This window comes from Triticum urartu, chromosome 6 (assembly GCF_003073215.2).
Source record: "Triticum urartu cultivar G1812 chromosome 6, Tu2.1, whole genome shotgun sequence".
Lineage (NCBI taxonomy): Eukaryota > Viridiplantae > Streptophyta > Magnoliopsida > Poales > Poaceae > Triticum > Triticum urartu.
Genome location: NC_053027.1, coordinates 371,989,704 through 372,050,651, shown reverse-complemented (window position 1 = coordinate 372,050,651; position 60,948 = coordinate 371,989,704). Strand labels below are relative to the sequence as shown.

The following is a 60,948-nucleotide window of genomic DNA, read 5'->3' as shown; positions in this document are numbered from 1 at the left end:
GTCGGCGTGGAAGCAGACCAGTGAGGGAGGTCCGGCGAGGCAAGCTCCGGGCGCGGGGCGGCGTCGGGCGACCTCCTCCTCTCGATCCCGATCCAATCGGGGGGAGAGGGAGGGGGAGATATTTTCGGGGGAGTGGGTGTCGGTGGCGGAGTGGGTCTCATCGGGTGGGGGGATAAGGAGAGGGAGTGGGCCGGCCTGTAGGTTGGGCCGGGTGGGCCGGTCGGGCGGCCTGGTGGGTTGGCCCAGTTGGGCCATGGCCCCAGGGGGGTTTCTTTTCTTTTTTTCTTTTGTATTTTCTTTTCTGTTTTATTTCTAGTTTCTTTTAATCTTTAGTTTTTACAAAAATCACCACTGGTACCTAAAGTAGTATTTATAAACAAACTGCTGTCACATCAATCTTAACCCATAATAAAATATTTTTAATATTTTATAAAATCCAATAGGTATTTGTTTAATTGTTTTCACTACTGTTTTAATTAGTTTAGAGCCCTTAAACATTTTATCAAGGTTTGGTTTCTCCATCGTATTTACACCTGATTTATCTGACCCACCTTGAACATTTTGGTTTCATTGTTTGAAAACTTTTATTATTTGCCTTTAATTGAATTTGAATTTGAATCGGTTTCGAACTAACACGAGATTAGCGATAGTAATCGAAGTGACATGGCATCATTAGCAGAGAATTACTCTAGCTTAATTATCCGGGCGTCACAATAACATGAATCATCGAGGGGGAAGGATGGTATTTCCCATCATGAATTGGATTGATATCTTGGAAAATCTCAAAATGTTGATGATGATTATGACACAAATGTCGAGAGATTACATGAAGATGTAATCGACTAGCGACGACATCAAGCAAAAGGAATGGTGAAGCAAAAGACTACTGGAACCACGGATACGACACAAACTCAGAATCAAGCTTGTTGTTCAAGGCAATATGATAAGATGAGGACGGTGGACGTAAGCTTAGCTCATCATCAAAAATTGTGCTCCAGGAAGAAGGACAAGGTAGCACAGTTAAAATTTAGCACGATAAGGATATAGCCAATCAGGCTAGGAATGACTTGAAGGATTATTAAACTCATAAGCAACGAAAAATTACTTAAGAGTTACAGAATCGGAGTGCGGAATAGATTCACTTATTGGTGTTCTCGAGTGACAAACAACCAAGCACCCGTGAAGTGACAATGAAAGGGAAAGGTAGTATTTCATCAAAAAATTCATAAGATGTAGTGCAATGGCATGATATCCTCGAGATACCAGGGGTAATACTCGAAGGTAGATCATAATAGAGGTTGGGCAGGCATATTGATCTGTAGAAGACAAGTGCTTTAACTTGTCTGAGAAATGGGATCAAGGAAGAACAATCATGGTCGGAACCATGGTTGAAAAGGATTAAACATAGATACAAGACGAATTTATAACAAGGGGATTATTATCATTTACAAGAAGCTTCGATGATAAGTTCCACATCGGGTCCATGGGCATGAACGCAAAGGCTCAAGGTCGACTCCCACTTCTTCAATGCATAACTTTTCATTTTACTTCCCGCTTTTGATGAGGATGTAGTGTAGAAATTTTATCTAGCCAAATACCAGAAGAGTATGACTCATGAAAACTTTCGAGTTCACACATATTAAGGAAGGCATAGGTTCAACCCGTCAGGGTATCGTGGAAACATATACCACAAGCTTCAATCGTAAATACCACCAGCTCGAAAACAGAGCATGGTTAAGAAAACAGAGGATACAATTTACCAGAGACTTTATATATCCGTGGAAAGGCTCACAAGCTTATTGAATATGAAGGATGTTGTCGGTTAAATTTCCGTCAAAGGGTCTGGTGGTCCACAAGACATCTGATGTGAGCATCGGTACTCAACTAGAGGAAGAAAGAATGCAAGGAGATCAGATTATAGAAGCAACTAACTAGCTCAAAGCTCAAATGTAGAGGAATTATGAATTCCAAGACAAGGGATCAGAAGCAGAGCTCTGATTAGGGATGGATAAATTGAATAGCCTTAGGGGTACAATCGATGGCAATTTGATTGGTCGAGATCCAGCTCATGTTTTAAATGACGTCTGAGCTGGAAGGACGAAATGGAGGATCTGATTAAGGATTGCGATCATTCGCAACATATTGAATGAACGTACTCAAAATGATAATGACAAAGGATGCCAATAAGATTACCAGACTTATGGGATTAATCATAATGCAAGCAAGCAAGAATTTCAAGAGCAATAGGTTGTTGAGGATTTTCAGAGATCGATTGGTATTTCGAAGACTTTTATGAAAAACATGTATCCACTAGGGATGAGCGGATACTTGATAAGTGCGAGAAATTATTCATAGGGGTATTCAGGTTGCAAAGAACTGCAAGGGCAGTGGGCACAAGGTATTTTCGGAACAATAGAGAGAATTTCGGGGTATCTTGTAATAACAAGATTAACTGGGAATAAAAGTAAGGATGATAGGTGTAGGTATTTATCCATAGGGATATTTCGGTGGTAGGGGATGGCAAAAGCAACGGGCACAAAGTCTTGAGAGAACAACGGAGAGTATCTTCGGAATCCTTCGGTACATCAGGCGATCATCTGTAACAAGGGGCTCTTCGGGTGGATGTGATCACGAGACCCTAATGTTAGAGTTAGTAAAAACCATTTCACCCGAATAGAAGAGAGATCAGAATCCCAGAGTAAAGATCGAGGAGTAAAAGATCCTAATACCACCCAATGGCGACGTGAGCCCGTAAGACACACAGCCATGTTAGTAAAAGTTTTTCATTGACTAGACTCGACTTCGGCCAATGAGTGTGGAAGGGGAATTCCTACAGGCAGTCGGCTCTGATACCAACTTGTGACGCCCCCGATTCAATCATACACTAATCATACACGCAAACATGTACGATCAAGATCAGGGACTCACGCAGGAACACGGAGAACACGAAGAGAGCAACAGGAACCCGCATGAACCCTAACGGATCTACAAGGAAAAGAGGGGAAGTTTACCGCAGCGGTCGAGGTAGCGGTGATGCGTCGTGCTTTTCTGATGCAACCAGGTCGATGCAGCGGCCAACGGAGAGGTAGAGGCAGAGCTCGATGACGACGGCGGCACTCGGGTGCAGGGGCGTCGCAAGGAGGAAGAAGAAGCGAAGGAGACGAAGGGGGAAAAGAGAACGGCCCTTGGTCCTATTTATAAGGTGAACCGATAAGCGACAAGTGCGTGAATCGAGGAGCTTAAAATGAATAGTTAATAAGGATGTCGCCTTGATGGTTGGATATTCATTAATGAAGGGTATCTTCGGCTTCAACGAATAGATGATGTCATGGCGGTTTACTACGGATCTAAAGGATGACATCACGGTGGTTTACCAGATCCATACAAAGGTGTCGGGGCAAGAATTTTTCTAAGTATTGAAGATTGACATGAACAAGTTCAAATCATATGGGGCCTAATGTTGGGGATATGACTACTGGAGGTAAACCGACTAGGAGTGGCCGGGTTAACTCCATGAATATAGAAGCCCATAAAGACGTGAGGATGGTGGCGCTTTACGAAGGCCCAAGGCCTAAAGGCAGGTTAAGGCATGTAGATATAAACTGACTCTTTCATGTAACTTGTATTGTAAGTTAGAAGGGATAGAGACTGAGCCGGACACATTTATGATCCGGCCTCGAGACTCTGTAAACCGGCGAGCGTCAACCTATGTATATAAAGGGATGACCCGGCAGCGGTTTAGGGACAACAGACAACAACTCGAGAGCCAGGCAAAGCGGATTTGCTTCATGGTCATCGAAACCCTAGTAATACCAACACAACTAGACGTAGGCTTTTACCTTCATCGAAGGGGCCGAACTAGTATAAAAACCCCTCGTATTCGTTGTCCGGTTTAACCCCTTTAAGCTAACCCATAGCGATGGCTCCACGAATAAGTCCTTTCACGAGGACATCTGCCATGACAAACCCATGGCCCAGAGGGATGGGGTATTCTCCTTTCATTTGTTTTGGTTCGCCCTTTTCTTTTTATTTATTTTCCCTTTTTGTTTTCTTTTATTTCTAAAACGGTTATAGTTTTATAAAATACACAAATGGTTCCTAAATTAGTATTACTATATTTACTACTGCCACATCAATTTGGGTAACTAAATAAAATAGTTTCGTAATTATTTATTATTTAAAGGTATTTAAATAATAGTTTTTACTATTGCTTTATTACCATTTGAATATTTAAATTTTTTATTAAAGTGTGGTTTCTCCATTATAATTACCTATGCATTATTTGGCTCACTCCAAACATTTTAGTTTTAACATTTGAAAACTTTTATTGTTTGTTTAATTTTGAATTTGGATGGGTTTCGAACTAACATGAGATTAGCAATAGTAATCGAGGTGACGTGGCATCGTTTGCGCGGGATTACTGTAGCCTAATTATCCGGGCGTCACAAGTTCTCCACCAACATGAAGTCGCTCGACCTCGACATCTATGACGTCATTTTGGGCATGGATTGGCTCGAAGAGCACAGTCCTATGACGGTCGATTGGCGTGCCAAGCTCATCCAGATCCCATCGGCAGAAGGCTTGATGAGCCTACGCGGCCAGGATGAATCGTCATCAACCTGCATCGTCATCAACGCTCTACAACTACACGGCTTGTGCAACAAAGGAGCCATCTCTCACATCGCTCATGTGTACGCGCTGACAGGCGAAGATGGGGCTGTGATGCCACCACCTCCCTGTATCCAACAGGTCGACGACGACTTTGAAGATCTGTTCCATGAGCCAGTCGGTCTGCCACCTCGGCGCGCCTGTGACCACCGCATTCCGTTGATTCCTGGAGCACAACCATTCAGCATTAGACCATATCGTCACAAGCCGGACCATAAGGATGAAATCGAGGCACAAGTTGCAGAGCTCCTCCGCACATGCATCATTCGACGTAGTACCGGTCCTTTCTCATCCCCAGTCATCCTAGTCAAGAAAAAAGACGGGACGTGGAGGCTCTGCGTCGATGATAACCCACAAGTATAGGGGATCGCAACAGCTTTCGAGGGTAGAGTATTCAACCCGAATTTATTGATTCGACACAAGGGGAGTCAAAGAATATTCTTAAGTATTAGCAGCTGAGTTGCCAATTCAACCACACCTGGAAACTTAGTATCTGCAGCAAGGTATTTAGTAGCAAAGTAATATGATAGTAGTGGTAGCGGTGGTAAAAGGTAATGGTAGCAAAACTAATATGATAGTGGTGGTAACGGTAACAAAAGAGTAACGAAAGCAAAGTAATGTTTTTGTATTTTGTAGTGATTGTAACAATAGCAACGGGAAAGTAAATAAGCGTAAACCAGTATATGGAAAGCTCGTAGGCATCGGATCAGTAATGGATAATTATGTCGGATGTGGTTCATCATGTAAACAGTCATAACATAGGGTGACACAGAACTAGCTCCAGTTCATTGATATAATGTAGGCATGTATCCGAATATAGTCATACGTGCTTATGGAAAAGAACTTGCATTACATCTTTTGTCCTACCCTCCCGTGGTAGCGGGCCCTAATTGAAACTAAGGGATATTAAGGCCTCCTTTTAATAGAGAAGCGGAACAAAGCATTAGCACATAGTGAATACATGAACTCCTCAAACTACGGTCATCACCGGTAAGTATCCCGATTATTGTCACTTCGGGGTTAACGGATCATAACACATAATAGGTGACTATAGACTTGCAACATAGGATCAAGAACACTCATATATTGATGAAAACATAATAGGTTCAGATCTGAAATCATGGCACTCGGGCCCTAGTGACAAGCATTAAGCATAGCAAAGTCATAGCAACATCAATCTCAGAACATAGTGGACACTAGGGATCAAATCCTAACAAAACTAACTCGATTACATGATAGATACCATCCAACCCATCACCGTCCAGCAAGCCTATGATGGAATTACTCACACACGGCGGTGAGCAACATGAAATTGGTGATGGAGGATGGTTGATGATGACGACGGCGACGAATCCCCCTCTCCGGAGCCCCGAACAGACTCCAGATCAGCCCTCCCGAGAGGTTTTAGGGCTTGGTGGCGGCTCCGTATCGTAAAACGCGATGATTTCTTCTCTCTTATTTTTTTCTCCCTCAAAGCAGATATATATAGTTGGAGTTGGAGTCGGGAGGTCTCCAGGGGGCCCATGAGGTAGGGGGCGCGTCCTAGGGGGGCGCGCCCCCCACCCTCGTGGACAGGGTGTGGGCCCCCTGGTCTTCATCTTTGGCGAGGATTTTTTATTATTTATTGTAAGATATTCCGTGGAGTTTCAGGTCATTCCAAGAACTTTTGTTTTCTGCACATAAAACAACATCATGGCAATTCTGCTGAAAACAGCGTCAGTCCGGGTTAGTTCCATTCAAATCATACAAGTTAGAGTCCAAAACAAGGGCAAAAGTGTTTGGAAAAGTAGATACGATGGAGACGTATCAACTCCCTCAAGCTTAAACCCTTGCTTGTCCTCAAGCAATTCAGTTGACAAACTGAAAGAAATAAAGAAAATCTTTTACAAACTTTGTTTGCTCTTGTTGTTATGAATATGTCAAGCTATCATTCAAGTTTTCAGCAAAGATTATAACTAACCATATTTGCAATGATTCTCAGGTCTCATGATTACCCATATCAATAGGATAATCAACTAGCAAGCCATAATAATAAATCTCTGATGACAACACTTTCTCAAAACAATCATAATATGATATAACAAGATGGTATCTCGCTAGCCCTTTCTGAGACCGCAAAACATAAATGTAGAGCATCTTTAAAGATCAAGGACTGACTAGACATTGTAATTCATGGTAAAAGAGATCCAATCATAGTCACACCCAATATAAATTAACAGTGATGAATGCAAATGACAGCTGCGCTCTCCAGCTAGCGCTTTTAATAAGAGGGTGATGACTCAACATAAAAGTAAATAGATAGGCCCTTCGCAGAGGGAAGCAGGGATTTGTAGAGGTGCCCAGAGCTCGGTTTTGAAACAAAGGTGAATAATATTTTGAGAGGTATACTTTCATTGTCAACATAACAACCAAGAGATGGCGATATCTTCCATGCTACACACATTATAGGCGGTTCCCAAACAGAATGGTAAAGTTTATACTCCCCCTCCACCAACAAACATCAATCCATGGCTTGCTCGAAACAACGAGTGCCTCCAACTAACAACAGTCCTAGGGGGAGTTTTTTTTGCAATTATTTTGATTTAGTTTACATAAAGCATAGGACTGGGCATCCTGGTGACCAGCCATTTTCTCGTGAGTGAGGAGCGGAGTCCACTCCTCTTGAGAATAACCCGCCTAGCGTGGAAGATATAGACAACCCTAGTTGATACATGAGATATTCGAGCATACAAAACAGGATGATTATTTGAAGGTTTAGAGTTTGGCACATACAAATTTACTTGGAACGGCAGGTAGATACCGCATATAGGAAGGTATAGTGGACTCATCTGGAATAACTTTGGGGTTTAAGGGATTGGATGCAAAGAAGTATTCCCGCTTAGTACAGGTGAAGGCTAGCAAAAGACTGGAAAACGACCAACTAGAGAGCGACAACAGCCATGTACATGCATTAAAATTAATAAACATTGGATGCAAGCATGAGTAGGATATAATCCACCATGAACATAAATATCGTGAAGGCTATGTTGATTTGTTTCAACTACATGCGTGAACATGTGCCAAGTCAAGTCACTTAAATCATTCAGAGGAGGATACCACCCCATCATACCACATCATAACCATCTCAATAGCATGTTGGCATGCAAGACAAACCATTATAACTCATAGCTAATCAAGCATGGCACAAGCAACTATGATCTCTAATTTTCATTGCAAACATGTTTATTCATAACAAGCTGAATCAAGAACGATGAACTCATCATATTTACAAAAACAAAAGAGGTCGAGTTCATACCAGTTTTTCTCATCTCAGTCAGTCCATCATATATCATCATAATTGCCTTTCACTTGCATGACCGAACGATGTGAATAATAATAAGAGTGCACGTGCATTGGGCTAAGCTGGAATATGCGAGCATTCAATAAACAGGAGAAGACAAAGCAATATGGGCTCTTGGTTAAATCAACAATAAAGCATATAAGAGTTACTTCAACAATTTAATCATGGTCTTCTCCTACTGACCCCCAAAGAAAAGAAAAGAAATAAAACCATTTACACAGGAAAGCTCCCAACAAGCAAAAGAAGAACGTGAAATATTTTTGGGTTTTCTTTTTAATTATTACTACAGCAAGAAAAGTAAACTAACTAAAAGCTACAACTATTTTTTTTTGGTTTTTCTTAAGGTTAATTAAACACACAAGAAGAAAGCATAAAAAGGAAAATAAACTAGCATGGATGATACAATGAAAAAGTATGAACACCAACATATAGCAATGAGTGTGTGAGCATAAATGTAATGTCGGTGAGAAATACGTACTCCCCCAAGCTTAGGCTTTTGGCCTAAGTTGGTCTATGGCCACGGCTGGCCTGGCTGATATCCATAATAATAGTTGTTGGGGTCGTATTGTGATGAAGAAGACTCTGACTGCCATTGGCTGACAGTCATCTCCGGATCCCAAGAATAAACAAACTGTCGTGGAGGCTCCTCTTGTGGTTCCGGTTCCGGGGCTGGTGCAGGGTTCCGGTAGGCATGAATAGCCGCCAATGGAACAAGGTACGTGCCTACAGTCAAATCAAACAAAGAAGGAGCAGGCAAGGTAATAGTCTCAGGATGATGTTTATTAAAGAACAATTGATATTTAAGCTCTCCTTCCCTATTCTTAACAATAAAATCATGTGCTACCATGCTTTTATAATCTAAATAAACACGAGGCAGCACCTTTTCTTCCTTCTCATAATGCCTAATAGGTATGTTAAAATGTGCAGCGAGGCGTGAAGCATAAATGCCTCCAAAGATGGGACCCTTAGTACGGTTCATACTTAACTATCTAGCAATAATGCCGCCCATACTAAAAGAGTTATCACCGTATAAACCGTGGTGAAAAATAATAATATCAGGGATACTTAGGTTTCCACAGTTTTCGCGACCAATTAAGCAACGACTAGCAAATAATGCAAAAAAGTGTAAAACAGGAAAATGTATGCTAGTGATTCGTGCATCGGAAACCTTCCTTGTTTCCCCTACAGTGATAGTGTCAATAAATCCCTCCACATCATCACGATGTGGTTCTTCTGTCTTGCCCCCAAAAGGGACTAAACAAATCCGACAGAAATCATAAAGTGACATCTCCTTATGCTCATCATATAAATGAAACTGCACCGTAGGTGGTGAGTTCCTAGAATGAAAATGAAAGTTTTGCACAAAGGTATTTGTGAGTAAGAGATACTGATCGCATTGGTCATGGAGGAAAGTGGTGAGGCCTGCATTATGAGCCAATTCATGAAAATCTTCATAAATCCCGGCTGCTCTCAAGAAATCCTCGGTAGGTCATTCACACGCCCGAACCTCCGCGGTGCGTGGCAAATTATACTTAGGCTTCGGTGCCTTTTCCTTCGAGCTTTGGCTCGATGAGCCCCTCAATAATATCTTCATCATTTTTTGAAAAATTCTGAAATTTTTAGTAACTTCAAAATAGAAGTAAACCAAACTCAATAATATTGATAGCAACCACTCCTACAAGTGCCTAGGGCCTATATCATGCATCAAAACTACTTTTGACCATATAAATTTGACATGCAAGCTCAAGAACAGGGTCACCTAAGCAGCAAAAATTTGCAATGAATAAAGCATTAGAACAAAAACTAATTAGACCGATGGAGGAGTCACATACCAAGGAACAATCTCCCCAAGCAGTTTTGTGAGAGGTGGTTTGAGCAAGGAGATCGAAAATGGCAGCAAAGAGGGCTGGAACTCGTGCTTGAGTTGGTTTTTCGTGTTTGTGGGAGGAAGAAGAAGAGGATGGATGCAGGAATAAGTGGAGGAGGGCCACCGTGGGCCCACGAGGCAGGGGGGGCGCGCCCTAGAGGGGTGGGCGCGCCCTCCACCCTCGTGGCAAGGTGGTTGGCCTCCCTGGTGTATTCTCTGTTCCATAAATCCTCAAATATTCTAGAAAAAATCATATTTAATTTTCAGGGCATTTGGAGAACTTTTATTTTCGACGTATTTTTATATTGCACGGATAATCAGATAACGGATAGACAAATATTTATTTTTATTTTATTTCAACTAAATAACAGAAAGTATAGAGAGGGTACAGAAGGTTGTGCTTCTAGTTTCATCCATGTCATGCTCATCAAAAGGAATCCACTAACAAGGTTGATCAAGTCTTGTTAACAAACTCATTCTGATTAACATGAAACCGGAGAAATTTCGAATAACACTAGGTTACCTCAACGGGGATATGCACATCCCCAATAATAAGTATATCATATTTCTTCTTGACAGTAGGAAGAGGAAATTCAAAACCTCCAAATATAATCGATGGAATTTTTTCGATAGAATTGATACTATGAACTTGAGGTTGTTTCCTCGAAAAGTGTACCGTATGCTCATTGCCATTAACATGAAAAATGACATTGCCTTTGTTGCAATCAATAACAGCCCCTGCAGTATTAAGAAAAGGTCTTCCAAGAATAATAGACATGCTATCGTCCTCGGGAATATCAAGAATAACAAAGTCCGTTAAAATAGTAACGTTTGCAACCACAACAGGCACATCCTCACAAATACCGATAGGTATAACAGTTGATTTATCAGCCATTTGCAAAGATATTTCAGTAGGTGTCAACTTATTCAAGTCAAGTCTACGATATAAAGAGAGAGACATAACACTAACACCGGCTCCAAGATCACATAAAGCAGTTTTAACATAGTTTCTTTTAATGGAGCATCGTATAGTAGGTACTCCTGGATCTCCAAGTTTCTTTGGTATTCCACCCTTAAAAGTATAATTAGCAAGCATAGTGGAAATTTCAGCTTCTGGTATCTTTCTTTTATTTGAAACAATATCTTTCATGTACTTAGCATAAGGATTCATTTTGAGCATATCAGTCAATCACATACGTAAAAAGATAGGTCTAATCATTTTAGCAAAGCGCTCAAAATCCTCATCATCCTTTTTCTTGGATGGTTTGGGAGGAAAAGGCATGGGTTCTGAACCCAAGGTTCTCTTTCTTTACCATGTTTCCTAGCAACAAAGTCTTTCTTATCATAACTTTGATTCTTTGATTGTGGGTTATCAAGATCATCAGCAGGTTCAATTTCTACATCATTATCATTACTAGGTTGAGCATCATCATGAACATTATCAATAGCTTTATCACTAGTTTCAGGTTCATTACCAGGTTGTGTTTCAGCATCACACATAGATATATCATTTGGATTATCAGGTGGTTCATGAAGGAAATATGCCCTAGAGGCAATAATAAAGTTATTATTTATTTCCTTATATCATGATAAATGTTTATTATTCATGCTAGAATTGTATTAACCGAAAACATAATACATGTGTGAATACATAGACAAACATAGTGTCACTAGTATGTCTCTACTTGACTAGCTCGTTGATCGAAGATGGTTAGGTTTCCTAGCCATAGACATGAGTTTTCATTTGATTAACGGGATCACATCATTAGGAGAATGATGTGATTGACTTGACCCATTTCGTTAGCTTAGGACTTGATCGTTTAGTTTGTTGCTATTGCTTTCTTCATGACTTATACATGTTCCTATGACTATGAGATTATGCAACTCTCGTTTACCGAAGGAACACTTTGTGTGCTACCAAACATCACAACGTAACTGGGTGATTATAAAGGTGCTCTACAGGTGTCTCCGAAGGTACTTGTTGGGTTGGCGTATTTCGAGATTAGGATTTGTCGCTCCGATTGTCGGAGAGGTATCTCTGGGCCCTCTCGGTAATGCACATCACATAAGCCTTGCAAGCATTGCAACTAATAAGTTAGCTGCGGGATGATGTATTACGGAACGAGTAAAGAGACTTGCTGGTAATGAGATTAAACTAGGTATTGAGATACCGACGATCAAATCTCGGGCAAGTAACATACCAATGACAAAGGGAACAAACGTATGTTGTTATGCGGTCTAACCGATAAAGATCTTTGTAGAATATGTAGGAGCCAATATGAGCATCCAGGTTCCGCTATTGGTTATTGACCGGAGACGTGTCTCGGTCATGTCTACATTGTTCTCGAACCCGTAGGGTCCGCATGCTTAATGTTACGATGACAGTTTCATTATGAGTTTATATATTTTGATGTACCGAAGGTTGTTCGGAGTCCCGGATGTGATCACAGACTTGACGAGGAGTCTCGAAATGGTCGAGACATAAAGATCGATATATTGGACGACTGTATTTGGACACCGGAAAGGTTCCGGGTGAGATTGGGACAATACCGGATCACCGGGAGGTTATCGGAACCCCCCGGGAGGTATATGGGCCTTATTGGGCCTTAGTGGAAAGGAGGGGAAAGGAGCAAGGGAGGGGGCACGCCCCCCCCCAAGCCCAATCCGAATTGGGAGGGGGGCCGGCCCCCCTTTCGTTCCTCCCTCCTTCCTCTTCCTTCCCTCTCCTACTCCTAATAGGAAAAAGGGGAGTCCTACTCCCTGTGGGAGTTGGACTCCCCCCTAAGGCGCGCCACCCTCCTTGGCCGGCCCCTCCTCCACTCCTTTATATACGGGGGCAGGAGGGCACCCCATAGACACAACAATTGATCATTGATCTCTTAGCCGTGTGCGGTGCCCCCCTCCACTATAATCCTCGATAATATTGTAGTGGTGCTTAGGCGAAGCCCTACGACTGTAAAACATCAAGATCGTCACCACGCCGTCGTGCTGACGGAACTCATCCCCGACACTTTGCTGGATCAGAATCCGGGGATCATCATCGAGCTGAACGTGTGCTAGAACTCGGAGGTGCCATAGTTTCGGTGCTTGATCGGTCGGGCCGTGAAGACGTACGACTACATCAACCGCGTTGTGCTAACGCTTCCGCTTCCGGTCTACGAGGGTACGTAGACAACACTCTCCCCTCTCGTTGCTATGCATCACCATGATCTTGCGTGTGCGTAGGAATTCTTTTGAAATTACTACGTTCCCCAACAGTGGCATCCGAGCCTAGGTTTTATGCGTTGATGTTATGCACGAGTAGAACACAAGTGAGTTGTGGGCGATATAAGTCATACTACTTACCAGCATGTCATTTGGTTCGACGGTATTGTTGGATGAAGCGGCCCGGACCGACATTACGCGTACGCTTATGCGAGACTGGTTCTACCGACGTGCTTTGCACACAGGTGGCTGGCGGGTGTCAGTTTCTCCAACTTTAGTTGAACCGAGTGTGGCTACGCCCGGTCCTTGCGAAGGTTAAAACAGCACCAACTTGACAAACTATCGTTGTGGTTTTGATGCGTAGGTAAGAACGGTTCTTGCTAAGCCCGTAGCAGCCACGTAAAACTTGCAACAACAAAGTAGAGGACGTCTAACTTGTTTTTGCAGGGCATGTTGTGATGTGATATGGTCAAGACATGATGCTAAATTTTATTGTATGAGATGATCATGTTTTGTAACTGAGTTATCAGCAACTGGCAGGAGCCATAGTGTTGTCGCTTTATTGTATGCAATGCAATTGCGCTGTAATGCTTTACTTTATCACTAAGCGGTAGCGATAGTCGTGGAAGCATAAGATTGGCGAGACGACAACGATGCTACGATGGTGATCAAGGTGTTGCGCCGGTGACGATGGTGATCATGACGGTGCTTCGAAGATGGAGATCACAAGCACAAGATGATGATGGCCATATCATATCACTTATATTGATTGCATGTGATGTTTATCTTTTATGCATCTTATCTTGCTTTGATTGACGGTAGCATTATAAGATGATCCCTCACTAAATTATCAAAGTATAAGTGTTCTCCCTAAGTATGCACCGTTGCGAAAGTTCTTCGTGCTGAGACACCACGTGATGATCGGGTGTGATAGGCTCTACGTTCAAATCCAATGGGTGCAAAACAGTTGCACACACGGAATACTCAGGTTTAACTTGACGAGCCTAGCATATAACAGATATGGCCTCGGAACACGGAGACCGAAAGGTCAAGCGTGAATCATATAGTAGATATGATCAACATATTGATGTTCACCATTGATACTACTCCATCTCACGTGATGATCGGACATGGTTTAGTTGATTTGGATCATGTGATCACTTAGAGGATTAGAGGGATATCTTTCTAAGTGGGAGTTCTTAAGTAATACGATTAATTGAACTTAAATTTATCATGAACTTAGTACCTGATAGTATCTTGCTTGTCTATGTTTGATTGTAGATAGATGGCTCGTGTTGTTGTTCCGTTGAATTTTAATGCGTTCCTTGAGAAAGCAAAGTTGAAAGATGATGGTAGCAATTACACGGACTGGGTCCGTAACTTGAGGATTATCCTCATTGCTGCACAGAAGAATTACGTCCTGGAAGCACCGCTAAGTGCCAAGCCTGCTGCAAGAGCAACACCAGATGTTATGAACGTCTGGCAGAGCAAAGCTGATGACTACTCGATAGTTCAGTGTGCCATGCTTTACGGCTTAGAACCGGGTCTTCAACGACGTTTTGAACGTCATGGAGCATATGAGATGTTCCAGAAGTTGAAGTTAATATTTCAAGCAAATGCCCGGATTGAGAGATATGAAGTCTCCAATAAGTTCTATAGCTGCAAGATGGAGGAGAATAGTTCTGTCAGTGAACATATACTCAAAATGTCTGGGTATCATAATCACTTGACTCAACTGGGGGTTAATCTTCCTGTTGATAGTGTCATTGACAGAGTTCTTCAATCACTGCCACCAAGCTACAAAAGCTTCGTGATGAACTATAATATGCAAGGGATGAATAAGACTATTCCTGAGCTCTTCGCAATGCTAAAAGCCGCGGAGGTAGAAATCAAAAAGGAGCATCAGGTGTTGATGGTCAATAAGACCACTAGTTTCAAGAAAAAGGGCAAAGGGAAGAAGAAAGGGAACTTCAAGAAGAACAGCAAACAAGTTGCTGCTCAGGAGAAGAAACCCAAGTCTAGACCTAAGCCTGAAACTGAGTGCTTCTACTGCAAGCAGACTGGTCACTGGAAGCGGAACTGCCCCAAGTATTTGGCGGATAAGAAGGATGGCAAAGTGAACAAAGGTATATGTGATATACATGTTATTGACGTGTACCTTACTAATGCTCGCAGTAGCACCTGGGTATTTGATACTGGTTCTGTTGCTAACATTTGCAACTCGAAACAGGGGCTACGGATCAAGCGAAGATTGGCTAAGGACGAGGTGACGATGTGCGTGGGAAATGGTTCCAGAGTCGATGTGATCGCGGTCGGCACACTACCTCTACATCTACCTTCGGGATTAGTATTAGACCTAAATAATTGTTATTTGGTGCCAGCGTTGAGCATGAACATTATATCTGGATCTTGTTTGATGCGAGACGGTTATTCATTTAAATCAGAGAATAATGGTTGTTCTATTTATATGAGTAATATCTTTTATGGTCATGCACCCTTAAAGAGTGGTCTATTTTTGATGAATCTCGATAGTAGTGATACACATATTCATAATGTTGAAATCAAAAGATGCAGAGTTGATAATGATAGTGCAACTTATTTGTGGCACTGCCGTTTAGGTCATATCGGTATAAAGCGCATGAAGAAACTCCATACTAATGGACTTTTGGAACCACTTGATTATGAATCACTTGGTACTTGCGAACCGTGCCTCATGGGTAAGATGACTAAAACGCCGTTCTCTGGTACTATGGAGAGAGCAAAGGATTTGTTGGAAATCATACATACAGATGTATGTGGTCCAATGAATGTTGAGGCTCGTGGCGGATATCGTTATTTTCTCACCTTCGCAAATGATTTAAGCAGATATGGGTATATCTACTTAATGAAACATAAGTCTGAAACATTTGAGAAGTTCAAAGAATTTCAGAGTGAAGTTGAAAATAATCGTAACAAGAAAATAAAGTTTCTACGATCTGATCGTGGAGGAGAATATTTGAGTTACGAGTTTGGTCTACATTTGAAACAATGCAGAATAGTTTCGCAACTCACGCCATCCGGAACACCACAGTGTAATGGTGTGTCCGAACGTCGTAATCGTACTTTATTAGATATGGTGCGATCTATGATGTCTCTTACTGATTTACCGTTATCATTTTGGGGTTATGCTTTAGAGACGGCTGCATTCACGTTAAATAGGACACCATCGAAATCCGTTGAGACGACGCCTTATGAACTGTGGTTTGGCAAGAAACCAAAGTTGTCGTTTCTAAACATTTGGGGCTGCGATGCTTATGTGAAAAAACTTCAACATGATAATCTCGAACCCAAATCGGAGAAATGTGTCTTCATAGGATACCCAAAGGAGACTGTTGGGTACATCTTCTATCACAGACCCGAAGGCAAGACTTTTGTTGCTAAATTCGGAGTTTTTCTAGAGAAGGAGTTTCTCTCGAAAGAAGTGAGTGGGAGAAAAGTAGAACTTGATGAGGTAACTGTACCTACTCCCTTATTGGAAAGCAGTACATCACAGAAACCGGTTTCTGTGACACCTACACCAATTAGTGAGGAAGCTAATGATAATGATCATGAAACTTCAGATCAATTTACTACCGAACCTCGTAGATCAACCAGAGTAAGATCCGCACCAGAGTGGTATGGTAATCCTGTTCTGAAAGTCATGCTACTAGATCATGATGAACCTACGAACTATGAAGAAGCGATGGTGAGCCCATATTCCGCAAAATGGCTAGAAGCCATGAAATCTGAGATGGGATCCATGTATGAGAACAAAGTGTGGACTTTGGTTGACTTGCCCGTTGATCGGCAAGCAATTGATTATAAATGGATCTTCAAGAAGAAGACTGACGCTGATGGTAATGTTACTGTCTATAAAGCTCAACTTGTTGCAAAAGGTTTTGGACAAGTTCAAGGGATTGACTACGATGAGACCTTCTCACCCGTAGCGATGCTTAAGTCTGTCTGAATCATGTTAGCAATTGCCGCATTTTATGATTATGAAATTTGGCAAATGGATGTCAAAACTGCATTCCTGAATGGATTTCTGGAAGAAGAGTTGTATATGATGCAACCAGAAGGTTTTGTCGATCCAAAGGGAACTAACAAAGTGTGCAAGCTCCAGCGATCCATTTATGGACTGGTGCAAGCCTCTCGGAGTTGGAATAAACGCTTTGATAGTGTGATCAAAGCATTTGGTTTTATACAGACTTTTGGAGAAGTCTGTATTTACAAGAAAGTGAGTGGGAGCTCTGTAGCATTTCTGATATTATATGTGGATGACATATTATTGATTGGAAATAATATAGAATTTCTGGATAGCATAAAGGGATACTTGAATAAGAGTTTTTCAATGAAAGACCTCGGTGAAGCTGCTTACATATTGGGCATTAAGATCTATAGAGATAGATCAAGACGCTTAATTGGACTTTCACAAAGCACATACCTTGACAAGGTTTTGAAGAAGTTCAAAATGGATCAAGCAAAGAAAGGGTTCTTGCCTGTGTTACAAGGTGTGAAATTGAGTAAGACTCAATGTCCGACCACCGCAGAAGATAGAGAGAAAATGCAAGATGTTCCCTATGCTTCAGCCATAGGCTCTATCATGTATGCAATGATGTGTACCAGACCTGATGTGTGCCTTGCTATAAGTCTAGCAGGGAGGTACCAAAATAATCCAGGAGTGGATCACTGGACAGCGGTCAAGAACATCCTAAAATACCTGAAAAGGACTAAGGATATGTTTCTCGTATATGGAGGTGACAAAGAGCTCATCATAAATGGTTACGTTGATGCAAGCTTTGACACTGATCCGGACGATTCTAAATCGCAAACCGGATACGTGTTTACATTGAACGGTGGAGCTGTCAGTTGGTGCAGTTCTAAACAAAGCATCATGGCGGGATCTACATGTGAAGCGGAGTACATGGCTACTTCGGAAGCAGCAAATGAAGGAGTCTGGATGAAGGAGTTCATATCCGATCTAGGTGTCATACCTAGTGCATCGGGTCCAATGAAAATCTTTTGTGACAATACTGGAGCAATTGCCTTGGCAAAGGAATCCAGATTTCACAAGAGAACCAAACACATCAAGAGACACTTCAACTCCATCCATGATCAAGTCAAGGAGGGAGACATAGAGATTTGCAAAATACATACGGGTCTGAATGTGGCAGACCTGTTGACTAAGCCTCTTCCACGAGCAAAACATGATCAGCACCAAGACTCCATGGGTGTTAGAATCATTACAATGTAATCTAGATTATTGACTCTAGTGCAAGTGGGAGACTGAAGGAAATATGCCCTAGAGGCAATAATAAAGTTGTTATTTGTATTTCCTTATATCATGATAAATGTTTATTATTAATCATGTACGGAGCATATTTCCAACAAAAACCAGATAGATCAGCTTCTCCGGGTCTCTTGATGCCTCTACCAATTCCTCGCGAGTCTTGGGATCTCATTACCATGGATTTCGTGGACCGGCTGCCGCAATCGGGGCAATTCAACTGCCTGCTGGTGGTCGTGGATAAGCGCACGCGATTTGCCCATTTTCTTCCTCTGGCGCACCCTTATACTGCTGCCAAGGTGGCTGTTCTGTATATGCAGCAGTTATACAAGCTGCATGGATTCCCTGGAGCCATTGTGTCTGACCGAGACCCGTTGTTTACCAGCCACTTTTGGCAAGAGTTGTTCAAGTATGCCGGAACGGAGATGTGCATGAGCACGGCAAATCACCCACAAACGGATGGCCAGACGGAGAGAGTCAACCAGTGCATCGAGACCTCCCCGAGGTGTTTCGTTCAAGCATGTCCCAAAAATGGAGCTTTTGGATTCCGTTGGCACAGTTCTGGTATAATTCCTCGTACCACTCCGCAATAGGCACGACTCCTTTCAAGGCGATGTTCGGGTGAGAGCCTAGGCACTGGGGAATCACATCAACCACTTCCTATACGGTACCTGCACTGTAGTCCTGGCTTGAAGAGCGCAAGGTGATGCAAGGAGTAATCCAACAGCAACTCCATCGAGCCCGTCAACTCATGAAGGATCAAGCAGATAAGAAACGCAGTTCAAGGTGGGTGACCAAGTCTTCCTCAAGCTGCAGCCGTACATCCAATCTTCGGTTGCCCCCCGCGCAAACCACAAGCTCTCCTACAAGTTCTACAGACTGTTTCCCATCATCGCCAAGGTCAGACGTCGCTTACGAGCTCAAGCTGCCACCTCAAGCTGCGGTGCATCCCGTGTTCCACATCTCGCAGCTCCGGCAAGCACTCCTACCGGGCATCACTGCATCGTCGACACTGCCATCGACGGAGGAGGACCTCGCCGTACCCACGGTCGTCATGAGTTCAAGATGGCGCAAGAAGAATGGAGAAATGAAGGAGCAAGTTCAAGTGCAGTGGTCGACTCCGACGATCGGCACCATCTGGGAGGACAAGGAGGCATTGCACACGCGCTTCCCGCACGCGGAGGCTTGGGGACAAGCCTCTTTTGAAGGAGAAGGGAGTATTAGCGACCCCGCCCAAGAATGTTCTTTCCTAGAAGTATCTAGTTATGAATCTAGAGCCTCATTTCTGACTCAATGAATTACAGAAGTTCAGACCGCACAAGATAATTATGATTTTGTGGAATTCTCCTGTTGAAAATTCTGTTCAGAAAATCTTGAGTCTTAAAATATCACATAAAAAATATTACATGTGTGGATATAAATCTCGTTGTGTGGAGAAGATATTTCTGTCTCTTGCTGGCGTTTTTTTTTGGATGACGGAGTCTCTTGCTGGCGGTTGGTTGTATTGGGGAATCCGATAAGAGGCCTCATCCGATGGGTTTGGCTCACCTGCAGGGTTCCCAGCAGGAATTACCGTGCAGGGCCAATATACGAGAGCCACGTGTCCTTGTGGACCCGCCGCTTGAATTAAATTAGAATTATTTTGTTTCTTCTTTACTGCTCCGGTCTTTCTCACCCCTATAACGATTGCTGGCGCTGATGGTTCTTGCTCGTCGGACTATGACGCCACTGCCAGTCAAGGATTACAACTGCTCATTTTATTTCTTTTGCTCGTCACTACGAAGAGCCCTTCGCCGCAGGCGTCTTTATGCGTCATCTCTGTTATCACTTGGCCCATGCCGCTGGCCGCCTGGGATCCCTTCTCCCACCGCGCCTCACCGTCGTTCGAGCACGTTCCCACCGTCTAGCCCTTAGGCACGGCCACAAATGTTTTCTTTGTTGATGCATATTGGATTTGTTTTTTTGAAGGTCACCCGGGGGGGGGGGGGCAAAGCCCCCCACCTGAATTTTCATTTTCTTATTGAACAACAGCTAGGAGGGCAAGGATTTCGTACATGCGGTTTTTACGAAGTATCCCGGTTGTGTGTGTGTAGGTCACCGTCTCATGTTGGATTTGTGAGGTCAATTAACACCTCCCCGTCAAATTAATTGAGCCAAAGCAATCTAAATGAGGAGATTAAGAAGCCGCCATTTTTTGTCTATTGGAGCATCGCCATGTTAATCTCCCGTTCCTGCGAGATTCAGTCTAAGTGATGGATGTCTATCATAACAAGCAAACATAATGATTTAACCACGGAGTGGATACATGAATGCCAATGGATGGATCTCTCTGGGTTTCACTTTCACCACGCTAGCCACAGCAGAAGCGCGGCCATGTCCCGGTGCCCCTGCTGCTCGCCGCTCCCTCTCTGCAGTCTGAACCAACAAAAATCAGTTCATTGTTCCATCCGTTCTGTCGATCGGTACCAAATTAAAAGAGGTTAAGTTTTGAGTGAAACATTACCGGATCGTTGGCGGAGAGTGCAGGGCCGGATACATCCTTGACGGTGGAGGGTGTGGCTCGAGTGCGACGGGGCGCGGGCAGGCTGAGCGGCTCCGGCGCCGGCACGGGACGCGGGCGTCTTCTTCTTGCCACTCTGCTTGTGCTTGTGCTTGTTCTTGGACGGGGCCACGGAGGGGGCATCGCCATGGGAGGCAGCACGGCGGGAAGGACCGGAGCAGCATGACGACCTCGATGGGCCAGTGGTGTCACAGTCCGACGAGCAAGAACTATCAGCACCGACAATCGTTCTGGGGGTGAGAAAGACCGGAGGAGTAAAGAAGAAACAAAATAATTCTAATTTAATTCAAGCTACGGGTCGACAAGGACAAGTGGCTCTCGTATATTGGCCCTGCACGGTAATTCCTGCTGGAAACCCCGCAGGTGAGCCGAACCCTCATCCGATAATATGCCCTGGGAATTTAGGTGCCGAATATTCCTTTTCATAACCCAACTCCAACTCGGGTTAGAAAACCAAACCGGGGAGTTTCGGTGCCGGATATTCGTTTCCGTAACTCAACCAGGGTTAGAAGCCCGAACCGCAGCTATATGTTCCCAATTCCTCCACAGAGTGCGTTCTGGAAGGTAGTCACAGAGCGATGGGCCATCGTATCCTCTGGCCCACATGTCATGCTCACGAGACTACGAGACTGTACTGCTTCCTCACGTGGGTTTAATAAACACGCAACCAATTGCAGAGGACGAGCGTGAGGCTCATGGTTTTGGCCTTCAATTGTTTGGTCCACCAAACCAAGACGGAAGGAAACAGTGATGTCTCAAAAAGAAAAAAAGATGGAAGGAAACAGCACAAGGATCGATCCATCTGACATCTGGGCCAACCTGGATTTGGTCCCACGCGTCACTCGGAGTGGACGGATAGCTTGGTAGCGAAACTGCGTGCACGAATCCGATCGGCAAAAAGAATCCGATCGGCAAAAGCACACCGCGACGGAGGAACGAGCGGTCCACGCCCCTAGCGAGGGACGCGTCTACCTCACCCACCAATTCTCCTACCCGCGCCTCTGACGATACATCGCGGACGTGTGGGCCAGGTGGCTGCTCTGGCCCGCAAACCAGACCTGGCCCGAAACCGTCAGTGGCACAGCCTGTAGGCGTGTTGCCCCCGCGCCCGTCACCGCGAGCCACCTAATCTCTTTCCTCTCTTGCCATAAACTGCGGGTGCTAGGGTTAGAGACGCACGGAATTCGTTCCTGCGCACCGGAAGACCAAACCAATTGGCACCGCCGCCTTCGTCTTGAGAGCTTCGTTCGGTAGCGATGGAGTGCCTTGCCGAGATGCCGCATGCGCCGCTCGACCGCCGCCCGCGCAAGCGGCAGCGCCTTGGCTGGGATGTCGGCCCCGAGATCCCTCAGGTATAACCCCGATCCGGACGCGGTTCTTTTCCTCTTACCCTGCAGATCTGCAGGGTAGTAGCTTGTTTGTGTTGATTAGTAGTTGCTGTGATTTCGATTTCAATCGTTTCGATAGGTAGCGCATGCAGATCTCCCTAAGTAGAGCCTGGTTTCTACTTAGATTGGAGTGCTTTTGCTAATCTGGCCATGCACTTTTCTTCTGTTTTCGGATTAGGGCCTGGGTTGGCCGAAGTATCCTTTAATTTTTGCCCGTGTAAAATTAATATATTTTAGGTATAATATTCCCCAGTTTTTCAATATTTGGCACGCCCTTTGGATCCGTTTATGAGGGTTTGCATACTATCCGATCAAAAAGCAAATGATGATCCAGTATGTTGTTTGCACTTGATTTATGTCGGCCTGTTATTGTAAATTATAATCTGTAGTGCTTAAGTAGGTCATAAGTAATAGATTGTTTCCTGAAGATTTGATATGACTAAGTCTAACGCAATCAGATTCCTCTAGTTTTGTTCTTGCTGCAGATATTTTGTAGCAATTGTAAAATATTTTACAGTCTCTGAACATAATTTATCTCCTGAATTTGGTTGTTGCAAAATGGAATTTCTTTTACAAACTTTATGCATAATCTTTTATAATTGTCTTCTGGTGCAGCTAAAAAAACTGTGTGGGGAAGAAGTCGCAAATGTAATTAGTGCTATGACAATGGGGCTATCTTCTGGTGGTATTGTTTCCTCTCAGGAGACCCAAGGGCTTTTTCGTTTTGTGACGCCTCCTCTGAGAGAAGATGACAAGGATGGACATTATGTTTTTGCTGTGGGAGACAACCTGACATCACGCTGTAATTACCTTCTCACAAGTTTGTTTGTTTATTTCTGAACTGAGTGGCGTTTTACATATCTTTGTTCTTATGGTTTGTATCTATGTCTGCAGATAGGATTAATGCAAAAATGGGTGAAGGTCAGTTTTGGACAGCCGCCTTTACATCTGTTGATGTGTCAGAATTCTCAAGGCGTTTCTTGCGCACTGCTATTGTTGACGTTGGCAGGATGTGCTCATAATTGATTACGTGTTTGCAAATACATCAGGTACCTTTGGTCAGGTGTTGGAATGTTGGGACAGGGAACGGAAAGAAATGGTTGCTATTAAGATCATCAGAGGAATTAAGAAGTACAGGGATGCTGCAATGATAGAAATTGGCATGCTCGAGCAGCTTTGTAAATATGAAAAAAGCAGATCCAGGTGAGTCCTCAGTTTTACTTTCACAATTCCTGCCGTGTATATTTTATTCCTGTGTGTGATTTACTTTGTTAAGATTGCCTGTATATAAGCTGGTCTATTTTGCAGTTGTGTTCAAATTCGGAACTGGTTTGACTATCGTAACCATATCTGTATTGTAAGTACATCATTAGATTATGGCAGAGTTATCAACTAACCACAAGAGATAACCCTGAGCTTAAACATTGGTGAATTTGAATGAATGGTGGGCAGGTCTGTGAGAAGCTTGGGCCAAGCTTATATGATTTTCTGCGGAAAAACAGTTACCGCTCATTCCCAGTTGCCATAGTTCGGGAGGTTGCCAAACAACTGTTGGAATGTCTAGCATGTGTGTGCACACTTCCGCCACCCCTTGTACCTGCAGTAGTATGCTATTGTAGATCATTATTCCATTATTTTAGGGTGTCATCTGTTGATGACTGTTTTTAATTATTTGATCATGATCGCTAGGATTATCTAACGTGCTTTTGTCAAATATTTATCTTCTCTGTAATGTGTGTTGCAGTTATGCATGATTTGCGCCTCATTCACACTGATTTAAAGCCCGAGAACATTCTTCTTGTTTCTCCGGAGTACATTAAAGTTCCTGATTACAAAGTATACTTTATTCTTTTACTAACTTGACCTTGCAGTTATAAATTATTCAACTTAGATTATTGTGTATGCTGTTTGTGCTAATTCTTTGCTAATAACTGCTAGGTTTCATCCCGTTCACCGAAGGAGGGATCCTACTACAAGCGTGTGCCCAAGTCCAGTTCAATAAAGGTTATTGATTTTGGCAGCACAACATATGACCAGCAGGACCAGACCTATGTCGTTTCTACTAGGCATTATCGTGCTCCGGAAGTTATCCTGGGTATCTTTCTCGCCCAGTGCAAAGGCTCTTCCCTTCAGCTAGATTTTGGGGTTGTAAGTTATTTATATTTGCCATGGTGGATGTTGTTCAGGACTTGGATGGAGTTACCCATGTGATATCTGGAGCGTTGGGTGTATACTAGTTGAACTCTGCACGGTATGTCATTGGGGCTTACTGTCATCTGTCATCAAATCACAAGGATAGAGTTTTTGAGTTACCAGAGGTACTGCAGGGAGAGGCGCTGTTTCAAACCCATGAAAATTTGGAGCATCTTGCTATGATGGAGAGGGTGCTTGGGCCGTTGCCATATCACATGCTCAAGAAGGCCGAGTATGTTGCTGTCCTTGATCCATACCAGTGTCGTAAGCTTTCAGCCATGCAAGAGAATTACTCAAACTATGTGTTTTGTTGTTCCTTTTATGTAGTCGACATGGTGAGAAATATGTGAGGAAGGGCCGTTTAAACTGGCCTGAAGGATGTGCTTCACGGGAAAGCATGAAAGCTGTCATGAAGCTGCCTCGGCTTCAGGTATTATCCATATCCTGTTGTCCCCATTCAAATTGTGACCATTTTTAGATTTGTTTGGCTTATGAATCGAACTGATTTTGTGCAAGCAGAATCTGGTGATGCAAAACGTAGAACATTCTGCTGGGGACTTCATCAATCTTTTGCAAGGGCTGCTGAGTTATGATCCAGCAAGCCGCCTAACGGCCCAAGAGGCCCTTGAGCATCCATTCTTGACGGAGCTGAGTGAGCGAAGAAGATGATGTGCCCAAGATCCTAGCATCTGCCATGTCGCTAACTTATAACTTGTATGTTTGAGCCGTGACTTCCATTTGTCGTGTTCATGGAATGTCAGAGATTCCATTCTCTCTTCCATGGAATGGAAGAAATAATTAAATTAGATAGGATTTAACAGTAGCTTTCTCATTGCATTACGTGCTTGTGTAACCTGCTCGTTATCTGTACATAGACTTCTGTGTATGTAATCAAGATGAGATTCTCTCGATGAATATATTTTGAGAGAGAATTCCTTATTTGGCCCTACCTTAAAATTTGGTGATCCATTCTTGACGGAGCTGAGTGAGCGAAGAAGATGATGTGCCCAAGATCCTAGCATCTGCCATGTTGCTAACTTATAACTTGTATGTTTGAGCCGTGTCTTCCATTTGTCGTGTTCATGGAATGTCAGAGATTCCATTCTCTCTTCCATGGAATGGAAGAAATAATTAAATTAGATAGGATTTAACAGTAGCTTTCTCATTGCATTACGTGCTTGTGTAACCTGCTCGTTATCTGTACATATGTTGACTTACGTGTATGCAATCAAGATGAGATTCTCTTGATGAATATATTTGAATATATTTTAAGAGAGAATTCCTTATTTGGCCCTATCTTAAAATTTGATTCCCTTTTTGGCCCTGGTAAACAATTTCTTCCTGTTTTGACACGCACACTTTATTTTGTTCCCTTTATAACATTTTTGTCAGTTTTGATAACTAACACCGTTAAATGCAACATGAAAAGTCCATTTTACCCTTGATGTATTTTGTGACCAAAATTATGAGCTGGAAGTCAAAAGCAATGGCGACGTGGGCGCGTGGGCAGAATGCATCAGTGCCTTGGATTTGCAACGAAATTATATTACAAGATTGTTCTGAGAAACCATATTAATAAGAACCAGTACACTAATTAACATGTACGAGCAGTACGGACATGCACAACAATCTCACGGTTTCTCTCTTCACGCACAGCGTATAGTAGAGATCCATCTCTCAATTTCTCTATTTGCACACAACACACACATCACATCACACACACACAAAGAGCACACACTAGACCATGGAAAGCAGGCAGCCACGGCGACCCAGCTAGCACGCCCCTGTCACCAACGGACCTTCGGTGTAATAACCCTGATTTTTAAGGATATTTATTTTAAGTTGTTGAGTTTAGTTAGATAATTAAATTTGTATTATTTGTTTAAATAAATAATTAAGCAAATAATATATGCTACACCAAGATTAGTGCATGGATAATGGGAAGTTGTACACGAGTGGAGGAAATTCTCCGAAGCTAAGCAGTACGCATGCCAATATAGAGAGAACTTGTGAGAAGAGAAGAATAGATGTGGAGTTTTTCCTCTGGCTCATGTCGGTCTGACTCAGCAGTAGTACAAAGTAAGTACAAGTACAGATTAATCATGAAGTAGCTAGCTAGCTATGTGGCCTGATATTTATGGGATGTACATGCATGTGCTGGCAACACTCTAGAAATACTTAGGACATTCAAATGGCTACGTGGAGACTTTGTATGGTGGCCACAGGTTTGTTTGGCCTTTGCACTAGTGAGAGGGGCAGCAACTGGAGGGTCTCGGGACGTGACATCTGGTGCCGCGACTTGGGCCTGCACAGCGCCGTCTCGACCGTCCATCACTACTTGCCGCGCCCTCCTTCATGCCTCGCGTCACAACTAGATTTTTCTGTTTTTTTTCCAATGTGGTAAAGCAGGGGTAAATAAGACATTTCAAGTCTCATTTGACGGTGTTAACAGCAAAAAGTGACAGAAGTGAATAAAATGAATTTATGATGTCAAAAAGGGAAAAATGAAATTTCTAGAGCCAAATAGAAAACCAGATTTTAAGAAAGGGCCAAATAAGAAATTCTTTCATATTTTGATGGCAACACAATAAATTTGTTGGAAATTCTTTAAGTCGTTAAGCATTTGTGTTTTGAATAAAATTGGCCAATTCAAATAAAACTATGTATCGACAACAATGAAATACGAGCGGGAGCCAAGGTGTACGGACACCTCTGTACTAGTCCAATGGCATTGTGGTCCAAACTATACTTATTACAAATGAAAATACTCCCTCCCTCCCAAAACAAGGGAGAGACTCAACTTTGTACTAACTGACTAAGGACTTACATTATGTAGGCCAAAAGCAGTGCTAAATTCACCTTTTACATATTTGGCACCAGTGCCCTACTTTGCCAGGGCATCGATGCCTCTATGCCTTTATTTTCCGGTGCCACATTCCTTAAGGGCATGTACAATGGGGGAATTGAGGCATTAGGTCTGATTTGTAATCCCTCAATGCAATATCGTGAGGCCACTACTTCCTTAGGCCCCTCTCTTTCTCTTCAAACCATCCCTTCTCAACTCCTATCTGTTCTCATCTGTATGCGCATCTTTTTCTTCCAATCTTGCCAATCCTACCCAAATCAATGAAAATCCTCCTTAAAAAATCTCACCAAATCAAATGCTATGAGACCAGCATCAGCCGCGATCCTGAGCCCGCGCCGCCGGGCTTGACTCATTTATCCATCTCGCGGTGCCGGCCATGGCGACCCTGAGCTCGCACCTTCCGCCCTGGCTGCGCCACCGTGCTCAAGTTGGCGACTATGGCATCGAGGTAAACCTCGCTCACCCCATGGTCGCGACCTAGAGCTCATACTTCTACGTTTGGCCTGTCTGGGAGCTTTCTCCTTTTCCCATTCTCTTACCTTTTCTTGCTTTTGGTTTGGAGAAGCCGCCTGCTCTGCAAGATCCCGTTGTGCTCTGCAAGCTATCGCTTTAGTGCCGCGTTGGCATTCGAGCCTAGCTGGCTTGCAGGGCATCACCTCTGAGGCTAACCATTGGCCATGCCCTGAGGCAATAAAGTAAGCTCGTCACACTGTACTTTCTCAAGCGAAGCAACAACCGGAGACACAGGCTTGGGCTGATCTATTACTACTTTATACGTATGTGGGGTCAAGCTGGAGTCGATGCCAAATCCTCTACCCTGTATGAGGGGTGCTAAATTTCTCTCATTTGGCATGGATATGTACGTGGGATACTTTTCAGAACTTTAGCATCGATCACATAGTGGAGGGCTAAGGGACTCAACTTTATACTAACCATCTCTAGCAGACTCTTTATATCCCGCCAAAACAGACATATTATACACTTTCGATCTTTAAATCTTTAAGGGGTGCGGTAAAAGGGACTCAATTTTGTACTAACTTATCCCTGCTTAGAGCATCTCTAGAAGACTCCTTATATCCCTCTGAAACAGACATATTATACACCATGCAGTGCGGTAAAAAGCTCCTCTCGATCTGCAAAAACACAGTTTCCACATCCGTTTCTATAGTGCCTTTTATTGGAAGAACGCAGTTGGCAGGAGCCCAACTGCCACGGAAACATCTCCATGACCCCTCCCCGGCTGCCGCCCGTCCCGGCTAGCTACGGCGACGGAAGCTAGCTCCTGGATCGATTTGACGGGAGCTAGCTAGCTTACTCCTGAAGTAGCTACGGCGACTACTCCTGGATCGATTCGACGCCGTTTTGGGTGCCGGCGGCTCCGTATTTGGCTGCTTCGTGCGCCGTCCGCTGGCTTCGTAGGAGCGAGCTAGCTGACCGTGGCGACGTGAGGAAAAATGTAAGCGAATATTCGATTTTACAGTTTAAGTTTGAGGGGTCTGTTTGGCCGCAGCTCAAACCGATCCTTAAAACACGTTTTCCGAAAACCGTGTTTTCAATTTCACGGTTTAAGCGGTCTGCTAGAGACGCTCTAACGTTTTATACTGGTTGTTGATGATTCATCTGCAGCGGTGGCTCTTCCTGTCACTCTCATGGCATGTAAATAAGTAACTGTCGACAGGTCAAATGCCTTATCTTACGTTCTGATTGATGAAGCCAAGTGAAGCAAATAATGCAGCCTTGTAACCTTTGGTTATGGCTAAGAGTCACGTGACCTATGTATGCCTCGGACCTCTTGTTGTATTGCAATGGCTTTTAACTGCCGTGTCAATGTCGGCATGTTTTTGCTGTCAACAAATTCAACATGGAGAAACATATGGAAATCCGTTAAGCTTTTTGGCTGCAGTCCGTTGCACAATAAAATTAACAATAGTTTTTTTGGAATAAAATTTGCAACAGCTAGGTGAACACTTTGTAAGCTAATTGCAGCTGTAGACAAGAAGGAAAGCTGACTGCACTAGAAATGCTCTCCCTCGTAGTCGGCTGCCACTCAGGACGCGACGCTCAGTCTGCCAAAATGTCTGGATGGATATGGACAGAAATGTCGACGGTGATGCATGTACTGGACTGAGGACGAGCTAATAGTTCTTGTTTGGAACGCAAGCACATAGAACAAAAAATCTAGAATTTTTCAATAATTAGCTCAGTTAATGACTCCTGCCGCAGCTTAATTTGCAGTCGCCGCATCTCGCTTTTCCGGACCCTTTGGAGACCCTCTAGAGCAGCCAGACAGCTCCGGCCGGAGAAGACAAAATAAATAGAAACTAGTACTAGTTGATGATCTGACTTTCGATCGTAATTAGGTTAATCAAATGGGTGCCCCGGCTCCTCGACCGCAAGAGGGATGGCAGCTCCAGCTCATGGTCAGCGCTCTCGACGTGCCTACATATACATGTAAACCCATCCGTACTCCTACATCTCTCCCATCCATCAAACCGCCGCAACCTTCTCTGACCGAGCAGCTGCGAGCTCCAGCCCAAGTTCCAAGCTAGAATCGCGGCGATGGCACGGTCGGAGCTGGTCATGGCGTTGCTGGTGGTGGTCCTCGCCGCCGGCTGCTGCGCGTCGGCGGGCGCCGTGGCGTACCTCTCCAAGCTGCCTGTGTCCCTCGACGTCACCGCATCCCCCAGTCCCGGCCAAGGTACGTTCGCCGTATATGCATCTCACGCCTCACGGATTGGCGTTAACAAGACATAGAGCGGAAACAAGGATCTTCTTAACGCTAACGACCAACATAACTGATCCTTGACCAGTTCTTCACGCCGGCGAGGACGTGATCACGGTGACTTGGGCCCTGAACGCGAGCCAGCCGGCCGGCAAGGACGCCGACTACAAGAACGTGAAGGTGAGCCTCTGCTACGCGCCGGTGAGCCAGAAGGAGCGCGAGTGGCGCAAGACCCACGACGACCTCAAGAAGGACAAGACCTGCCAGTTCAAGGTCACCCAGCAGGCCTACCCCGGCACCGGCAAGGTCGAGTACCGCGTCGCCCTCGACATCCCCACCGCCACCTACTACGTGCGTGCCTACGCGCTCGACGCCTCCGGCACGCAGGTCGCCTACGGCCAGACCGCGCCCGCCGCCGCCTTCAACGTCGTCAGCATCACCGGCGTCACCACCTCCATCAAGGTCGCCGCCGGCGTCTTCTCCGCCTTCTCCGTCGCGTCGCTCGCCTTCTTCTTCTTCATTGAGAAACGCAAGAAGAACAACTAAACTCGGAAGTCGGAACCGTGGCAAAGTGTTCGTCTTCGTCCGTGCGCGATTTCTTCCTGTCCTTCGCAACCTACGCATAATTGTACGGAAAAATGTACTGTACTGTACTATATGTAAGAGATTGTTTGATGTTCCCTTTTTCTTATCCGGAGACTCTCGTATATAATTGGTTATGTTGTAATACAACCGATGGGCATGTGTAGGAACGAAAACGTACGAGTTCTTCATATTTGTTTTCATATTTTATTTTATGGTAGAAATGAGATTGGGTACAAAAACCCTGAAAACAAATACATAAACAAAGAGCTAGTTGTTAGTTCTTTTCAAAAGATTTGCCAGTTTTATTTATTAAGAGAGGAGTTTTAACAGATATCCGGAAGAAGAAAGTCAACTCTCGCGGTATTACATTACATAAATGGCTAACGCCCAAAGACGGGCCTACTCCTTGATCCTATCAATAACAATGGTCGCAATGGCGGCGGTATGCCTAAAAATTCTTGTGTTGCGCTCACTCCAAAGCTCCCAGCAAACAAGCATGAGCAAGGAGGCGAGGGCCTTCCTTGAGGGCCCCCTGTCTAGGACAATCATGAAGCACAAGTCCTTGACCGAGACCTCATGCCGCCAATCCGTGATAATGTCATTGTTGAGACCGATCCACGAAGCCACATCCACCCAAACATGTTCAGAAAATCTGCAATGGAATAGAAGGTGAGGCACGGATTCATTAACTTGCTTGCAGAGTGGGCAAAGGCCATAATTGGGCTAGCCCTGTTGTTCCAGCCGGTCAGCCATCCAGACCCAGTTTTGGATAATTAGGCAAGCGAAGAACTTACACTTTGGGGGTGTGCAAGCCTTCTAGAAGAACATGGGCATATTGTTTTTGAGATTCCCCTCAAATTGTGCCATGTAGTCCAAAGAAACTGAGTACTCGCCACTCGAAGTGAGCTTCCAACAGATAGTGTAACGACCACCCGCGACGAGATTGATCTCAGACACCTTTTCCCAAAGGAGTAAAAACTCCTGGATGTGCGCCAAGGAAAGGTCGTAATGGGTGTCAATTTTTGGCTGATCCAAAAGTTGTTCAGGAGAGCTTTGTGGACCATGCTCATCTTCTTCTTGGAGATGTTAAAGATTTTGGGTGCAATGTCATTAGGCCTGACCCCATCTAGCCACGAGGAGTTCTAGAAACTAGCCTTGCATCCGCCCCCATGCAAACAGTTGCATGGCATCCCACTGCTTGGGAGGGTTTGCCCCTTCATACGAAAGCCAATGGAGGTGAAGGGAGGTAGCGAACTTCTCAACTTGAGCACGATGAGTCCAAATTATTTGATGATTTTGATAGTTATTTTGCGCCTACATGGTAGGCTTTGTGGGATTTTACCGCATTCATGCACCTATTTTTGTCAGTATTCCACAGGTAATGCCTTTTGGAAAAAATAACATATTATGGAAGGAATCCCAAGAAATGTTAGTGAAATCACGTATTTAATGTGATAATAATCTACCATAAAAGAATGGAAGCAAAGCAGCCAAAGGAGTAGTTTCCACAGCGTTTCCAGAGCCAAAGACGACGTTCCATACGAGCGCATACGCTCATATGGGCGGTCGTATGAGTTGCCAGCGTCGCCGCCTCGTCCACTATTTTCACCCCATGGAATCGGATCGGGGATCAGACGCGAGGAGAAACCCGAAACTCATCCAAAAGGTAGAACCCTAGACTCCGAAGATCATGTGGAGGAGGGTTTGGCAAGGAGGAGATCGCCATCTTCACCACCAAGCACAAGGGGGCTACAACATGATCACCACAATCATCATCATCATCTCCACTGTCGTCATCATCATCATCATCATCATCATCCACATCCTTATTGTTGTAATATCAAGTACCCCGATGGATCATCTTGTGTGTTACTTTTGTGACTCCTTCATGTTTACCATCACCACCCTTATGATGTTTGCTGTCTCCATGTGTGTTGGGGATATAACTCCGAGGTATGTGTTGGGAAACGTAGCATGCAATTTGAAAAAAATTCCTACGCTCACGCAAGATCTATCTAGGAGATGCATAGCAACGAGAGGGGGAGAGTGTGTCCACGTACCCTCGTAGACCGAAAGTGGAAGCGTTTGACAACGCGGTTGATGTAGTCGAACTTCTTCTCGTTCTGACCGATCAAGCACCGAATGTACGACACCTCCGAGTTCTGCACATGTTCAACTCAATGACGTCCCTCAAACTCTTGATCCAGCAAAGTGTCGAGGGAGAGTTTCGTCAACACGACGGCGTGGTGATGGTGATGGTGAAGTGATCTGCGTAGGGCTTCACCTCAGCACTATGACAATATGACCGGAGGCGTAAACTATAAAGGTAGGCGCTGCACACGGTTAACAGATGTTTGTGTGTCCTCCAGGCGCCCCTCCCCACATATATATAGGTTGGAGGGGGGAAGAGGCAGCTAGGGGGGCGCCCAAGTAGGCCGAATCCTACTTGGGCTCCCACCCCAATTCGGCCCCTTCCTTGTTTTGGCACTAGGAGAAGGAAGGAGGAGGTGCCCCCCTTTCCTTTCTGCCTTGAGAAGGGGAAGCAAAGAGGGGCTTACCCTCCTCCCTTGCCTTCCGTAGGGCTGGCAGTCCTGGTGGAGGGGCGCACCAGCCCCCTGTGGGCTGGTATGTCCCTCCCTAGGCCCATTAATCCCATATAGCTTGCCGGGAGTTGCCCAGAACCCCTTCCGGTGACCCGATACGTACCCGGTACCCCCGGAACACTTCCGGTGTTCAAATACTATCGTCCTATATATGAATCTTTACCTCTCGACCATTTCGAGACTCCTTGTCATGTCTGTGATCTCATCTGGGACTCCAAACAACATTCAGTCACCAAATCACATAACTCATATAATACAAATCGTCATCGAACATTAAGCGTGCGGACCCTACGGGTTCAAGAACTATGTAGACATAACCGAGACACCTCTCCGATAAATAACCAACAAGGGAACCTGGATGCTCATATTGGTTCCTACATATTCTACGAAGATCTTGATCAGTCAAACCGTAATGACAACATACGTTATTCCCTTTGTCATCGGTATGTTACTTGCCCGAGATTCGATCGTCGGTATCTTCATACCTAGTTCGATCTCGTTACCGGCAAGTCTCTTTACTCGTTCCGTAATGCATCATTCTGCAACTAACTCATTAGTCACAATTCTTGCAAGGCTTATTATGATGTGTATTACCGAGAGGGCCCAGAGATACCTCTCCGATACTCGGAGTGACAAATCCTAATCTCGATCTATGCCAACCCAACAAACGTCTTTGGAGATACCTGTAGAGCATACTTATAATCACCCAGTTACGTTGTGACATTTGATAGCACACAAGGTATTCCTCCGGTATTCGAGAGTTGTATAATCTCATAGTCGAAGGAATATGTATTTGACATGAAGAAAGCAATAGCAATAAAACTTAACGATCAACATGCTAAGCTAACGAATGGGTCTTGTCCATCACATCATTCTCCTAATGATGTGATCCCGTTCATCAAATGACAACACATGTCTATGGCTAGGAAACATAACCATCTTTGATTAACAAGCTAGTCTAGTAGAGGCTCACTGAGTTTTGTCTATGTATTCACACATGTATCAAGTTTCCGGTTAATACAATTCTAGCATTAATAATAAACATTTATCATGATATAAGGAAATACAAATAACAACTTTATTATTGCCTCTAGGGCATATTTCCTTCAGTCTCCCACTTGCACTAGAGTCAATAATCTAGATTACATTGTAATGATTCTAACACCCATGGAGTCTTGGTGCTGATCATGTTTTGCTCGTGGAAGAGGCTTAGTCAACAGGTCTGCCACATTCAGACCCGTATGTATTTTGCAAATCTCTATGTCTCCCTCCTTGACTTGATCATGGATGGAGTTGAAGTGTCTCTTGATGTGTTTGGTTCTCTTGTGAAATCTGGATTCCTTTGCCAAGGCAATTGCTCCAGTATTGTCACAAAAGATTTTCATTGGACCCGATGCACTAGGTATTACACCTAGATCAGATATGAACCCCTTCATCCAGACTCCTTCATTCGCTGATTCCGAAGCAGCTATGTACTCTGTTTCACATGTAGATCCCACCATGACGCTTTGCTTGGAACTTCACCAACCGAAAGCTCCACCATTCAATAGAAATATGTATCCGGTTTGTGACTTAGAGTCATCCGGATCAGTGGCAAAGCTAGCATCGACGTAACCATTTACGACGAGCTCTTTGTCACTTAGGGAGTCCTGGATTAGGGGGTGTCCGGATAGCCGGACTATACCTTCAGCCGGACTCCTGGACTATGAAGATACAAGATTGAAGACTCCGTCCCGTGTCCGGAAGGGACTTTCCTTGGCGTGGAAGGCAAGCTTGGTGATACGGATATGAAGATCTCCTACCATTGTAACCGACTTTGTGTAACCCTAACCCTATCCGGTGTCTATATAAACCGGAGGGTTTTAGTCCGTAGGACAACATAGACATCAACAATCATACCATAGGCTAGCTTCTAGGGTTTAGCCTCTTTGATCTCGTGGTAGATCTACTCTTGTACTACCCATATCATCAATATTAATCAAGCAGGACGTAGGGTTTTACCTCCATCGAGAGGGCCCGAACCTGGGTAAAACTTCGTGTCCCTTGCCTCATGTTACCATCCAGCCTAGACGCACAGTTCGGGACCCCCTACCCGAGATCCGCCGGTTTTGACACCGACATTGGTGCTTTCATTGAGAGTTCCTCTGTGTCGTCGCCGTCAGGCTTGATGGCTCCCACGATCATTGATAGTGATGCAGTCCAGGGTGAAAACTTGTCTCCCTGGACAGATCTCTGTCTGCGGCGGCTTTGCACTGCGAGCCAATTTGCTTGGCCATCTGGAGCAGATCGAAAGCTACGCCCCTGGCCGTCAGGTCAGATTTGGAAGTTTAAACTACATGGCTAACATCCGCGGGGACTTGATCTTCGCCGGATTCGAGCCACTGCCGAGCGCGCCGCACTGCCACGACGAGCATGATCTAGCTCTGCCGCCTAACAGTGCCCTGAAGGACGCACCCGCATCGGCTGCGACCCTTCATTCGGAGCCAACCGCGCCGATCGAGGATGGGTGGTTGGACGCCGCCTCGGGGGCTGCGATCCTAACGGCGATCGAGCCGAACACCAGCCCCGCACTCCGCGAGACTCATGATTCCAAGGAGTCGGACTCCTCTCCGGACTCCGAACCATTCGCGCCTCTGCCAATCGAATCCGATTGGGTGCCGATCATGGAGTTTACTGCCACAGACATCTTTCAGCACTCACCCTTTGGCGATATTATAAAATCACTAAAGTCTCTCTCTTTATCAGAAGATCCCTGGCCGGACTACGGTCAGCGAGATTGGGATGCGGACGATGAAGAAATTCAAAGCTCACCCACCACCCACTTTGTAGCCACTGTCGACGATTTAACCGACATGCTCGACTTCGACTCCGAAGACATCGACGGTATGGACGCCGATGAAGGAGACGACGAAGAACCAACGCCTACTGGGCCCTGGAACGCCACCTCATCATATGACGTATACATGGTGGACGCACCAAAAGATGATGACGAGGAGCGGAAGGACGAACCGAAGGCTTGTTCCCTCGAAAAGCAGTCAAAGCGGCGACGCAAGCGCCGCCCCAAATCCCGCCTCGACAGGAATAGCAATCACACAGACCCAGCGCTGGAGCAGGGCGAACCGCTGCCGGACAACGGCAATCCGGATAATCAAACCAAACAAACAAATCCTACCAAGGATAATGGTCCGGACGACATAACGCCGGACAAACACTCGAAGCAGCAGACTGCCCGTAAAAGGCTGGTTACCACCGCGAGGAGCCTGAAAAAGCAGAAACAAAGGCTCAAGGCTGCGCAAGACACACTCCAATTCAGATGGAGTAAAATACTCAGCACTGTAGCAAGGTACGACGACAATCGCCCCTCCAAGAGCTACCCAAAGTGGAAGCTGCTACCCGAATTCGATGAGGAGGCCTCAGAACCCCCACAACCAAATATCAAAGCAGCCACCTAGTCGGATAGACGACCCCTCTACCAACACAGAGCGACATACAACGCCGCTCACAATACAATACGCGACCCATGCGAGGGCTCGCACCCAAAGGACGGCGCAACCAGATCCATCTATGGACCACGCAAGCGCGCCCCAGCATACAATGCAACACAACAAACATCCGAACAACGCGGTACACCCAGCTACAGGGTTGCCGCACACCCCCTATGTTTCACCGATGAGGCACTGGACCACGAATTTCCAGAGGGATTCAAGCCCGTAAACATAGAGGCATACGACGGAACAACAGACCCTGGGGTCTGGATTGAGGACTACATCCTTCACTTCCATATGGCTCGAGGAGATGATCTCCACGCCATCAAGTACCTACCCCACAAGCTCAAAGGGCCAGCTCGTCACTGGCTCAAAGGCCTCCCCGAAAGCTCCATTGGAAGTTGGGAAGAGCTCGAAGACGCCTTTCAAGCAAATTTTCAAGGGACTTATGTCCGACCTCCGGATGCGGACGATTTGAGTCATATAACCCAACAGCCTAGAGAGTCAGCCCGAAAGCTTTGGAACAAGTTTCTTACTAAAAAGAACCGGATTGTCGACTGTCCGGACGCCGAAGCCTTGGCAACTTTCAAGCATAGCGTCCGTGACGAATGGCTCGCCAGACACCTCGGCCAAAATAAGCCGAGAACGATGGCCGCATTAACGAACCTCATGACCCGCTTTTGCGCGGGTGAGGACAGCTGGCTAGCCAGATGCAGCACCAGCGACCCCAGTACATATGAAGTTAGAGATGGAAACGGGAAATCACGACGCAACAGCAATAACAAACGCCGGAATAAAGAAGACAACACGAAGGGCACGATAGTAAATGCCGGATTCAAAAGCTCTCGGCCAGGTCCAAAGCCGCCCCCTAAAGGCACCAGGGATGAACTGTCCAGCCTCAACAAAATTCTGGACCAAGTATGCCAGATCCATAGTACCCCTGGTAAACCTGCTAATCATACCCACAGAGAATGTTGGGTCTTCAAGCAATCTGGCAAGCTCAACGCCGTACACAAGGGGGAGGATATACCAACTGAAGACGAGGACGAGCCCCCCAAGCAAGACACAGGGGAACAAAAGCAATTTCCACCAGAAGTCAAAACAGTAAACGTGTTACACGCAATCAAGGGAAAAAACAATGCGGCACTCCCAGGAAAGTATACCCAAGTGCCTATCTCTACGAAGTCCTGCCACTGGTCATCTCAACCGATCACTTTCGACCATCGCGATTACTCAGCAAGTATCCGATGCGCAGGATAGACTGCCCTGGTATTAGACCCAGTAATTGGCGGATATCACTTCACAAGGGTCTTGATGGACGGCGGCAGTAGCCTAAACCTAATATATCAGGATACAATCCGCGGGATGGGGCTAGACCCAACAAAAATTCGCCATAGCAATACTACCTTTAAAGGAGTAACGCCAAGCCCAGGGGCTCGTTGTACAGGCTCCCTTCTACTACAAGTTACATTCGGCTCCCCCGATAACTTCCGTCGCGAGCATTTAACTTTCCACATCGCTCCATTTCAAAGTGGCCATCAAGCACTGCTCGGACGCCTCCCTCATACTCAAGATGCAATACCACACTACGCCTCCCTCATACTCAAGATGCCCGGTCCACGTGGCATCATTATAGTGCACGGAAATATCAAGCGATCTCTGCGCGCCGAAGAGAGTGAGTCTGCCTTGGCCGCCGCACACTAAAAGGTGCCCGGACAAACAAAAGCATCCAATAGGTCGTCAAGACCTCAGATACTACTAATCAAGTCCGGCGCCGCTATTTATACGGAAATAGTGGTCACACCACTATTTGTCAATACAAGGGGCTCAACACGCGCAGACAAGTGGCAATTTCTTATCATCTTGAATTATACATGGTTTCTTTAAAAACTATCCTTTTGCACGACAACTTTTTCACTTAACTTCCTCTCTTTTACAGACGATCATCGTGCTACACCCGTCCAGGATACGGCACAACGGAGACACAGGCGCAGACGTGCAGCAGGGACCCGCTTCAAGGATTCTTTTTAGATTAAGACCCTGCGTAAACCTTTTTTTTACTGTCGCTTGTTGATACATATCCACCGTTGAGAAGGATGCTGACGTCTTGGCATGTGGCTACGCCAGACAATGCACGTACCTGGACACACGGGGCTTCTTACAAAGGCCACTATTTAGGCCCGGTTTATACCACAAAGACCGAATACCTTAGGGAGTGTTCGGCGTCGCGAGTTTGACCCTATATGCATCAGCTCCGAATCATTGTCTTTGGTCAAATGTTGGGTTTGCCCGGCTCCTGTGTTTTGGTGCCTTACGTTCCGCCTTGCCGGCTAAGGTAGCACCAGGAGAACTACTGCGATTGTGCCCTGGTTCATTCGGACGAGCACCTCAGTAGAGAAAGCCGAAAACTGACTGTCATGATATAGCGTGAGACTGGTCAACCACTCGATGACCTGTGGGAATGTTAGAATTCCTCCGCCTTAACAAAGGGCCGTTTCCCGGCCAGGCATGTACGCACCCCGAGATCGGGAGAGTGTGGAGCCACCAGGGGCTATCTGGTAGCCCCACTGTCAAACTCCTATGGCTAAGTGAAAGTGCTAAAACATTATAGTCCGGTTGCCCCGCTCGCTGCGCTATCACCTCCTTAATAGGACCAAGACGTTGGGTTAAGTGTGAATGCGTGTTTTTGCGAGCACCTCCGCATTATATGCGTGAGGGTTGAAGCCAACGGCTGCAATCTTTCAGGTTATACACATGTATACATAAACGGCCGCCCAGGAGGCACCATATTACTTTCAGGCAAAAGTATAAAAATAGCCTTATAAAAATTTATAAAAGCATTTCGCTTACAGTGAGATTACATATCACTCAAACATAATATTTTTTGAGCACTGGGTCTCTATCAAACGGGCACCCTCAAGAACTTCTTCAAAGTAGTGCTCGGCAGCTTTTCGACTTATAGCCGAATCCCGCACCGCGACATTGGTAGCATCCATCTCCGCCCAACATGCCTTAACACGGGCAAAGGCCATCCGTGCGCCCTCTATGCACGCCGACCTCTTCATCGCATTAATGCGCGGCACCACGTCAAGGAACTGCTGCACCAAGCTGAAATAGCTATTCGGTTTTGACCTTTCCGGCCATAGCTGATCCACAACAGACCTCATGGAGAGTCCGGACAACCTGTTTAGTTCGGCCCATTCAGCTAATTGGTCAGTCAATGAAAGTGGACGCTCGGGAGAATGGAATTGTCTCCAAAACAGCTGGTCTACTCCACGGTCTGTCTGACCCTGGAAGTACTTGGCCGCATCGGCAGCGCTCGCCCCCAAATCCATATACACATCCTCCAAACTCCACAGCCGATCCAGAGGGGCATACCGTGGATCTCCGAATTTCCTCCGCAACATAAAGGATTTCCCAGCTACAATATCCCCGGCTTCCCGCAGCTCCTCATTCTTTGCCCTCATAGCAGAGCGAAGATCCTTTTTTGTCGCAGCAGCCTTTTCAAGGTCCGATGCCTTTGCTTGGTTTTCTTTTTCAAGAACCCGACAACGGTCGGCGGCGGCTTTTAATTCTATAGCCATCTTGGCCATCTTGTCTCGGGTCTCGCCATGCGCGGCCTTCTTGGCTTGCAACTCTTCGGCCGCCTTCACAACAGCCGCATTACCCAACCTCGCTTGTTCCTTGGCTCGGGCAAGTTCTGCCCGCAAGGCTTCAACAGCGGCAGCTTCATCTGCAGTCACAACATATTAAAGATACTGACATCATGCTGCTCTTCCTATTGTGGCGTTTACCAGATAATGACACTTACCCTGTGCCTCGTCAAGCCTTTTGTTAACAAGCTCGATGTCGGCGTCTGCCGCATCCAACTGCCGTTCTAAATGGGCAAACTCGCTAGTCCGGCTAGCCACAGGAGCTTCCATCACCTGCACATAGAGGCAGTATGGTTATTACCTGGGAATATGATCCTCTGTTCATCGTCGTTTCCGATGACAACTAGAGTCTCAGGGGCTACTATCTACACAGGGCACACCTAGCATGTGCAGGACTATCATACATTCTTTTACGTACCTCAAAGCCTGTCAGTAGACTCATAAAAGCTTCATGCAATCTGCTTTCGGCGGACGATATTCTCTCCATCACCATATTCATCAGCACACGGTGTTCATCTGAGATGGCCACTCGCCCCACCAACTCCCTCAGAACATCCGATCGCACACTAGACGGTGCCAGACTCTTTTGTCTGCTCTCTTCGGGAGCTGGACACTGGGAGCTTCGGGGGTCAATGGGATTATCTTCTGGCCTCACCGGACTCGGAGAGGCCCTCCGCGATGACACTTCAGGGTCGCCCGCTTCCGGAGCGGAGGAGTCCGGAGGAGGCGTTTCGCTCTCCATCATCTCTGGAAGAAGATCCCCCGAAGACGAGCTCATTTGAGAGGGGCTAAGGCCCGAACTACAAAAATATATGCGGTGGTTATCTTCTCAGAAGAAAAAGATGGCATATCTGTACTATTAAAGTATTTCGGGTCACTTACGACTCGCGGGAGAATTGATCCCCTCGCGGACTTTGTGCGGTAACGGCGCCCCCCAAGGTAGGACCCTCTGTGGGAGACTTCTTCTCCCGTTTGGAAGCTTCGGCTTCCAAATCCCCGGGCGCAGTCCTTTTCCTCTTCTGGTCGTCTTCCTTCATGGAAATGCTCGCTCCCTCGGCTAGAATGGGCAGTGTTGGGGGCCCGCGTCCGCCCGCATTATCCTCCACAGTATCTTCCTTCAAGGGCTCCGGCCAAGGTGCGATCTGGAGCATCTTTTCCAATACCGGATTTTCCAAACCCTCAGGGAGGGGGGCCGAACACCGAATCAACTTCGCCTTTGTTAGCCAGTCCCGGTCAAAAAGCAAACTCTCAGAAATAACTTCGTAACAAAGGAGAGATAGTATGTTCGGCCGGAAGATGCCTTACCTGTTCGGCGGCACGGTTACTACTCAGGCCCACGTCCTCGGAGATTTCCGGACACTCCACCTGAGGTCCGAAGAATGACTTGTACATCTCCTTGTGCGTCAAGCCGAGAAAATTTTGAATGACACGCGGTCCCTCGGGATTGAACTCCCATAGGCGAACAGGCCGGCGTTTGCAAGGCTGGACTTGATGAACCAGCATAACTTGTATTACCGCAACCAAACTGAAATCTCCATTGAAGAGATCTCGAATGCGGCTTTGTAGTATAGGCACGTCCTTGGCTGGCCCCCAGCTCAGACCTCTGCTGATCCATGACATCAGTTATGGTGGAGGGCCCGAGCGGAAAACAGGGGTGGCCGCCCATTTGGCACTTCTAGGAGCCGTGATGTAGAACCACTCCTGTTGCCACAATTCAGACACCTCTGGGATGGAACCTTTGGGCCACGGAGCTCCCGTCATCTTGCATATTGAGGCACCTCCACACGCTGCATGTTGCCCCTCGATCATCTTCGGCTTCACTTCAAAGGTCTTGAGCCAGAGGCCAAAGTGAGGGGTAACCCGGAGGAAGGCCTCGCACACGACAATAAATGTCGTGATATGAAGAAAAGAGTCCGGAGCTAGATCATGGAAGTCTAGCCCGTAATAAAACATCAGACCCCTGACGAAAGGATCCAGAGCAAGACCTAGACCTCGGAGGAAGTGGGAGACGAACACGACGTTCTCGTTGGGTTAGGGGGTTGGAACGGCCTTCCCTCGGGGAGGCAGCCGATGCAAAATCTCGGCGGTCAGATATCTGGCCTCCCTCAACTTTTTGATGTCTTCTTCCGTGACGGAGGAAGGCACCCATTGGCCTTGAAGGCTAGATCCGGACATGACTGAAGGTTCGGAGCACCTGACCTGAACTTCGGGCGTTTGAGCTTGAGGTGGGGGAAGGATTCGATTGAGCACGGGAGGGAAAAATAAAAGCCTTGTCCCCTCTAGAAAGAGGGTGAATATCAAGCGTCCTCTCCGTGTCTGCTTGGACTTGCCTATAATCTAGGAGTCCTAGAAGCGGTTGGGTTACCCACGCCCGTATTGATGAGAATCTCGGGATAAGGGGACACGACCTCTGCTTTAACAAGACGTGCCAAGGAAACCGCCTGGCATAACGCGCTGAGGTGGGATAATAAAACGACTCGGATAAAGGCTTGGCCGTGGTGTGTCACGCTACGGAATACGTCAGCAGATTAGATTGGTGTAAATATTATTCTCTCTATGGCAATATGTGGAAACTTATTTTGCAGAGCCGGACACTATCTTTGTGTTCAAAATCTTCTATGAAGTACTTGGAGGAGGAACCCGCCTTGCAATGCCGAAGACAATCTGCACGCCGGACTCGTCGTCATTGAAGCCTGGTTCAGGGGCTACTGATGGAGTCCTGGATTAGGGGGTGTCCGGATAGCCGGACTATACCTTCAGCCGGACTCCTGGACTATGAAGATACAAGATTGAAGACTCCGTCCCGTGTCCGGAAGGGACTTCCCTTGGCGTGGAAGGCAAGCTTGGTGATACGGATATGAAGATCTCCTACCATTGTAACCGACTTTGTGTAACCCTAACCCTATCCGGTGTCTATATAATCCGGAGGGTTTTAGTCTGTAGGACAACATAGACATCAACAATCATACCATAGGCTAGCTTCTAGGGTTTAGCCTCCTCGATCTCGTGGTAGATCTACTCTTGTACTACCCATATCATCAATATTAATCAAGCAGGACATAGGGTTTTACCTCCATCGAGAGGGCCCGAACCTGGGTAAAACTTCGTGTCCCTTGCCTCCTGTTACCATCCAGCCTAGACGCACAGTTCGGGACCCCCTACCCGAGATCCGCCGGTTTTGACACCGACAGTCACCTTCATAAACGAGAAACATATCCTTAGTCCTTTTCAAGTACTTTAGGATGTTCTTGACAGCTGTCTAGTGATCCACTCCTGGATTACTTTGGTATCTCCCTGCTAGACTTATAACAAGGCACACATAAGGTCTTGTACACAACATAACATACATAATAGAACCTATGGCTGAGGCATAGGGAATGACTTTACATTTTCTCTCTATCTGTTGCAGTGGTCAGGCATTTGGTCTAACTCAACTTCACACCTTGTAACATAGGCAAGAACCCTTTATTTTACTGATCCATTTTGAACTTATTCAAAACTTTATCAAGGTATGTGCTTTGTGAAAGTCTAGTTAAGCGTCTTGATCTATCTCTCTAGATCTTGATGCCTAATATATAAGCAGCTTCACCGAGGTCTTTCATTGAAAAACTCTTATTCAAGTATCCTTTTATGATATCCAGAAATTCTATATCATTTCCAATCAACAATATGTCATCCACATACAATATTAGAAATGCTACAGAGCTCCCACTCACTCTCTTGTAAATACATGCTTCTCCGAAAGTCTGTATAAAACCATATGCTTTGATCACACTATCAAAGCGTATATTCCAACTCCGAGATGCTTGCACTAGTCCATAAATGGATTGCTGGAGCTTGCACACTTTGTTAACACCTTTAGGATCGACAAAACATTCTGGTTGCATCATATACAACTCTTCTTAGAGAAATCCATTAAGGAATGCAGTTTTGATGTCCATTTGCCAGATTTCATAATCATAAAATGCGGCAATTGCTAACATGATTCAGACAGACTTAAGCATCGCTACGGGTGAGAAAGACTCATCGTAGTCAACTCCTTCAACTTGTTGAAAACCCTCTGCATGAAGTCGAGCTTTGTAGGCAGTAACATTACCATTAGTGCCAGTCTCGTCTTGAAGATCCTTTTATTATCTATGGCTTTCCGGTCATCGCGCAAGTCAACCAAAGTCCATACTTTGTTCTCATACATGAATCCCATCTTAGATTTCATGGCCTCAAACCATTTTAAGGAATCTGGGCTCATCATATCTTCCTCATAGCTCGTAGGTTCGTCATGGTCTAGTAACATCACTTCCAGAACAGGATTACCGTACCACTCAAGTGCGGAACGTGCTCTGGTTGACCTACGAGGTTCGGTAGTAACTTGATCTGAAGTTTCATGATCATTATCATTAGCTTCCTCTCTAGTTGGTGTAGGCATCACTGGAATTGATTTATGTGATGAGCTACTTTCTAATTCGAGAGAAGGTACAATTACCTCATCAAGTTCTACTTTCCTCCCACTCACTTCTTTCGAGAGAAACTCCTTCTCTAGAAAGGATCCATTCTTAGCAGCAAAGATGTTGCCTTCGGATCTACGATAGAAGGTGTACCCAACAATTTCTTTTGGGTATCCTATGAAGACGCACTTCTCTGATTTGGGTTCGAGCTTATTAGGCTGCGGCTTTTTCACATAAGCATCGCAACCCCAAACTTTAAGAAATGACAACTTAGGTTTTTTTTCCAAACCACAGTTCATGTGGTGTCGTCTCTAAGGATGGCAGTTTTACCCATGGGTACGGGTACCCACGGGTACCGTACCCGCATGGGTAGGGTATGTGTTGGGGATATCACTACTGGGCGTAAACCGGCCTATCTGGGCCGGGTTAACTTCGTCAGTAGTTAAGTATGTTAAAGCCCAAGAAGGCAGATGAGGGCTCAAGGCCCATAGTCGGTTCAAGGCCTGTAGCCGTAAACCGGCGTTGGTATTTAACTTGTATTGTAGGTTAGGAATAAGTAGAGTCCAAACCGGACACATCTATGAGCCGGTATTGGGACTCTGTGAACCGACGGGCGTCACCCGTGTATATAAGGGGACGACCCGGCGGCGGTTCAAGGCAACAGACAACAACTCGAGACCATAGGCGAAGCTTGTTTGCTCCTAGTCATCGAAACCCATCAATTCCCATCACAACTAGACGTAGGCTTTTACCTTCATCGAAGGGGCCGAACTCGTATAAACCTCTCTTGCGTCCCTGTGTCCGCTTTAACCCCTTCAAGCTAACCCGTCGCGATGGCTCCATGACTAAGTCCTTTCTCTAGGACATCTGCCGTGACAAAACCACGACAGTTGGCGCCCACCGTGGGGCTATCGCACGATGGTTTCAAGTTCTTGGAGGGCCGCTTTGAAGGACTCGAGGGCTACGTCGCGGGCCGGATGACTAAGAGTCGTCGCGGCAAGCTCTACATCAATGATGCAGGCTGGGGCCCCGAGGCCGGCTCAGTTGAGTACGGGTACCGGGTCCCCTTTGGTGGCATACACGTTTTCATCGGCAAGATCGGTGAACCGGGCCCTGAGCCGGGCATCTGCACCGACCTCGTCGAAATGGCTCAGCGTGCGCGGTCCGCCTGGGTTAAACCGGCCGTGAGGCATGCCTTCATGGGAGTCATCTACGGAGGAAGTTCTGAGGATGGATCGGAATCCCGCGGCGAGACCGTCGTTTGTTCCAACGACGAGTCATCAACCGGAGAAACCGAATCTCTATATCAGCTGCAAGACGGCCGGATTGGGGGCTGTTCCGATGGCGACAGTATTCCGGACCCCTCTGATCTACCCAACCGAGTTGGAATATTCATGGCTGGCACACAAGCAGCACTTCATTCTTCGACCGCTGCGCCAATAACCTCCGGTTCAGCAGCGGCGACAGCTGCCGGGGCAGGGAGCTCTGCGCGCCCGCCGGCTCAAGTTCTATCAGATCTATTTGATACATTGGCTGTGCTTATGGCAGAAGCTAATCTGGCGGATCAGGAAGTCCACAACACGGAGATTGCAAAGGTGAAGGAACAGATCACCCAAGCCAAGGCGGACCTGGCAGCTGAGGATGCCAGGATGACCGCAGAGCGGGCCGCTTTAGACGCACAAGCCTACAGGCTCATGTTGGACCAGAACGCGTCGCATGAAGTCATGAAGAGGAAGTACCGATCCCGTTTGCCTTCGGTTTTCGAGGCCAGAGACCTCTTCAACACCCCAGGAGCAGGAACCAGTAATCCGCTGGAGGTAAACCGGGCGGAAGCCCCTGCGACCGGCGCGCCGGTTCAGCCCCGTCGGATGGATCTGCCTTGTCAAAATACTGTTATACCTCAGGCTGTTTCGACACCTCCGGGTCACTACTCCAACCCGATGGACAATCTCGTTGCCGCTGCTGCACGGCTGGAGGCCATTCCAATTGAAGGTGACTCGCCACAGGCAGTAGAGATGCGACGGGTCAAGGAGCTTCTGAGGACAGCTTTGGTCCAACAGGAAGCATACTCGTACAGCCGCGATCGGATCCACTCGACCCCCCGTCCAAGCCGGAGCTATAGCAGGCATATGGATGAACCGACAGTGTCGAGTAATGAACGACGTGGAGCACCCCGTGGCAACAACCCGGTGGGTGGTGCTGATAACGCCCAGGAAGTGGTGGACTGGGCCCGAGCGCGCAGGGAGGCCGAGTTAGCTGCACAGTATCAGGCTGGGCAGCTTACGCCGGTTCGTCCAACTATCTCGATCGAACCTGGTGTTACTTCTAGTTCTTTGGGGGTGCCTTGCCTTGTCCCCGCTTTACGCAATGTGCGCCTGCCCAAGGATTTCAAGGGCCCGCGCAAGGTACCAAATTACACGGCGGATCAACCTCCAGAGACATGGGTGGAGAGCTATGAGATGGCCATGGAGATGCTTGATGTGGATGACGCGGCATGTGCGAAATACTTTAGCATGATGCTTGAAGGAACGGCCCGCACTTGGTTAAAAAGCTTACCGGCCAATTCTATTAGTTCATGGGCCCAATTACGAACCCGGTTTATCAATAATTTCAAGGATACATGTAAGCAGCCCATGTCGATAGTAGACTTAGCTGCCTGTGTCCAGGAGGAAGGAGAATCGATGACTCATTGGGTGTACCGGGTCTCACAAGTGTTGCATTCATCAGACCGCATCAACGCTGACACCGCAGTCTTAACCCTAGAAGTCAACTGCCGGTTTGGGCCCCTAAAGCTGAAGTTGGGATGGATGAAGCGCCATTGCACTGACACGGGGACCCTCATGGCTGCTTTGGTAAAGTATGCTGATTCTGATAGTACCAAGGATCCCGAATCTGATGATGACAAGGCAGGGAAGGGAAAGAGGAACAACAACTCCAAAGGCCAGCAGCATCACTGGGCAGGCAATGGTGGTGGAGGCAAGCGTAAAGCGGATGGTAACATGGACTTTGTGGCTAATACCAACGCGCATGAAAATGGCCAGCGATGCAAGGGTAAACCGAAAAATCGCAGTGGGGCACCCAACCCTAACCCGGACTGCCTAAATTATCTACTGAGCCAGCCCTGTCCGAGACATGGGACGAAGGAGGCGCCAGCAAACCACCTTTGGAAGGATTGCTTCATTATGCAGGAGTTCAAGAATTCTAATGCTTTCCGGTATGATCACGGCTCCGACGGTGGCTCAGGATCCGGGCCGGGTTATGGTGGAGGAAATTCCGGTTCAGGATTTAATGGTAATCCGGGCGGACATAATAATCAAAATAATCAGAACAACCAGGGTGGTTACAACCAACAACAGCAACAGTCAGGTTACCAGAGCAACCCAAAGCAGTTGAGTAGTGGGCAGTACCATGTCTTCACCACTAGCTTGGACAAGCGAGACCGGAAGGTTCAGAGGCGGGCAGTCAACTCTGTTGAACCGGCCGTGCCCCGTTATCTACGCTGGTCTGAACAGCCAATCATATGGAGCAGAGAGGATCACCCTCCCCAGGTTGATAATCCGGGTCAGTTGGCTCTGGTGGTGGCGCCTCAGGTGGGAGGTTACAAGTTCACCAAAGTGCTCATGGATGGAGGGAGCAACATTAATATCTTGTACTATGAGACCTTCCGTCATATGGGACTAACAGATAAAAATCTCAAACCGTCTAATACGGTGTTCCACGGTGTGGTACCTGGCAAATCAGCATATCCTGTTGGTAAGATAGCTCTGGAAGTAGCCTTTGGAGATGATCATGATTCTAGGTCGGAAACATTGACGTTTGAAGTAGTGAAAATCCAAAGTCCATATCACGCCCTGTTTGGGCGACCGGCCTACGCCAAGTTTATGGCACGACCCTGTTATGTGTATTTGCAGCTCAAGATGCCGGGTCACAAGGGGACAATAACGGTTCATGGAAACCGTAAAATTGCTTTGGAATGCAAGGAAGGAGATGCGGCCTACGCAGAGTCGGTTTGTGCCACCGAGGAGCTGAAGTATTATAAGGACAATGTTGATCCGACGGACATGACTCCATTAAAGAAGCCAACTACGGAGCATGATCCAGCCCTGAAATTCAAATCGGCAGCATAAACTAAGCTTGTTGACTTTGTACCTGGCGATTCGTCCAAGCAGTTCAGCATCAGTGCCAACTTGGATCCGAAATAGGAAAGCGCGCTCATCGAGTTCATCCGTGAGAATCGGGACATTTTTGCATGGAAGTCCTCTGACATGCCAGGTGTACCGAGGCAACTCGCTGAGCACACCCTTAATGTGGATCCTAAATACAAACCGGTGAAACAGTTCCTCCGCCGGTTTAATGAAGAAAGACGCAAGGCGATTAGAGAAGAGGTAGCCAGGCTCTTAGCAGCTGGCTTTATTGTTGAAGTTTTTCACCCTGAATGGCTTGCCAATCCGGTGTTGGTCCTTAAGAAAAACGGCACCTGGCGCATGTGTGTGGATTACACAGATCTTAATAAGGCTTGTCCAGCAGATCCTTTTGCCCTCCCCCGTATTGATCAAATTATTGATGCTACGGCGGGTTGTGAGCGTTTAAGTTTTTTGGATGCATATTCTGGCTATCATTAGATCAAAATGGCAGTTAAGGACCAGGAGAAGACGGCATTCATAACTCCCTTTGGAGCCTTCTGCTATGTGTCTATGCCCTTTGGGCTCAAGAGTGCCCAGGCAACTTATCAACGGTGTGTACAAAATTGTCTTCACAAGCAGATTGGCTGTAATGTACATGCTTACGTGGATGATATCGTGGTTAAGTCCAGGGAGAAGGAGACTCTGGTTGATGATTTGAAGGAAACCTTTGATAACCTGAGGACGTACAAGATGATGCTTAATCCGGACAAGTGTGTCTTTGGTGTACCGGCGGGCAAGTTATTGGGTTTTCTGGTGTCCAACAGGGGAATTGAGGCTAATCCGGAGAAGATCACAGCCATCACCTCCCTGGCTAAACCGAAGTGTATCAATGATGTTCAACGCCTAGCAGGCCGGATTGCCGCGTTAAGCCGGTTTATCAGTCGTCTTGGTGAGAAGGCAATCCCTTTGTATCAGATGTTGAAGAAGACGGATCAGTTTGTCTGGAGTTCCGCTGCTGATGAAGCATTTGAGGACTTAAAGCGGCAATTGGCCAATCCGCCTGTGCTCGCCGCTCCCATTGACAAGGAGCCGTTACTGCTATATGTTGCTGCTAATGCTCGTGCGGTCAGCGTGGCTATTGTGGTGGAGCGAAAGGAGGCAGGTAAGGAGCATCCGGTTCAACGTCCGGTCTATTATATCAGCGAGGTACTCATTGAGTCCAAGCAAAGGTATCCGCATTGGCAGAAGCTGGTGTATGGAGTTTTTATGGCAAGCCGGAAGCTTAAACAATACTTCCAAGGGCACCCAATTACGGTGGTCAGTTCTGCTCCTTTGGGGGATATCATCCAGAACCGGGAAGTGACTGGCCGGATTGCCAAGTGGGCTATAGAGCTTGGGCCGCACGGTTTGAAGTATGTGCCTCGGACGGTGGTTAAGTCTCAAGCACTTGTTTATTTCATCAATGATTGGACGGAAATGCAAGCACCTGAAGAAAAGCCAGATCACACATATTGGACCATCTATTTTGAGGGATCCAGGCAATTGGAAGGCTCGGGGCCTGGAGTCGTATTAACTTCCCCACGAGGTGATAAGTTTTGTTACGTTCTCCGCTTAATGTCCCCTTGTACTAACAATGCAGCTGAGTATGAAGCCTTGCTCCACGGTCTCCGGATGGCTAAGGAGATGAATCTAAGTCGAGTTAAGTGCTTCGGTGACTCGGACCTTGTGGCTCAGCAAGTATCTGGCACTTGGGACTCCAAGGACCCACTCATGGAAGCATATCGTCGTGAGGTGGATATTGTTGCAGGTCACTTTAAAGGCTATCAGGTGGACCACGTGGACCGGCGGAAGAATGAAGCGGCGGACGCTTTAAGCCGGCTGGGCTCTCAGCGCAAACCGGTCCCGCTCAATGTTTTTCTGGATGTGCTGCACAACCCGTCGGTTAAGATCCCCGGTGAAGCGGATTTGGCTATTCCTGATCCGGAGGCTCAATTGGTGGCAGCTCTTCATGTTATTCCGGATTGGACGCTTCCTTACCTGATGTACAAGAACCGGGGCGAGTTACCAGAGGATGAGACTCTGGCCCGACAGATAATCCGGCGATCCAAGTCCATGACTATTATCAACGGCGAGTTGCATCATTGCAGTGTGTCAGGGGCGTTTCAACGCTGTGTGTCTCCTGAAGAAGGCCGTGAAATTTCGCGCGAGATCCACGAAGGAGATTGTGGTCACCACGCCGGTTCAAAATCTCTGGTGGCTAAAGCGTTTTGCCATGGCTTCTATTGGTTAACTGCTCATGCTGATGCGGAGGATCTGGTCAGACGATGTGATGCTTGCCAAAAGTTTTCAAGACGTGCTCATGTGCCGGCTCAAGAATTGAGAATGATTCCAATTACTTGGCCGTTTGCGACTTGGGGGATGGATATGGTTGGTCCTTTCAAAAGGTCCAAAGATAAGAAGACCCACCTCCTGGTGGCGGTTGACAAGTTTACAAAGTGGGTGGAGGCAGAACCTGTTAGCAAGTGTGATGCGGCCACGGCGGTTCAGTTCATCAAAAAAGTGATTTTCCGGTTTGGCTTTCCACACAGTATAATCACAGATAATGGTACCAATTTGTCCAAAGGTGCCATGAAGGAGTTCTGCGAAAGGGAGCACATCCGGCTCGACGTTTCATCGGTGGCACACGCACAGTCCTATGGTCAAGCAGAAAGGGCTAATCAAGAGATCTTGAGAGGCATCAAGCCCCGGCTTATGGTTCCTTTGCAGAGAACACCGAGTTGTTGGGTAGAAGAGTTACCATCTGTGTTATGGAGCATCAATACTACACCCAACAGATCAACATGATACACACCGTTCTTCATGGTTTACGGAGCGGAGGCGGTTCTCCCTAGTGATATCCGTCATGACTCACCCCGTGTGGCGGCTTATGTTGAAGCGGACAATGAGACAGCACGACAAGACGCTTTGGACCTGTTGGATGAAGAACGTGACATAGCAGCCGCCCGCTTGGCGATTTACCAACAGGATCTTCATCGTTATCACAGTCGCCGAGTCAGAACCAGAACCTTTCAGGAAGGAGATTTGGTGCTTCGGCTCATCCAAGATAACACTGATATGCATAAGCTATCCCCACCCTGGGAGGGACCTTTTGTGGTCAGCAAGAATCTACACAACGGGTCATACTATCTGATCGATATTCGAGAGCATAAAGACCCACGTACATCAGAGGAGGAGACCAACAGGCCGTGGAACATAGCTCATCTTCGGCCTTACTATACCTGAGCCGCTGGCTCTACTTGTGTACATATTACGACGATGTATATATTATGATTAAATATAATAAACCGGAACCTCAGCTAAAGCGGGGTATCTGTTCTTTTACATCATGTGTGGTTACACGGAGTTGTTCTAAAGCGGCCTCCGGTTTACCCCTCGAGTTAGCTTTTCAAAAGCATCATGTTATATCACTTGGGGGCTTGGTCGTGTCCGAACCAATGCAATACCTCTTGATAGGAGAGAGGCACCAGATCACTTGGGGACTTGGTCACGTCTGAACCAGTCATGCCTCTTGATCGGCCTAAGGCCACAAAATCACTTGGGGGCTTGGTCAAACCTGAACCATTGCCATGCCACTTGATCGGCATAAATGCCACGATTTCATTTGGGGACCTGGCTGACTTGAACCATAGCTACACCTACCGGGAGCTTGGTCGTGTTCGACCATGGTAACGCCATCTGATCAGCTCAAATAAGCCTCTTTTTGCAAACGGTTTTGTCATTGCCTTTGCTTCACACTTTTCTTTGAAATATATTTCTTTCTTTTTATTGCGTTTTTTTAAACCGACAAAGTTTTAAGCCGGTTCAAACTGTCAATTGACGGAACACGGTCCATTTTAATCCAGAGACTATTTGCTCGGTTTGATTTTTTGTTAACATCCTATTACGGAGTAACACGGTGTTTATTATAACCCGGCACGGTTTACATGGTAAACCGGCATCATATATATACAGGAGCTGCTATCTCCTCCAACAGTGTGGGTTTATAAAACTCCGCTTCAAGATTGGCCAAGCCAACTTCACGTCCAATGATGGCAGGTATTATGTATCTCAAAATTTGGTCATATGCTTAAAAATTTCGGATGTTTTGATTTCATGTATGCAGACATCATATTCCGCCTGACGGTACAACCACGGTGGCACTTTAAGATTTTTATTGCAGAAAGTACTTTGGAAAGTTCATCACCCAAAGGAAGAGCAAGTTGCAGTAATTATGCACGAAGGCATATCAGCATCAAAAGTATCAGCTAGCCTATTACAAGGCAACATAGTGCCCACAATTAGATCATTGTTTTTCGCAAGGGAGAAGCAGTTTTAAACCGGCTTCCGGTTCAAGCTTGGTCACCAGCCCGGCCTGATGGTTGTGGGTCATCCCGCGCCGCTTCAGCTTCAGTTTCTCTACCCAGAGGCTGGAAATCAACAGTTGTCTAGTCGATTCCCATTAATGCTTGAAAGACAGCTTCATCATGGATCAGCAACGACGGGTCAATATCGGGAGCGTAAGTATGCTTACGGATTGGAGGGATAAGATTTTCCGCTTCATGAATTGGTGCAGCTACTCACTTGTTTTAATTGTCATATTGGGCTTGATAATGAGACAAGTCTGCTTCTTCAGCCAATTGACAAGCTAGCGGACGCACCTCCCGGTTTATTGCTCGCAGATCCGTTTCACTAAGCTCTGACCCGTCTTCCTTCAAGCTGGGATAGCCCTGAGCCGCTTCAATAGGGTCAAAATCCGGCACCCAAGCTTTTGCCCGGATTAAGGCATTGATCGCACCGGTTCGAGCAGCAGATTTCTTCAGCTCTTCAACCCGGGCAGGAAGCACCGACAGTTTCATCAGAGTGTCCTGAATCAAAGTGGGTGCCGGCTTGTTGTGGGATGCAGTACAGATGATCCGTTGTGCACCAGTGTACAGTTGTTCGATCAACATGTAGGCGGCTTTCAATTTCTTCCGCACATCTGACCCCAAGTGACCAATGCGTGTCCCTGAAATATCACCAAGGGTTAACAAACCGGTAGCTCTGTAAGACGGCAGAATCAATTCAAAAATCAAACCGGCTTACCAAAGATAGCAGCAGTCATGGCATGCACGTGCCGCTTTATGATGGTCAGTTCATCCACCACCGGTTTTAGTGCAGCCTTGGCGTCTTCTGCTCGTTTGGCTAAAGCGGATTTTTCAGTAGCCCAATCCGCCCGCTCCTTCTTGAAATCCTTCTTAAGCTGTTCCACGACGTTTAAGGTGCTGGTCAACTCCTCTTTTGATTTTGAGGTTTCAGTCTGTTGGGACTTCAGATTTTCTTGGAGATCGGCGATTTGGGTCTCTTTTGTCTTCAGCTCAGCCTGCATACAGACAGTTATATGATTCAGCAAGCAGTGCAAGAATTGAAGCACCAACCACACAACAAGTTATGCACTTGGTGCTTGGGGGCTAATGCCTATTTGATCGTCATCTTTCAATTGATTACAAAGTCCCAAGATCAATACAAGTATTCAACTTGGCACTTGGGGGCTAATGGCTATTTGTTCAAAAAAAAGTTCTGATGCGGAGATATTAATTACTTAAGTCCCGGTTTAACTACACTAAGTTAAACCGGCCCTTGGGGGCTACATCAGCGAATTTCGAGGCATTAAGATTTATATTAGTAAGTCCCATTTTGAAAGAAGATTACAAACCGGCCCTTGGGGTCTAGGAGAGTCAGCAAGAATTGACGCATACAAGCAGGAAAGAGCATATGGAAGTTACCTCATATTTATCTTTCATCATGTTAACCAGACCGGCTTCATAGTCACGACTGGTGTACAACCGGTTCAGATAGCCGGAATGGATGTCTTGGGCGTTCAGAGCAGCATAGGTCGCCAGATCAACATTCCACTTGCCCTTGCCAAAGGTAGCAAATTCTTCCTTGGCAGTATGTTAGACAAAGCGACAGGATTGCTTGGCTCTGTATGGACAATGCCAGTAATGACAACCTCATCATCCTTGGCATCACCGGTTTGAACTGGGGCCGTTGGCTTATGAGTAGGCTTTGTTGGATTGGTGGATTTCTCAATCTGGATGGGGCTTGTGGGCTGGTTGACAAGACTTGAGGTATCAATAGGCCTCTCTTCAGCAATAAGATCGTCATCTCGCTGCGGTGGATCATTGGGTATGTCTTCAGGAATAGCCGCTTCAAGATCTGGTGTTTTGCCCGGTTCAGGGACGGCATCCTCCTCGGCCGCTTTATCCAGGTGAGCCTTCTTGCTCGGCCTAGGCTTGGCCCTGAAAGGAATAACAAAGTCAAATACAGCATATGTTCCAAGGTGATGTACCGGAAATATTAAGATAAGTATGGCTTACCCAAGCACCGTTTTGAGTGGTGGCAGCTAAGTGGCCGAGGACTCGCCAGAGGATGAGTGGGAAGTAACCTGATAATTGGAGTCAGATGGATTAAGAGGTTGACGAAAACAGCCCGCTTTACGACAAGCACTGACAAGCAAATTAGAGACCTCTGAACGGCGTTTCTGAACCGGACTGTTCGGTAAACTGGTGGAGGTAACTACCTGGCCGCTGTGCTGGGTTGTGCGGCGAGCTTAGTGCTGTTGGGTCTTCATAAGAAATTTGGGATCCAAGTAAGCGAGAGGATGACAAAATTTAACTTTCCGGTTTGCCTGACGGATTTTTAGTGAAGGCAAAGGTTCTGAATCGGAAGAGAGAATAATTACCTCTGCAGCATCAGCATGGCTGGCTTCGGCATTATCCTGACAAATATCACCATCAATAAGACGCATGAAAAATAAGCCAAGTGAGTCAAGCCCTACCTCAAGGTCCGAATTATCCACATCATCATCACGGACCGGATTAGAGGATGCAGTGGTTCTTTTCCTGTGGGCAGTCTTCTTCACAGCTTTAGTCTTTTGCCGGGTTGATCTTTCCGGTTTGTCTAGTTTTTCTGGTTTCTCCTGCGGCAGTTTCTTGCTCCAAAACGGATCATTGCCCTGGTTACATAGACACTGATATTAAACAATGACCAGACATATCAATAACAGGTTCAGCAAAAGGAAAAATCAAACTCTTACAGCTGGCGGTTTGTTGGTGGCACAGAAGGGAAGCAGGCCGGTTTTAGCACAGATGTGTTCCGGTTCATTCAGCATCTTATTCACAGCTTTTGTGATTTCTTCGTCGGTGAGCTTGATGTTAGCATGTCGGAGTGGGTCATCAACACTGCCAGTATACTCGCACATCAAACCGGAGCGCTGACTAAGGGGCAGTATGCTCCACGATATCCAACAGCGAGCGAGATCAACTCCTGTTAAACCATTGGCCATGAAGGCTCTGAGCTTGGACAATTGAGGAGCGTATTTGCTTCTCTCCTTGGTAGTCAACCTTTGTGGAAAGGGGTGTGTATTGCTAAGCCGCTCCGGACGAAAACCAGGCAAAGGATTTTCACCAGCAGGGGAGGTGTCTCTGCAATAGAACCATGTTTGATTCCACTCTTTGGGGTGGCTGTGCAGCTTGGCGTGAGGGTATGCGACTTCTTTCCTTTTCTGAATCGCCACACCGCCCAATTCCGTATTGGAACCATCAGAAAACTCAGTACGGCGGTTTAGATGGAAACAGTCTCTGAACAACTCCACTGTGGGCTCCTCTTGAAAGAACGCCTCACAGAGCACTTGGAAGTGACACATGTTTGTAACAGAGTTGGGACCAGTGTCTTGTGGGTGGAGTTGAAAATCGGCTAAAATGTCCTGGTAAAATTTAGAACCGGGCGGTTTAAAGCCTCGGGCTAAGTGATCTACGAAAACGATGACCTCTCCTTCTTGAGGTGTGGGAGGGCATTCTTTGCCAGGAACCCTCCAATGGATGGTATCTTTGCTGCTTAAGGTGCCGATCAGGACTAAATCGTCCAGTTGAGCCTTTGTGACGCGAGAAGGAACCTAGTTGCACTCATATACTTGCTTGGCCATGATGAAATCTACAAGGTAGATGATCCCGGTTGAAAAATGCATTCATTAAAGTACATTGGTATGTGCAATGTTAAACCGGAGACAGATCTATCTAAACCGGAGTTTTATGAAGCAACAACATCTGGCGGTTCAACAAGGGGACTAATGGTATATACCGGTTTGGAAATTTTTTCTACAAAGTTAAACCGCCTGGTCTAAACATTGAAGCAGATGAGTAAGTTTACAGAAACAGATTTCATAAGACTTCTCTACAGCGACAGATCTGAAGCAAGTTCAGAAAATAAGGAAAATATTCAAGGTTCAAAAAAGAACAGTAATGAATCAATGGGCAGAGATACATATAGATCTATGGTCTTGAGGCATGAAACTGAAGGCGGATGCTAAAAACTACCGCTACACAGAGTAAGGATTCACAGATGCATCTAGGAGTTATCGTATGAACACGAAACAGGCGATGAACACTAGAAGAACATGAAACCCTAGAGCAGATCTGTGTTGAAAAGAACAGAAGACTTACTGGAGATGAGAAAGACGCGGAAGTTTTCCGCGGTGCTCTGGTGCGCCCATGTTGATGCAGTGGCCAAGGTTGATGCAGAGGTTGACGGTGGCGGCGGAGCTCTGAAGCTGGGCGACGCGAGGAAGACGAAGCACAAGGGCATGGAGGGGAAAAAGAAATGACCCTTCGGTCCTATTTATAAGGCAAGGGACAGGAGTCAGGCGCGAAAATCAAGGGACCGTGGGTTTGGAAACGAAGATGTCGCCTTAATTGTCGCAGACCTATTAAGGTCCTTTATAACAGGTGACGTCACGCCGGTTTACAACGACCAGAGAAGATGACATCACGGCGGTTCAGCAAACTGCAAGAAGATATTGAAGATGAAGATTTTTGCTAAAGTATTGACATGAACATGTTCAAATCAATCTGGGGCCTAATGTTGGGGATATCACTACTGGGCGTAAACTGGCCTATCTGGGCCGGGTTAACTTCGTCAGTAGTTAAGTATGTTAAAGCCCAAGAAGGCAGATGAGGGCTCAAGGCCCATAGTCGGTTCAAGGCCTGTAGCCGTAAACCGGTGTTGGTATTTAACTTGTATTGTAGGTTAGGAATAAGTAGAGTCCAAACCGGACACATCTATGAGCCGGTATTGGGACTCTGTGAAACGACGGGCGTCACCCGTGTATATAAGGGGACGACCCGGTGGCGGTTCAAGGACAACAGACAACAACTCGAGACATAGACGAAGCTTGTTTGCTCCCTAGTCATCGAAACCCCATCAATTCCATCACAACTAGACGTAGGCTTTTACCTTCATCGAAGGGGCCGAACTAGTATAAACTCTCTTGCGTCCCTGTGTCCGCTTTAACCCCTTCAAGCTAACCCGTCGCGATGGCTCCATGACTAAGTCCTTTCTCTAGGACATCTGCCGTGACAAAACCACGACAGTATGGGTAGACTTTTATACCCATGGGTAGTACCTATACCCTACCCGTTAAGTCATGGGTAGGGTACGGGTATAGCCTTGTACCCGCGGGTATACCCATACCCTGCCCAGTTGTGAACTAATGTTAACATATCGTCAATTAGTCATGTGACTCATCTACTCCTATTGACTTATGAGTATGTTTGTGATTTTTATATTTTGAGAGTGGTCATGTACACATCTGCCTTGTTATTGAGTTGAGATAACTGATATTTTTGTCAAATGTGCTATCATTGAGTGTAAAAATGTGAACAGTTTATGTACTATTTGTTCTACCCGCTGGGTACCCAATGGGTACAAGTACTCGTCAGGTATGGGTATGGGTAAAGTTTCATACCCAGGGGTACGGGTATGGGTAGAATTTTGTACCCACTGACTATACAGGTATGGGTATGGTATTGCTCTACCCTGCCCATATCCTACCCATTGCCATCCTTAGTCGTCTCAACGGATTTAGACGGTGCCCTATTTAACGTGAATGCAGCTGTCTCTAATGCATAACCCCAAAACAATAGTGGTAAATCGGTAAGAGACATCATAGATCGCACCATATCTAATAAAGTACGGTTACGATGTTCGGACACACCATTACACCATGGTGTTCCACGTGGCGTGAGTTGCGAAACTATTCCACATTGTTTCAAATGAAGGCCAAACTCGTAACTCAAATATTCGCCTCCGTGATCAGATCGTAGAAATTTTATTTTCTTGTTACGATGATTCTCCACTTCACTCTGAAATTCTTTGAACTTTTCAAATGTTTCAGACTAGTGTTTCATTAAGTAGATATACCCATATCTGCTCAAATCATCTGTGAAGGTCAGAAAATAATGATTCCCACCGCGAGCCTCAACACTCATCGGACCACATACATCGTTTTGTATTATTTCCATTAAGTCAGTGGCTCGCTCCGTTGTTCCGGAGAACGGAGTCTTAGTCATCTTTCCCATGAGGCATGGTTCACAAGTATCAAATGATTCATAATCAAGTGATTCCAAAAGTCCATCCACATGGATTTCTTCATGCGCTTTACACCAATATGACCTAAACGGTAGTGCCACAAATATGTTGCACTATCATTATCAACTTTGCATCTTTTGGCATCAATATTATGAATATGTGTATCACCACGATCGAAATTCAACAAAAATAGACCACTCTTCAAGAGTGCATGGCCATAAAAGATATTACTCATATAAATAGAACAACCATTATTCTATGATTTAAATGAATAACCATCTCGCATCAAACAAGATCCAGATATAATGTTCATGCTCAACGCTGGCACCAAATAACAATTATTCAGGTCTAAAACTAATCCCTAAGCTAGATGTAAAGGTAGCGTGCCGACGGCGATCACATCGACCTTGGAACCATTCCCAACGCGCATCATCACCTTGTCCTTAGCCAATCTTCGTTTAATCCGTAGCCCCTGTTTCGAGTTGCAAATATGAGCGACATAACAAGTATCAAATACCCAGATGCTACCATGAGCATTAGTAAGGTACACATCAATAACATGTATATCAAATATACCTTTGTTCACTTTGCCATCCTTCTTATCCGCCAAATACTTGGGGCAGTCCCTTTGCAGTAGAAGCACTCAGCTTCAGGCTTGGGTCCAGAATTGGGCTTCTTCCCGGGAGTGACAACTTGCTTGCCATTATTCTTGAAGTTCCCCTTCTTTCCCTTGCCCTTTTTCTTGAAACTAGTGGTCTTGTTAACCATCAACACTTGATGCTCTTTCTTGATTTCTACCTCCACAACTTTGAGCATAGCGAAGAGCTCATGAATTTTCTTATCCATCCCTTGCATATTATAGTTCATTATGAAGCCTTTATAGCTTGGTGGCAGTGATTGAAGAACTCTGTCAATAACACTATCATCCCGAAGATTAACTCCCAGCTGAGTTAAGTGGTTATGATATCCAGACATTCTGAGTACGTGTTCACTGACAGAACTGTTCTCCTCCATCTTGCAGCTATAGAACTTGTTGGATACTTCATATCTCTCAACTCTAGCATTTACTTGAAATATTAACTTCAACTCCTGGAACATCTCATATGGTCCATGACGTTCAAAACGTCTTTGAAGTCCTAATTCTAAGCCGTAGAGTATGGCACACTGAACTATAGAGTAGTCATCAGACTACGTCTGCCAGGCGTTCAAATCGTCTACATTAGCGGGAGGGGGCTTGTCACCTAGCGGTGCATCAAGGACATAATTATTCTATGCAGCAATGAAGATAATCCTCAAGTTACGGACCCAGTCCGTGTAGTTGCTACCATCATCTTTCAACTTCGCTTTCTCTAGGAACATATTAAAATTCAAGGGAACGGTAGCACAGGCCATTGATCTACAACATAGATATGAAAATACTATCAGGACTAAGTTCATGATAAATTAAGTTCAATTAATCATATTACTTAAGAACTCCCACTTAGATAGACTGTAACACCC

General features: G+C 46.0%; 2 protein-coding genes across 3 annotated transcripts; both read left to right on the top strand.

Moving 5' to 3' along the window:
• The first annotated feature begins 22,057 nt into the window (after positions 1 to 22,057).
• Positions 22,058 to 25,464, top strand: LOC125513549 (serine/threonine-protein kinase AFC2). Of its 2 annotated transcripts, XM_048678675.1 has the most exons (12): positions 22,058 to 22,296; positions 22,948 to 23,134; positions 23,227 to 23,253; positions 23,382 to 23,535; positions 23,641 to 23,689; positions 23,785 to 23,899; positions 24,077 to 24,168; positions 24,271 to 24,427; positions 24,519 to 24,583; positions 24,660 to 24,757; positions 24,853 to 24,955; positions 25,045 to 25,464. In XM_048678675.1, exons 1-12 carry the CDS (start codon positions 22,201 to 22,203, stop codon positions 25,192 to 25,194), a joined length of 1,293 nt encoding a protein of 430 aa, XP_048534632.1. In that variant the 5' UTR covers positions 22,058 to 22,200; the 3' UTR covers positions 25,195 to 25,464. The 2 variants fall into 2 exon arrangements, with proteins under 2 accessions (XP_048534632.1, XP_048534633.1); XM_048678676.1 differs by lacking the exons at positions 22,058 to 22,296; positions 23,641 to 23,689; positions 23,785 to 23,899.
• A 4,390-nt stretch (positions 25,465 to 29,854) lies between these two features.
• On the top strand, positions 29,855 to 30,911 carry LOC125513548 (probable high-affinity nitrate transporter-activating protein 2.2). Its single transcript, XM_048678674.1, has 2 exons — positions 29,855 to 30,089; positions 30,202 to 30,911. Exons 1-2 carry the CDS (start codon positions 29,951 to 29,953, stop codon positions 30,657 to 30,659), a joined length of 597 nt encoding a protein of 198 aa, XP_048534631.1. The 5' UTR covers positions 29,855 to 29,950; the 3' UTR covers positions 30,660 to 30,911.
• The last annotated feature ends 30,037 nt before the right edge of the window (positions 30,912 to 60,948 follow it).

Bases quoted from the DNA above. Each gene is read 5' to 3' on its own strand.
- LOC125513549 (XM_048678675.1), top strand. From the start codon at position 22,201: ATGGAGTGCCTTGCCGAGATGCCGCATGCGCCGCTCGACCGCCGCCCG. The intron at 23,135-23,226 runs GTAATTACCTTC...CTATGTCTGCAG, and splicing joins AGACAACCTGACATCACGCT to ATAGGATTAATGCAAAAATG. The intron at 24,169-24,270 runs GTATACTTTATT...AATAACTGCTAG, and splicing joins TTAAAGTTCCTGATTACAAA to GTTTCATCCCGTTCACCGAA.
- LOC125513548 (XM_048678674.1), top strand. From the start codon at position 29,951: ATGGCACGGTCGGAGCTGGTCATGGCGTTGCTGGTGGTGGTCCTCGCC. The intron at 30,090-30,201 runs GTACGTTCGCCG...ATCCTTGACCAG, and splicing joins ATCCCCCAGTCCCGGCCAAG to TTCTTCACGCCGGCGAGGAC.